The sequence below is a fragment of the Zingiber officinale genome, chromosome 3B (assembly GCF_018446385.1).
Source record: "Zingiber officinale cultivar Zhangliang chromosome 3B, Zo_v1.1, whole genome shotgun sequence".
Classification (NCBI taxonomy): domain Eukaryota; kingdom Viridiplantae; phylum Streptophyta; class Magnoliopsida; order Zingiberales; family Zingiberaceae; genus Zingiber; species Zingiber officinale.
In genome coordinates this window covers 76,212,395-76,284,483 of record NC_055991.1, presented here as the reverse complement: position 1 = coordinate 76,284,483, position 72,089 = coordinate 76,212,395, and the positions used below count along the sequence as shown (strand labels likewise).

Sequence of the window (72,089 nt, the reverse complement as noted above, 5' to 3'; positions counted from 1 at the left end):
TCGCCTTCAAATTTTTGTGCTTGGAGGAATTTGGTTTCTTGTAATTGGTCTTTGTCTTTTCCTTTTGTTTGCACTTCAATTTTGGGCAGTCCTCCTTGATGTGCCCTTCTTCGTTACAATTATAGCAACGGACTGTCCTTCTCTTTTGACGATGTTTACTTGACTGCGATCTAAATTGGTTAGATTTGAAAAACTTGTTAAATCGTTTTACCATTAACGCAGCTTCGTTTTCGTCAATCGTCGCTTCAGAGTCGGGATCATCCTTTTCAGCTCGTAGGGCAATATTGAGGTTCGACTTTTCTACTTGATTTTCTGTAATTCGAGATTCGTGAAGTTCGAAAGTTGAAAACAAATTTTCTAAACTACTTACCTCAAGATCCTTAGAGATGTAGTACGTATCTACTAAGGATGCCCATTCTGGAGTCCTCGAGAAGGCCTTGAGCGCGTATCGGATGGAATCCCGGTTCGTTACTTCTTCTCCAAGGTTGGTTAGTTGCGTGATCAGTTCTTTAATCCTTGCTTAGAGCTGCGCTACCTTCTCACCTTGGTTCATCCGGAGGTTCGTCAACTGGTTTCGGAGGATGTCGCGCCTAGCTAGTTTCGCTTTGGATGTACCCTCATGAAGCTCCAGGAATTTCTCCCATAGATCTTTCTGTTGGTGCAACCTTAGGTCAAGGTTGACCTGGTTGACTTGACTCGAGTTGACCTGACTCGAGTTGTATTTTGATGTTTGACGAGAATAGAAAAGTTCTATTTTGATGTTTGACGAGAATAGAAAAGTTGTATTCTGATGTTTGACAGAATACAAACTTAGGAGATTGTGGGTGCAATCTTTGGTCAAGGTTGACCTGGTTGACACGAGGTGAGTCGACCTGATTCGGGAAATCCTGGTAAGTGAAGCCAAGGGAAAGTCCTGGTGAGTGAAGCCAGGCAAGGGAAAGTCCTGGTGAGTGAAGCCAGTCAGTTGGAAAGTCCTGGTGAGTGAAGCCAGACAAGGGAAATCCAGATAGGTCAAGGTTGACCAGACATCTGGTGAAAAGTCCAAGTATGGAGACTTGGCACGAGAAAAGTCCAAGTATGGAGACTTGGCACGAGAAAAGTCCAAGTATGGAGACTTGGCACGGAAAAGTCCAAGTATGGAGACTTGGCACGGGAAAAGTCCAAGTATGGAGACTTGGCACGGAAAAGTCCAAGCAGGGTGCTTGGCACGAGAAAAGTCCAAGTATGGAGACTTGGCACGGAAAAGTCCAAGCAGGGAGCTTGGCACGGGAAAAGTCCAAGTATGGAAACTTGGCATGGGAAGTCGGAGAGGGCTTGGTAGCTCGTTCTCCGGACTAAGTCGGAGAGGGCTCGGTAGCTCGTTCTCCGGACTAGGTCAGAGAGGGCTCGGGAGCTCGTTCTCTGGACCGGATGAAGTCGGAGAGGGCTCGGTAGCTCGTTCTCCGGACTAGGTCAAAGAGGGCTCGGTAGCTCGTTCTCTGGACCGGATGGAGTCGGAGAGGGCTCGGTAGCTTGTTCTCCGGACTAGGTCAGAGAGGGCTCGGTAGCTCGTTCTCTGGATCGGATGGAGTCGGAGAGGGCTCGGTAGCTCGTTCTCTGGACCGGACGAAGTCGGAGAGGGCTCGGTAGCTCGTTCTCCGGACTAGGTAGGGTTTAGGGCTGGGAGCTCTAAACCTGGATCGGTCTGGTGACCGATCCAGTGATACGCTAGTTGATTGATCGGTCTGGTGACCGATCAGTAACCAAATAGTGTGTTTCTGTGAATTACCTGATCAGTCTGGTGACCGATCAGAAGCGAAGAAGATCGGGAGAAGAAAGAGGGGGGATCGGTCTGTGGACCGATCCACCTGAGTCCTGATCGGTCCACAGACCGATCAGAGACGAGGCCAACTCTCACAGAGAGTTGGCTGATCGGTCTGGGGACCGATCAGCCTAAGGCCTGATCGGTCCCAAGACCGATCAGCCTAAGGCCTGATCGGTCCCAAGACCGATCAGAACACTCCTGGACCGATCAGGAGTGTGCCTGATCGGTCCAGGCCTAGCCGTTGCGACACAACGGCTATCTCTGCTTCGTCTATTTTCGTCTGTTCTTCTTCGCAGGTTGCAGGGAGATACCAGATGATATAAGGCCTCTACAGTGAAGAACGAAAGACAACACTGAAAGAGTTGCTTCTGCTAATTCTTCTTCTTCCTCTTGAGCTTTGTTGAGCTCTCGGTTTGCTGAAGCTTTGTGTGAGCTTCGTGCTGGTTTTCTAGCTGCTGGAGCCGTGAAGCTGCTGCTTCATCAACGGACTCCGACGAGAAGGCAAGCAAGTGTGTTTACAATTTCTATTGTTCTTGTTTGTTTCCTCTATTGTTGTACTCCTCTGTTTTGCTGTTGCAAAGACTTTGTGGTGAGGTTTCTCCACCCAGAAGGAGTTCATATTAGCCGGTTATCCGGGGTTTCATCCACCGACAGATTGATAGGCTTCGTCCACCTTACGAACACGCCGAGGAGTAGGAGTATCATCTCCGAACCTCGTTACATCGCTACGTCTAAGGTTTGATCTTCTCGTTCTCGTTTCTATTATTTTATTTCCGCTGCGCTAACCTAATTCGTAGGAAGAAACGATAAATTAGGGTTGGCTATTCACACCCCCCCTCTCTAACCGCATCCAAAGGTCCTAACACTTTCGCGGAGTCGTAACTTCCGATCCGGCTTACCTCCTGAGGTGGCAGAACACTGAGGAGGTGGAATTCCGCTTTTCCGTTGGCAACAAAGTCGGCTTGCTCCTTCTTGCTCCACGTGTTTTCTTCTTTGTCTTTAGGAGCTGCAAAGCCATATTCATAGTAATTAAAATATCAAAATATGTTTTAAAGAATACCTCCATTTTTCGCTTCCATGTAGCGAAATCTCCGTCGAACTTCGGAGGATGGATGTTCGCGCCGGCCATTGTTCTGATCTTTGTGCTTCAGATGACGGTTAGTCCCTTTGAGGCTGTTGGGCTCTGATACCACTTGTTAGTGCAGCGGAGACCAGCAAGAGGGGGGTGAATTGCCTGCGAATGAAAACTTAACCCTCCTCAAAGCTTTTCAACTCAAAACTAAAAGCAACACTTAATAAAATAAACTAAATAACAGAAAGGAAATGAAACTCGGAGTTTTAACCTGGTTACAACCAAGAGGGTTGTTAATCCAGGGCAACGAAAGGCACAGTAAGAAAAAAACTCCTTCTGTGAAGGCAGAGAAGTCTTTTACACTTTGAGAGCACAGTGGTTGCTAAGACACTGAGAGTACAGAGTTGAATTGCGTTCACTGTTTTCGATTACTCGTAAAGCTGCTCGAGACCCTCTTTATATAGGGGTTCTAGAGCTTATCGGATGACCTGATCTTCGGGATCAGGTTTTGACTCGAGAGGGATCGGTCGACCGAACCTGCTGTACCTGCCAAGCTTTCCGTCCAGGTGCAGTCTCTATTGATCGAGCTCAGGTTCGGTAAACCGATCCTTTTGTTCGGTTGACCGATCGGCCAACGGTCTTCCTCTGTGCTGGCCCGATGAAAGCGCTCGACTCAGTTTCTGGATAATCTTGGGTTCGGTCGACCGATCAAGAGGTTCGGTCGATCGATCAGTCCTCCAACGACTGGCTTGCTGACGTGGCTTCTGACGTGTCACCAGCGGTTGGTCTTCTGAGTATTAGTGTTCGGTTGACCGATCAATAGGTTCGGTCGACCGAACCGTTGACAAGTCAACTCCAGTTGACTTGCTCCGGTTCGGCTCCTTGGGTGATTGCGGCCCACCTGAATAGGGCTCACCCGAACCCAATTGCCGGCCTTCTCCTCGAGCAGGCTTCCTCCCCGGCTTTACGTCCCTCGAACGCCGCACACGTTCTTCTCGCCCACCGGGTGTACTCTTCCGCAGCTCTCCCGTCCTTCAGGCGCACCGAGCCCGTCGGCTCCCTTCCCATGCCGTCCTTCTCGCCAGCTGCGTCTTCCGCTCGACTTCCTGTGCTCCTAAGTTCTTGCACACTCAGACACAGGGATCAGACAAAACGCAGGACCTAACCAACTTGGTTGATCACATCAAAACTACCTCGGGGTTCAACAGTGACTAATCCAAGGATCCGACCCTCACTCACTCATCCACTATGAAAACACCCCTTTACGATAACTACCGAAGGTGAAAAAACCTTATACAAACTCTCAATACAAGAAGAAATACAAACAAGCTTATACAATAAAAAATCTTACAAGATTTACACAAATGGGGAAACCCTAGCTTGCTTCTACTTCTTGTATGGAACGCCTCTTGACGTTGGAAGTGTAGCAACACCTTGCTCCAAGAAAGCTTCAAGAACTGGCATGAATCCGTGAGAGAGATCACAAGAAGTGGAGAGGAAGAACTGCGGAGGAAGACGCTTGCCAACGACTTTATCCTACGCAACGATCGTCTCCCAATCGATTGGTCGATCGATTGGGGAGGCTGAATTGATCGGCTGATCGATTCAACCTTCTTTTGTGCTCTCTGGAAAATGGCATAAATCGATCGCCCGATCAATTTAGCTCTCTCATGTCACACACGATTTCCAGTCCCCAATCAATTGGTGGTGCCCAATCGATCGACTGATCGATTGGGGACCGTTCTATGCTCATGACATTTCTTCCCATTCGATTAGCTGATTGATTGGGATGTTATTTATCGCAGTATTGTGCCTAATCGATCAGTTGATCGATTGGGCTCGGTCCAATTTGATCACTTGATAAAATTGACCAACCCTAGCTTGCCTGAGTCAAGTCTAAGGTTCCCCAAACCCAACATCTGGTCAATAATGACCTGTTGGGAATCCTCGTGCCTAGCATCTGATCAACCTTAACATATTGGGACTTCTTCGCCAAATGTTCGGTCAATCTTTTGACCCACTTGGACTTTTCCCTTCGTGCCAAGTGTCCGGTCAACCTTGACCCACTTGGACTTACCGTCTCGTGCCAAGTGTTCAGTCCTCCATGACCCATTTGGACTTCTACCAGATGTTCGATCACCCTTGATCCATCTGGATTTCCTCATGCCAAGTACCTGGTCAATCCTTTGACCTCTACTTGGGCTTCCCAATATCAGGTGTCCGGTTAACCTTGACCCACCTGGATTTTCACGTGCCTGGCTTCACTCACCAGGTATTTTCCATCTGCCTAGCTTCACTCACTAGGACTTTCCTTCTGTCTAACTTCACTCACTAGGGCTTCTTCACTCACCAGGACTTTCACCTAGCTTCACTCACTAGGATTTTCACCTGGCTTCACTCACCAAGATTTTCCCACTGTCCGGCTTCACTCATCGGGGCTTTCACCTGCCTAGCTTCACTCACTAGGTCTTTCACCTGGCTTCACTCACCAGGATTTTCCAACTGCCTAGCTTCACTCACTAGGTCTTTCACCTGATTTCACTCACCAAGATTTTCCTTTGCTTAACATCCAGTTAGGACTTTCCCAGTCAAGTATCCGATCATCCTTGACCTACTTGACTCTTCTTCACATCAAACTGGTCAGTCCTTGACCAAAGGGGAATTGTATAAACAATCTCCCCAATCGGACGATTGCATCTGAAATCTCCATGTATTGTCAAACATCAAAACTCAAACATCAAGACTCAAGCTTGAGTCAACCAGGTCAACCTGACCCAGGAGATATTGCCCCAATAATCTTCCCCTTTTTGATATTTGATAATACCTTTAAGTTAGGCTAATCTCATAGCCTCAACTTATTCTTCATGCCAATGCCCTTTGGATAATGAAAGCATAATTTAGACCCTACATTCTCCCCCAAACATTCCTTGAGGGACAAAGGCCTAACTTAAACCCTACATTTCTCCCCCTATTGGCACATATAAAAAACTCTCCCACTGAAGAGTTACTCAACGTTGTTCACAACCTCACATGTTGTTCACAACACTACAATGAAGGTCTCATACCCTTCACTATATCCAATGCTCACCCCTGAGCATTAAACCAACTTCACATTCACAATGAAGGTCTCATACCCTTCATTATAGCCAATGCTCATCCTTGAGCATACTCCTTTTCTACAATGGAGATATCCAATCTTCCATTATTCCCCAATGCTCAACCTTGAGCATTTTTTTCAAACAAAGGATTTACCACCTTCGATGGTTTCAGAAAAATATTTTCATGTTTTTAAAGAGTAGCTCCTCCTAAAAACATGCTTCAAACTTCTGTCATTGCACCAACAATGACTTGGAATCCCTAAACCTTTAGGAAACTCAAAAATTTGAAGCTTTAAGGTTCAAAGATTCAATATTGAAACTAACCTCATCCTAAACTTCAATCTAGTGTTCCTTAACCATTTCTCCTTGTTTTCATCATGAAAACTATCCCTAAATGCATACAAATGTGTTTCAAGGGGTTAGGAATGGTTAAAAGGGCTAAAAATAGCTTAAAGTGCTGAAATCAGACTTTTCCAGCCAAAATTATCCTTTTCAATCGATTGGGTTGGGGCTTAATCGATCCACTAATCGATTCAGTAACCTTCTGCTTGTAGAAAACCTGCTTGAATCGATCGACTGATTGATTCAGCTGGGGTTGAATCGATCGGCTAATCAATTCAACGAGCTTCTGCTCGCGATATTTCCTTTCTCAATCGATCGCCCGATCGATTGAGACACTCCAATCGATCGGGTGATCGATTGAAGCTCTGATTTTTTGAAATTCAATTTTAGCAAAATTCAGAAATGCCCTAAAAATTTTATAAAATTCTAAAAATCATGAAAATTGTTGTAGACATTATTTAAGGTATATACTATTAAGGAAAAATAATTTTCTAAGAAAATACTTCCTATTTTCGAAGATTTGCACAAACTTGGAAACTTGCAAAAACTTCAATGTTTCTTTCAAGTTTGTGTTTAACTTTTTAATGATGATTACTATCAAAAGATAGCCTTCACCAAGGTTTTCAAAAGTATATTTAAAATATTTTTCAAAACCAATTTCTAACCATGTTCTTTGGGTTCAATGCACATGATTTGTATATTAGCTTTCCCAATGATTGGAGTACACATAACTATGTGTTTTGATGAAATCAAAACTCAACTAGATGCACTAAATCAACACCTTGAGTCTTGTTCATCACCTTAACATCTCACTTATATTTAATGTGTAATAAAACATATACAAGTCACTTTATAGTATTTGTGAGATGTAGATTTTAGTTTTGCTCTAAGCTAGGGGTCATGCATATCTATCTAGGTATTTTGAATTATGAACATCTACCTAGGATGCCACTTGTTAGTAAATGTCATTATCCTTAGTTACAAGGAAATAAAAATAATGTATGATGATTTATGACATACATCAAAATAAATGATTTTCAAAAGAAAACATACTATAGCTACATGATGTATGTATGACATGACATGGTATTTTTATATTTTTCATAATAAACATGAATGTAAAATATGATGTCATGACATATGATGAGCAAACAGTCATGGCAAGTTTTAGCATAAATAAAATATACCTAGATATTCTATCTAAGTATTCTAAATCCTTAGCTAAACCTAAAATTGATCCTAGATTACCCAATCTTCTTCAAGAAAATGTCAAAACCCAACTTGGCATTTCTTTTTCCCTTGATTAATTGTGCTAATCAAAGTCAAATCCATTTCCTCAAATTATGGCACATTTTACTCTTCCAAAGAGTAAACATATGATTCATTTCATTTTCGAAGGTTTACAAAAACTTTGAAAATGCTCTCCAAGTGTCAACTATATCAAGGTTGGGTTAACCACCCTTCTAATTTGAGTTGACACTCTCTAACCCTCTAGGTTGTAGAGAATATGGTCCTCGGAACCCAAAACCTATTGGTGCTCCTTGGATGCTCTAGGTACTCACTAGGGATAACTTTCCTAATTACCTTCCTAATGACCTTTCTAGGCTTCTTAGAAGCCTTGGTCACTTCCTCTAGGTCAACTCTAGGGATAGCTTCCCTTGTGACTTTCTTAGTGACTTTGTTAGACTTTTTAGAAGTCTTAGTCACTTTACTCTTTGCAAAAACACTTTTAGGAAAAACTTCCCTTGTGTTTTTGACTTGACCATTCGACCTAGGATTTGTTCCATAATTGTATGGAATTCTATGATAAGAAGGAACATCCTTCTTGGCTTGAGGTTTGCATCCCAAACCCCTATGACCATTGGATGACCTTTGTGTTCCTAGCCCTAGGTTGTGCTCATTTTGTCCCTTGAGGATATTTTCCATCCTTTTTAGGGTCTTTTCTATTTTATCAAGTCTTGACCTCAACTTGATTTTCCATTATTAAATTGATAGTTATGGATTTTTCTTGATTCTTATGAGCATTTCTATTTTTAGGCCTATAACTAAAATCTTTAGAGTGTGTTTGGTTGGGGGTTATTCTTGACAACCTTGGTTATCCATCTAAAGTTATCAACAAAAACCCTGTTTGATTTAGGTAATCGATGATTCCCGAGTAATATTCCATCCCCGACATGTCAGCAAAAGGGGCATGCAACCAGGAATCAGAAAACCTAAAAAAACTAAGGTTTTTCTTGATTCCGGCGTTAACGATTTTTTTTGCCCAAAATACCCTTGGAAGAGAAAAATGTGACAAAAAATAAAAACGTAAAGAAAAAAATTGAAAAATATAAAAATAAAAAATAAAAAAAACGTAAAAAAATAAAAAAAAACCTTAAAAAATAATAAAAAATAAAAAATTGTAAAAAAACATTAAAAATAGAAAAAGCATAAAAAATGAGAAAAAAACATTAAAAAAATTAAAAAATAGAAAAAACATTAAAAAAATTTAAAAAGTAAAAAATAATAAAAAATTTTAAAAAACATATAAAAATAAAAAAAATTAAAAATGTAAAAATTAAAAATTTTAAAAAAAATCAAAAAATAAAAAAATGAAAAAAAACATCAAAAAAAAAAAAAATGAAAAAAAATAAAAAATATATATAATTAAAGAAAAATGTGAAAATATAGTAGAGTTTAAATAATAATAATAATAATAATAATAATAATAATAATATTATTATTATTATTATTATTATTATTATTATTATTATTATTATTATTATTATTATGTATAGTTGGTTTTGTAATTGAAGGTAATATAGTAAAATATTAAATTAGGTTATTCATTAAAACTTTCAAACAAACAACTTTTTGTTGCATTGCCTAGATTGAACCAAACACCATTTGGTTATGTTTTATTCTCCATAACCTTGATTATGTGATTACTTGATAATCACATAATCACGATTATATATGATAACTTGAACTAAACGCACCCTTAGAGTTATTGCATAAGTTTCTATCTACTTTTCTAACCTTAGGTAAGGTAGTCTTGGCATGAAGAGCTACATGTTTTCCTTTAACCCTATCATGCCTCCTATTTTTATGATAAATAGCATTAAAATGATATAAACTATTCCTAACATGCTTTTTATCATTACTTAAGGGGATAGGCTCAATAAATAATATCTTGGGGTTTACATTGGAAGCTCCCCCTTGACTTGTGCTTCCTCCTTTAGGCTTAAATGATTTTCCCCCTTTGGGCATTGGCTCGGGTAATGTCTTTTTTGGTTACAAGAAAAACACACAATGTGCTCCTTTCTCTTCTTTGTTGTGGGGGTGGTCTCCTTGGGTTTCTCCTTGCCCTTAGGTGCCACTTGGCCTTTCTTCTTGGCCAATTTTGGATATTTACTCTTGTAGTACCCTTTTTCCCTACATTCAAAGCATATAATATGATTTTTATTATTAACAATTAAAATTGTTATACCTTTACTTATAGGGGTGACACATGATCCTCCATTTGATTTTTCTTGAGTTGTGGAGGTGGTGTCATCTTCTTCTTCTTCACTTGATCCGGAGGTAGAGGCTTCTTCTCACTCCGGAGTCAATGATCTACACTCCCCCTCAATCTTAGAAGTGGAGGCTTCATCATCTTCATCCTCTTGCACATGAAAAGAAAGAGTATGCTCCCTCTTTGCTCTTTTGGTTGCACTCTTTTGAGGATGAAGCTTCTTGGACTTCTTCTTCGGAAGTTGAACATCTCTCAACTTTAGAGTCCTCTTCCTCTTGATCTTGATCCAATGAGTCACTTGTTGGTGCAATATCCCTTAGGTCAAGGTTGACTGGCTTGACCAAGCTTGAGTCTTGGTCATAGTTTCAATGTTTGACAATACATGTAGACACATGGACAATGCAGGTGCAGTTGTTCATATGGGGAGATTCTGATCAGGGACTGATCAGTGTGAATGAAGAAGAGTCAAGTAGGTCAAAAGTGACCGGATACCTGACTGGAAAGTCCTAGTGAGTGAAGCTAGGCAGAAGGAAATCCTGGTGAGTGAAACCAGGTGAAAGTCCTAGTGAGTGAAGCTAGGCAGAAGGAAATCCTGGTGAGTGAAGCCAGGTGAAAGTCCTAGTGAGTGAAGCTAGGCAGATGGAAAACCCTAGTGAGTGAAGCTAGGTGAAAGCCCTGGTGAGTGAAGCCAGGCAAGGGAAAATCCAGATGGATCAAGGATGATCAGACATCTGGTGTTGGGAAGTCCAAGTAGGTCAAAGGATTGACTGGATACTTGGCACGAAGAGAAAAGTCCAAGTGGGTCAAAGGGATTGACCGGACACTTGGTGGGGAGTTCTAGCAGGTCAAGGGAGTGACCAGATGCTAGGTATGATGTACCAATAGGTCAAGGTTGACCGGATGTTGGTTTGAGAGGCTTGGGACTTGGTTTTGGGCAAAAACCAAGAGCTGGATCGATCAGTGGATCGATCCAGGCCTTTCCTAGTGAACAGAGAGCCTCTGAATCGATCAGTGGATCGATCCAGAGGTCCCAATCGATCAGCCGATCGATTGGGACGCTGCTGCTTCGCGCGATAAGCGCTGGATCGATCCGTGGATCGATCCAGGCATTTTTCCACAGCACAGAGGCGCTCTGGATCGATCCGTGAATCGATCCAAAGCCTCCCCGATCGATTGGGAGTTTTTGAATCGATCGAGATCCGACCGTTGCGTCGTATTTGAGCTGCAGGCGGGCGTCTCCTTCAGTACCTCTTCCCCGATTCATCTCAGATCTCTCGTCAGCTCCTCCACAGCTCTCTCAAAGCTCAGATCGCCAGTTCTTGAAGGATCTTGGAGGTTTTCCAAGTCAAGAGGCGGATCAAAGGCAAGGAGAAAAGTTAGGGTTAGGGTTTTCTACGCTTATTGTAAGCTTGTGCTTGTATTCTTGTATCCCTTCCCTTTCTTTTGTACTGAGAGTCTTGTAGGGCTTCTCCGCCTTCGGTAGTTACCGAAAAGGAGGTTTTTATTAGTGGAGGGTGCGTGAGTAGGTGTGGATCCTTGGACTAGTCACCTCTTGTGAGGTGGATACCAAGTAAACCAACCTTGTTAGCGTTGTGTGATTTGTTTCTGTATTTTCCGCTGCACATCTTCGAAGAAACAAGCAACGACGAGCATCTAGCACGCGACGAGCTATTCACCCCCCCCCCCTCTAGCTGCTTTTCGGTCCCAACAAGTGGTATCAGAGCGAGGTCGCTCTTCACCGGAATCATCGTCGGAAGGGTCAAGCTTAACAAGAAGAGCTAGAGGGTGAAGAAGTTGAAGCAAAATTGTCAAAGTCAAAGAAATTCAAAAGCTCAACTTCTACAATGGAATTCCTAGATGGGCTCGGATTCGACACGAGGGTGGCTCCACCATACACTTCCACGAGCTTCGATTCTTGGAAATCAATAATCAAAAATTTTTTTATGATGGAGATAGAGCAATGGTTTGCTCTTATGGAAGGCTTCAAGACTCCAACAAACTCAAAGGGCAAAGTTCTCAAGAGGAGCAAGTGGAGCCAAGAGCAAGTCCAAAGGTGCGAGGCAAATGACATAGTGACCAAGCTTTTGGTCAATTTATTGCCAAGCGCCATCCTTTGCAAAATTGGAGAATTTGAAGATGCAAAGGAATTATGGAGTAAATTGGCCAAGCTTCATGAAGAGATCCCCTCCACTGTACAAGAGCAAGAAGAATCCAGAGAGGGTGACTCTTTGGAGCAAGACCAAGAGGAGGACTCCAAGGTTGAGAGATGCTCAACCTTCGAAGAAGAAGTCCAAGAAGAAACTTCATCTTCAAGGGAGTGCAATGAAGAGAACAAGGAGGGAGCATACTCCTTGTTCCATGTACAAGATGATGAAGCCTCCACCTCTAGGATTGAGGGGGAGTGTAGATCAATGAACCCGGAGCAAGAAGAGGCCTTCACATCCGGGTCAAGTGAAGAAGAAGAAGATGGTGCCACCTCCAAAATTCAAGAAAAATCGAATGGAGGAATATCTTCGGATCAAGAGGAAGCTTCTACCTCCGGATCAAAAGGAGAAGATGCCACCCCTACAAGCAAAGGTATAAACATTTCAATTAATAATAAAAATCATATCATATGCTTTGAATGTAGGGAACATGGGCATTACAAAAGTAAATGCCCTAAATTGGTCAAGAAGAAGGGCCAAGTGGCACAAAAGGGCAAGGTGAAGCCCAAGGAGACCATCCCCAATACAAAGAAGAGCAAGGAGCATATTATATGCTTCTCTTGCAATCAAAAGGGGCATTACCGAAGTCAATGCCCCAAGGGGAAGAAGATGGTCAAGGCTCAAGGAGGAAGCTCAATTCAAGGGGGAGTCTCTAAGGTGAAAAGAAAGGTAACTTTCATTGAGCCTATTCCCTTGCATAATGGTAAAAAGCATGCTAATTCAAGTTTATATCATTTTAATGCTATTTACCATGAAAATAGGAGGCATGATAAAATTAAAGAAAATCATGTAGCTTATCATGCTAAGACTACTACACCTAGGATTAAGAAGATAGATAAAAATCTAGGCAATCACACTAAGGACCATAGTTATAAGTCTAGAAACAAAAATTCTCATGGGTGTAATGAAAAATCAAAATCTAAGGATTTAATGATAGAAAATCAAGTCTTGAGGTCAAGGCTTGATAAACTGGAAAAGACCCTAAAAAGGATGAAAAATATCCTAAAAGGGCAAAATGAGCATAGCCTAGGTCTAAGAGCACAAAGGTCATCTAATGGTCATAGAGGTTTGGGATACAAACCCAAGGCTAAGAAGGATGTGCCCTCTTACCATAGGGTTCCATATAGTTATGGAACCAACCCTAGGTCTAGTGGTCAAGTCAAAGATACTAGGAAGGTTATTCCTAAGAGTATTTTTGCAATAAATGTGACTAAGACTTCTAAGAAGTCTAAGAAAGTCACTAACAAGGTCACAAGGGAAGCAATCCCTAGGGTTGATCTAGAAAAAGTGACCAAGGCTTCTAAGAAGCCAAGCAAGGTCACTAGGAAGGTATCTAGGAAAGTTATCCCTAGTGAATACCTAGAGCATCCAAGGAGCACCAATAGGTTTTGGGTTCCTAGGAGCATCTTCTTTACCCCATAGATGGGTTAGAGAGTGTCAACTCTAAGAAGAAGGGTAGTTAACCCAACTTTGAAGAAATTGACACTCAAGGAGTATTTTCAAGGTTTTTGTTAACCTTTGAAAATGAAATGGAATTATTATTTACTCTTTGAAAGAGTAAAATGTGCCTAATGGTGGAAAAATTGATTTTATCTTTAATGGCATAAATTGGGAAAACCTAGAGAAATACCAAGTTGGGATTTTGGTATTCTCTTAGAAATTTAAGGCAATCCGGGCCTTGATTTACATGTTTACTCTTGAGGAAAAATGGAATATGCCAACATTTGAGGATATGCTTAATTTTTAAAGTGGCATAAACAAATCAAGAGAAATAGAAATGTCAATTTAGGTTTTGGCACTTCTTTGAAGCATTTAGGGCAATCTAGGTTTAACGTTTTAAGTTAAAACAAGTGGAAATAGCTAAGTGGTTAAGGATACTTAGATAGGAAATCTAAGTATATTTTATTTATGCTAAACCTTGCCATGATTGTTTGCCCATCATATGCCATGACATCATGTCTATTTTTGCATTCATGTTTTATTATGAAAAATCCAAAAATACCATGTCATGACATTCATACATTATGTAGTTATAGGATATTTTCTTTTGAAAAATTATTTCCTTTTGATGTATGTCATAACATAATCATGCATTAAGTTTAATTCCTTTTAATTAAGGACAAATGGCATTTAACAACACTTATTAACAAGTGACATCCTAGGTGGATGTCTAATATCTCTAAAATGTCTAGATAGATATGCATGATCCCTAGAATAGGGCAAAACCAAAATCTCACATCTCACAAGGACTATAAGGTGACTTGTATGTGTTTTAGTGCACATTAGATACAAGTGAGATGTTAGGAAGATGAATAAAACTCAAGATGCTGATTTAGTGCATTCTTTTGAGTTTTAGGGTTATCAAAACACATAGTTATGTGTTTTTCCATCATTGGGAAAGCTAATGTACAAGTCATGTGCATTAAGCCCAAGGAATGTGATGGGATATTGGTTTTGAAAATTATTTTAAAAGGTTTTTGGAAAACCTTGGTGAAGGCTATCTTTTGATAGTAATCACCATTGAATAGTTAGACACAAACTTGAAGAAAACGCTAAAGTTTTAGCAAATTTTCAAGCTTGTGTCAATCTTTGAAAATATGATGTATTTTCATATAAAACTATTTTTCCATGATAAAGTATACCCTAAATAATGTCTACACAAATTTTTACGATTTTTGGAATTTTGTAGAATTTTCTAGGGGTTTCTGAAATTGGCTGAAATTGAATTTCAGCAATTTCAGGCCTTCAATCGATCAGTGGATCGATTGGAGTGCCTCAATCGATCAGTCGATCGATTGAGAAGGCATTTCTCGTGAGCAGAAGCTCGCTGGATCGATCAGCCGATCGATCCAAGAAGACTGAATCAATCAGTGGATCGATTCAGCAGGGGTCAATCGATTGGAACCCAACTCCAATCGATTGAAGATGTTGATTTTGGCTGGGAAAGCTTATCTTCAGCATTTTGAACCTATTTTAGTCTAGGTAACCATTCCTAACCCCTCAAAATACATGTGTATACATAAAAAGAGTGTTTTCATGTTGAAAACAAGGATGGATTGGTTAAGGAAGACTAAGTTGAAGTTTAGGTTGAGGTTTGCTTCAAATTTTTGAACATTTGAACCTCAAAACTTCTAAATTTGGGTTTCCTAAAGGTTTAGGGATTCCAGGTCATTGTTGGTGCAATGAGAGAAGTTACTACCATGTCTTTAGGGGGAGGGACTCTTTAAAGACATGGAAAAATTTTTTAACCTTGGAAGGTGGTTAACCTTCTTTTCAGAAAATGCTCATGAATCAGCGTTTGAACTTGAAATGGGGAGTGGATATCCTCATTATTTCAAGTGGTATTTCAAATGTAGGGAAAATGAAGGGTATGGGACCTTCATTATGATGTTGATCATGACCTTGAGAAACTCTTCAGGGGGAGAGTTTAAAAAGGGATAAAGGTTCAACGAGTGAAGTTGTAACCAATGATGGGTATCTCTTCAGAGGGAGAGATAGTGGTTGTTTGATGTGTGCCAATAGGGGGAGAATGTGTGGTTTAAGTTAGGCCTTCATTACCTATGGGGGAGGTCATAGGGGGAGAATGAAGGGAACCAACATTCATACTTTGGCATGAAGAGAGTTAAGGTTGTGGGATTAGCTTAACTCAGAGTAGTCCTAACTTAAAGGTATTGTCAAACATCAAAAAGGGGGAGATTGTTGATGCAATATCCCTTAGGTCAAGGTTGACTGGCTTGACCAAGCTTGAGTCTTGGTCATAGTTTCGATATTTGACAATACATGTAGACACATGGACAATGCAGGTGCAGTTGTTCATATGGGGAGATTCTGATCAAGGACTGATCAGTGTGAATGAAGAAGAGTCAAGTAGGTCAAAAGTGACCGGATACCTGATTGGAAAGTCCTAGTGAGTGAAGCTAGGCAGAAGGAAATCCTGGTGAGTGAAACCAGGTGAAAGTCCTAGTGAGTGAAGCTAGGCAGAAGGAAATCCTGGTGAGTGAAGCCAGGTGAAAGTCCTAGTGAGTGAAGCTAGGCAGATGGAAAACCCTAGTGAGTGAAGCTAGGTGAAAGCCCTGGTGAGTGAAGCCAGGCAAGGGAAAATCCAGATGGATCAAGGATGATCAGACATCTGGTGTTGGGAAGTCCAAGTAGGTCAAAGGATTGACTGGATACATGGCACGAAGAGAAAAGTCCAAGTGGGTCAAAGGGATTGACCGGACACTTGGTGGGGAGTTCTGGCAGGTCAAGGGAGTGACCAGATGCTAGGTATGATGTACCAATAGGTTAAAGTTGACCGGATGTTGGTTTGAGAAGCTTGGGACTTGGTTTTGGGCAAAAACCAAGAGCTGGATCGATCAGTGGATCGATCCAGGCCTTTCCTAGCGAACAGAGAGCCTCTGAATCGATCAGTGGATCGATCCAGAGGTCCCAATCGATCAGCCGATCGATTGGGACGCTGCTGCTTCGCCGATAAGCGCTGGATCGATCCGTGGATCGATCCAGGCATTTTTCCAGAGCACAGAGGCGCTCTGGATCGATCCTTGAATCGATCCAAAGCCTCCCCAATCGATTGGGAGTTTTTGAATCGATCGGGATCCGACCGTTGCGTCGTATTTGAGCTGCAGGCGGGCGTCTCCTTCAGCACCTCTTCCCCGATTCATCTCAGATCTCTCGCCAGCTCCTCCACAGCTCTCTCAAAGCTCAGATCGCCAGTTCTTGAAGGATCTTGGAGGTTTTCCAAGTCAAGAGGCGGATCAAAGGCAAGGAGAAAAGTTAGGGTTAGGGTTTTCTACGCTTATTGTAAGCTTGTGCTTGTATTCTTGTATCCCTTCCCTTTCTTTTGTACTGAGAGTCTTGTAGGGCTTCTCCGCCTTCGGTAGTTACCGAAAAGGAGGTTTTTATTAGTGGAGGGTGCGTGAGTAGGTGTGGATCCTTGGACTAGTCACCTCTTGTGAGGTGGATACCAAGTAAACCAACCTTGTTAGCGTTGTGTGATTTGTTTCTGTATTTTCCGCTGCACATCTTCGAAGAAACAAGCAACGACGAGCATCTAGCACGCGACGAGCTATTCACTCCCCCTCTAGCTACTTTTCGGTCCCAACATCACTCTCTTTGGATCCTTCTTGATTTGGTGTAGTGGAGGGGATCTCATGAATCTTTGCCAATTTGCTCCAAAGCTCCTTGGCATCTTTAAATTCTCCCACTTGCTTCAAGATATTGCTAGGCAATAGATTGACCAATAGCTTGGTCATATTATCATTGGCCTCGCATCTTTGGATTTGCTTTTGTTTCCACTTGCTACTCTTGAGAATTTTGTCTTTGTTACTTGTTGGAGCTTCAAAGTCTTCCATTAGAGCAAACCATTGCTCTATCTCCATCATAAGGAAATTTTTTATTTTTGATTTCCAAGAATCAAAGCTTGTCATTGATGTGAATGGTGGAGGCACCCTTGTGTCGAATCCAAGTCCATCTTGGAATTCCATTTGAAGTTGAGCCTTTTGATGAAGTCTTTGACTTTTGAAATTTGCTTCAACTTCTTCTCCCTCTGGCTTGTTGCCCCTTCCAGCGATGATTCCGGTGAAGAGCGACCTCGCTCTGATACCATTTGTTAGGGTTGATTTGTGCTAGAGGGGGAGGGTGAATAGCTCATCTCGCTTCATTGTCTTGCTTTGATGATGATGATATGTAGTGGAAATACACACAAAGCACACTCACAACGCTAACGTTAGGATTTACTTGGTATCCACCTTAAGAAGAGGTGACTAATCCAAGGATCCGTCCCTCACTCACTCATCCACTATGAAAACAGTCCTTTACAGTAACTACCGAAGGCGGAGAAACCTTATACAAACTCTCAATACAAGGAGAAAGACAAACAAGCTTATACAATAACAAATCTTACAAGATTTACACAAATGGGGAAACCCTTGCTTACTTCTCCTTCTTATATGGAACGTCTCTTGATGTTGGAAGTGTAGCAACACCTTGCTCCAAGAAAGCTTTAAGAACTGGCGTAAATCCGTGAGAGAGATCACAAGAAGTGGAGAGGAAGACGCTCGCCAACGACTTTATCCTGTGCAACAATCGTCTCCCAATCTATCGGTCAATCAATTGGGGAGGCTGAATTAATCGGCTGATCAATTCAACCTTCTTCTGTGCTCTCTGGAAAATGCCATGAATCGATCGCCTGATCGATTCAGCTCTCTCGTGTCACACGAGATTTCCAACCCCCAATCGATCGGCTAATCGATTGGGGACCGTTCTATGCTCGCGATATTTCTTCCCAATCGATTAGTTGATCGATTGGGATTTTGTTTGTTGTAGCACTATGCCCAATCGATCAGCTGATTAATTGGTCTCAGTCCAATTTGATCACTTGATCAAATTGATCAACCCTAGCTTGCCCGAGTCAAGTCTAAGGTGCCCCAAACCCAACATCCGGTCAATCGTGACCTGTTGGGACTCCTCGTGCCTAGCATTCGGTCAACTTTGACCTGTTGGGACTTCTTCGCCAAGTATCCGGTCAATCCTTTTACCCAATTAGACTTTTCCCTTTATGCCAAGTGTCTTGTCAACCTTGATCCACTTGGACTTATTGTCTCATGCCAAGTGTCCAGTCCTCCATGACCCACTTGGACTTCCACCAGATGTCCGGTCACCCTTGACCCATCTAGATTTCCTCGTGCCAAGTACCCGGTCAATCCTTTGACCTACTTGGGCTTCCCAATACCAGGTGTCCGGTTAACCTTGACCCACCTGGATTTCCACGTGTCTGGCTTCACTCACCAGGTATTTCCATCTGCCTAACTTCACTCACTAGGACTTTCCTTCTGTCTAGCTTCACTCATTAGGACTTTCCATCTACCTAGCTTCACTCACCAGGACTTTCACCTAGCTTCACTCACTAGGATTTTCACTTGGCTTCACTCACCAAGATTTTCCCACTGTCCGGCTTCACTCATCGGGGCTTTCACCTGCCTAGCTTCACTCACTAGGTCTTTCACCTGGCTTCACTCACCAAGATTTTCCAACTGCCTAGCTTCACTCACTAGGTCTTTCACCTGGTTTTACTCACCAAGATTTTCCTTTGCCTAACATCCAGTTAGGACTTTCCCAGTCAAGTATCCGGTCATCCTTGACCTACTTGACTCTTCTTCACATCAAACTGGTCAGTTCTTAACCAAAGGGGAATTGTATCAACAATTTCCCCAATCGGACGATTGCATCTGCAATCTCCATGTATTGCCAAACATTGAAATCTAAACATCAAGACTCAAGCTTGAGTCAACTCAAGCTTAGTCAACCAGGTCAACTTGACCTAGGGGATATTGCACCAACAACTGTAAGTACCACGTGATCATTTTTATGTGATCAATCAAGTCAAGTTAGGTTTTATTATTTTTGATCCTTGTGTCTACAGGAACTTAAGAGCATAAGAAATGAGAGAGAGACGCAACTAGCGAAAAGGATGATACAAAAAAGAGTTGGTGGGCTTGGTGCATCCGAGGACGAGGTGTTTTGGAAGAGTATGCTGGTGGACGAGAATGGAGCATGTGACATTTCGGAGGGATGAGAAGCCGGAGAGGAAGATTGCTCGAGAAGAAGGTCGGAAGATGGGTTTAGGTGAGCCCAATTTTAGATGGTCAAGATCACCCAAGCGACCGGAGAAGGCGCCGGACCAGTCAACCAAAGATGACTAATCTGGGCACTCGGACCAGCTGGTCCAAGCGCCTGGACCACCAAGGTGCCCGAATGGGCACCTCGAAGCTGTTGATCGACTTTTGGGATCGCGTCAGCAATGGTCCAGGTGCCCGGAGAAAGATAAAACTTTATCTCTTATCCGTTGTGTAGCCGTTTGTAAGAAGATGAGTTTTTTTAATAATGGGGGCACTCGAAGAGTGTCTTGGTGCCCAGACCATGCCACATCAACAAACAGTCAGTTTTGACCAATGGGCTATAAATAGAGCTATGGTCTTCTTCATTTCAAACAACACACTTCTGTACTTCGAAATTCATTCTATTCTTAATTTCTGAGCTTCATTTTCATGTACGAGTCTTCTCCGCCATTAACGTTTTGTTCGAAAAGGAGATCTTCACAGTGAGCTTACTTTCCTTAGAGTAGCAATTCTCTGATTGTAAATCAAGTAAAAATTATTTGTCTCATACTCTTATAATTCTGTTATTCTTTTGATTAAGTGTGTAATTGTTTTAAGCCCAATAGTTTAAGAAAGATATTTGTTGTTATTATTGTGCAGGGCAATTCATCCCCTCTTGCCGGTCGTAAGGGACCTACAATTGGTATAAGAGCCCAATCACTTCAGAAGGACTAACCGCCGACCGAAGCACAAGAAATGGTTGGAGCTAGCATCTACCCACTAGTGTTCAAGGGGGAGTTCGCATTCTGGAAACAAAGAATAGAGGAATTTTTCCGAACTGACTTTGATATAATGCTTTCTATGAAATTTAGTTTTGAAGTTCCCAAAAGTAAAGATGGAAAAGAACTCGAGGAGCATCTTTGGACTCAGAAGAAGCGCGACAAATTGATATCGTCTTGAGTGTTCTTCCTACTCCGGAACTCGACAAAATTGGCAACTACAACTGTGCAAAAGAACTTTGGGAAAAGTTCTTGGATCTCTACGAAAAATCAACGGAAGAAGAATCTAATTCTGCTATGGATACTGATTCATCTTCAGAAGAATCCAGATCCAAGGAGATTACCGGAACTGCACTACTTGCCGAGTACCTACTTGAAGACAACGAAAGCATCTCGGAGATGAGCATCAATGAAGGGGGAGACATTGCAAAAGAAAGCAGCAATGAAGGAGGGAGCGTCTACTAACGAATATACAGTAAGTCAAGTAAGTAATTTTCCTCCAGAGTAGTTATATAAAATTGTGCAAATGCTAAGTAGATCTTTATACAATAAAAGAGTGCAAGTCACTAGGGGGACCGCTAAGGTAGCGGATCTATCTTTTTTTTATATATATATAATAAAAGAATAAAGTATGTAAAGTCAAAAAAAGAATATGAATGCCTAAAAGAAAATTTTAAGAAATTATAGATGAAAATACAAAATTAAAAGATAAAATAGAAATGTTGGAAAATGATAATTCATGCTTAAATTTTTTACTTGCTCCAAAAAGAAATTTCAAATATCATTAAAAGCTTAATTGATATTTCAAATATCATAAGGGCTAAATTAAAAAATTATCATGAAAATATATTCTTAGAAAGTATTTGATTAATCTAGTAAAAAGAAACTTATATTTTAAATGAATTTTAAAATCATGCTTAGATTAAAATCCTTATGCATGTTTTAATTTTAATTTGCCTTAATATCTTTTTCATATTTAAATTTGTCAAATTGTTTTTCATAAATTATTTTATATGAATTCTATTTGAAATTAATTCTTGACTTTTTTTAATAGAAAAGGTTTTTATTATCTATCTGTAAGAAAATTTTTGACCAATATATTATTTGTTATGAATTTTTAAACAAAATTTATATCTTTAAATTTAAAATTATTTCTTAGAGTTAGTTTAAAATTTTTAGTTTTTTTTAATAAAATATCATATTCTCTATAAAAAAAAATTCTTCTAAATTTTTTGACCGTTATTTAGTTTTCTATGAATTTTTTAATCAAAAAACTAATTTTTAATATTAAAATTCTCAAATAATAAATTTTTAAAAATTTTTTTTTTTTTTGCAAATATGCTTGCTATTATACATTCTCATAAATTTTTTCAAGATTTTTCGAGTTTGAAAACTATTTTAAAGCATTTTTTAAAGAAACTACATCTTGCTACAGAAAATAATTTATTACTACTTAAATTTAATTTTATTTGTTAGTGAAAATTTTATTACTATTTTGGATATGTTTGTTTAATTGGTATAAAAGTTTTAGAATTTTTAACCATTAAAAATAATTTTAAAATTATTTTTCTAAAACTGCTTTATAAATCACAAAAGTTCAGATTTTTTAAATTTAAACTTTGCAATTTTTCTAATGTTAGTTATTTTTCCCCTTAGAAATTATTTCAAATTTAATTCAAAGTCATTCTTAAAAATTTTCCTTATTTTTAATGTGATAGAGGAGAATTATAGATTAAGTATAGGGGAGGGTACATTTTGATTTTACATTACATGTTATTATTTAAAAATTATGTACCTATTATTTTACTATTTTTTTATTTTATTTTCCCCTAACTTAACTTGGATTGTTCATATCAAAAAGGGAGAGATTTTAAGTACCCCATGGTAGTTTTGATGTGATAAATCAAGTCAAGTTAGGCGCTGTTGTGTTTTGATACTTGTGTCTAAGTGTGCATGAACTTAAGAGAACAAGAAGTCGAGCGAGAGATGCTGCTAGCGAGAAGGATTACATAGAAAAAAGTTGATGAGCTCGGTGTATTTGAGAGACGAGGTGTTGCGGTAGAGTACGCTGGCGGACAAGAAGGGAGTGCATGACGTTTCCAAAGGACGAGAAGCCAGACCAGAAGATTGCTCGAGAAGAAGGCCGGAAGATGAGTTCAGGTGAACCCAATTCCGGATGATCGAGATCACCTAAGTGACCAGAGAAGGCATCGGACCAATCAACCAAAGTTGACTGATCCGGACGCTCGGACCACCAGGTTGCCTGAATGGGCACCTCGATGCTGCGGATCAACTTCTGGGTCTGCGTCAGCAACGGTCCATGCTGCCGGAAGGGTCTGGGCGCTCGGAGAAGGATAAAACTTTATCTCTTATTCGTTGCATAACCATTTGTGAGAAGATGAGTTTTTCCAAGCTAGGGGCCCCCAAAGAGGGTCCGGGGGCCCGAATTGTGCCACATTAGCAAATGGTCAGTTTTGATCAGTGGGCTATAAATAGAGCCTTAGTCTTCTTCATTTCAAACAACACACTTCTGTACTTCGAAATTTGTACTATTCTTAATTTCCGAGCTTCATTTTCGTGTACGAGGCTTCTCTGCCTTCAACGTTTTGTTCGAGAAGGAGATCTTTATAGTGAGTTTACTTTCCTTGGAGTAGTAATCCTTGGATTTCAAACAAAGTAAAAATTATTTGTCTCGTACTCTTTTAATTCTGTTATCCTTTTGATAAGTGTGTAATTGTTTTAAGCCTAATAGTTTGAAAAAGATATTTGTTGTTATTATTGTACAAGGCAATTACCCCCTCTTGTCGGCCGCAAGAGACCTACATGGATGAACTTTGATTTGATATATTGTACATCTTGTGGTTCAATCACAGTCAAAAGTTATGGTCTCTCAAAGTTTAAGTCAGCAACAATGTTGTTACTGATTTCTTAAAATTAGCAACTCGTTGTAGCAGCTATGAAATCATAGTTACTACAACTATAAGTTATAACTTTAGAATGTCATAACTTTTGATTTGTGTTGAATTACGGGATACATAATATATCAAATCGAAGATCTCTGAACGAACTTTGATTTGATATATTATGTGTTCTATAGTTCAATCTGAATCAAAAGTTATGACTCTCAAAGTTATAACTTATAGTTGTAGCTGTTGGCCCGCGTTAGGTCAGCTAAAAGGGGTGGGGGTGAATATCTCTGATATAAGAGTTAGAAAAAATCTTTTTCTTTTAAACTAGTAAGGATAGACAATTAATTAAATAATTAAAATAAACAACATAAGAGAGTAAGAGATATCAGAGTTTACCTGGTTACAATCTAGGTGGTATATCATCAAATCAAAGTTTGTTTAAAGTTTTTCGATTTGATATATTATGCATGCCATGTTTAAATCTAAGTTAAAAGTTATGATTTCTCAAAATTTACTTAGTATACAAGTAGCAGCTATAAAACCATAGCTGCTACAACTATAAGTTCAACTTTAAGATGTGATAACTTCTGATATAGATTAAACTATGAGATGCATAATATATTAGGTCTAAGATCTTTGAATGAGCTTCAATTTGATATATTATACATCCTGTAGTTTAACCTGAATTAAAAGTTATGGTCTTTCAAAATTTAAGTTAATAATAATGTTATTGTTAATTTTTGAAAATCAACAACTCCTTCGAAAATCAGCAATATTATATTGCTGACAACAATGTATTGTTGATTTCGAAAATATGTAATATTATATTACTAAAAAATCAATAATACCATGTTGCGATTTTTTGAAAATTAACAGTAAAAAAAAATAGTTCAAAAGATTTTGATTTTCAGAAATTAGCATGTTGTTGATTTTTAAAAATTGGTAACACCTTTGAAAACTAGCAACATTGGTGGTTAGGAATTTGTTTTTTCGGATGAACACTATAAGAGAGACTAGTAAAAAGGAAAAGTGAGACTAGTTTGTTTAGACATTTCCAAAATCATATACGTGATGGGAGAAAATGTATAATTACCTATATTGTTTGACAAATTCTCGAATTAACCTCATATAAATTGAGTTTATACGAAAATAAATAAACTATTACTAAATTAAATATTAAATTTTTCGCATGAACTTTTATTTCAGTTTTATCTTATTTTTAATCTGAAAATTAGTTTTTTTAATCAAGGTGTATAACTCTTATTATCCTATTAATCCCGACCGATTTGATCTACTACTAGAAAGAAGACCATCAGTCAACCATAAACTTTATGTTTGTGGATGGAATCCACTGAGAAGGGTTAGAATGATAGTTTCCGCTCCTTGGTAAGTACTAAATAAATAGCTATTAGAATCAGGATTTTGGGCATAAAGATTCCACTGCCCCGTAAAAAGTGGTCACAACCCTTGAGGATGGGGTAATACGTCTAAAAAATTATTCCATCTAACGTGCTGTCCCCTGGATCCGGGAATAACTACATGAACTAAGGTGGCATTTGGTTCTCTCCTAGGAATTAGAATAGGAATAAATATCATAGTATTGTGGAATGGGAATGAGTATGAACTTGGGTATCATTCTTAAAAATAATGTTTGGTTAATTAAATATTTTCAATCGGAATGAACCTAAATTTCCTTTTTTATCCTTAGAGGGAAAATAAGAGAAAAAAATATATGGAAGAGAAAGTTGAATGTGAGAGAAACATATGATGAGAGAGAATAATGAGAGAGAAAGTGAGAAGAGAGAGCGTGATAAAAGAGATTGAGAAGAGAAAAAATGTGCTAAGAGAGAAAGAGTGCTGAGAGAGAAAGAGTGATGGGAAAAATGAAGAGAGAGAAAGTGTGATGAGATTTGGTTGATGAGTTTGGGAATGTGGGAATGGAATAATAGTAAAAGATAGTGTTTGGATTGTGGGTTTGGGAATGACATTTTGGGAATGATTATTAGATTTATGGGAATCAACTAAACACATATAACTTGATGGGTTTCATTTCCATTCCTATTTCCATTCCACCCTACTATCAAACTCATACTCATAGTCATTCCCATCATTTAACCAAACGCCCCCTGAGAGATTGAGGAGAGAAAGTATGATGAGAGAGAAAGTGTGATGGAAAAAATGAAGAGAGGGAAAGTGTGATGAGAGAAAATGAAGAGAGAGTCTGATGGAAGAGAATGAAGAGAAAGTGTGATGAGAGAAAATATGGAGAGAGAGTATGGTAAGAGAGATTGAGGAGAAAGAAAGTATGATGAAAAAATGAAAAGAGAATGAAGAGAGAGAAAATAATGAGAGAGTGTGTGTGTGATGAGAGAGAATACAGAGAGAAATGGTAGAAAATGTGTGATGAGAGAGAATGAGAAGAGAAAAAAATATGTTGAGAGAGAAAGTGTGATAATAAAATGAGGAGAGAGAAAGTATAATGAGAGAGAACAAGGAGAGTGAGTGAAATGAAAGAAAAATTAAACAAATATATTAAGGGTATTTTCGTCCAAAACTTAATTCTCATTTCCATTCCATCAAAACCAAGGGAAGGGGTGAGTTTCATCTATACCCAAATTTTTAGGTTTCATTCCAAAATTTTGATTTCATTCCCATTAACTAAACACAAGGTTTGAGAATGAATCCATTCCCTCATTCCCAAACCTCTAAGCCAAACGTCACCTAAATATCCTGTCCAAGCCAAAGAACTTACTCCAAAAAATCCTGACAAATGATGATTTAGACGAGATTCTACATTTTTGAACCATGACCCAACATCATAAAATTTTCAAATTCCTAGGTGTAATATGCTCTATATGAGGTTTGATGTAGTAAAAAATGATTATGTTTACACTTTCCTATAATTTATCTTAAATTATATAAAAGAAGATAAAACACAGGATAATTTTATAATCAACAGTTAAATAATTAGAAAATAGAAGAAATTTTTGCTCGGAAGATATGCCACCGTCGAAAATGGATCCTTATACAAATATAATAAATCTGTCCATGTTAAAATTACTCTGGTTCTATGCTAATATTGTTATATTAATTAATAAAAAATAGGACAAGTACTTTTTGATATTTTTTTTTAACATGAACGCCATTTGGACGCTAATTAAAAGAAAAGAAGCCCTTTTCAATTTAACTATAAAAATATTCAGGAGATGTAAACATGAAATCTAAGGGGCCTTTTAAAAGTTTTGCTAATCTTTAGGGGGCACTTGGAAACTTTTACTATGAATTATAATGAAGAAAATTCTCTTTTCGGGAGCGGATGCGCCTGCTATGCTTCATGCTTCCTTCTTCGCCCCTCCTCAAAATCTTTGGTCATGGGGCTCTGGATCTCGTTGCTCTCCGCCTTGATCTCTTCTTTCCTGTCGTTGGTGTTCTTATCGGTGGCATCGGCTGTGATTTTGGGACGGCGTAGGCGGCGGAAGGCGGTGGGGTTCTTCCATCCCTACACCAACGACGGCGGCGGCGGGGAGAGGGTTTTATGGTGCTCGGTCAAGGCAATTCAGGAGGATTATCCTGATCTAGACTGCGCTATATTCACCGGAGATGATGCCTCCCCTCAGAGTCTTGCTGGACGTGCCCTCGATCGGTTTGGCGTCAGGCTTCTTCGTCCTCCTCAGGTAGCTTCACAATATCTAAGCACTAGTTTTTTTTTCCCCCTGATTTCTCTGATTTATATATTCTTGGTCCCTTGTCGATTACTTTTCTCCTACCGTGGCTCCTTGAATTCCATGTGAAAATCAGGTTTGTCAAATTGGTTCCTTGTTGATTCTTCAATAATATAAACACAGTATGCTTCGAGGGGTCGTAGTGAGACCTTTCATGGTGCAGAACATTTTAGAAGGTTCTCTGTGTTCTATTGTTGTACTGATGATGGACATATATGTTTTATTCACTTAAGAAGATACGACAAACAAAAAATTATGCTAGTATGTAGTGATTCATTAGTTATTTTTTTGTCCAAAATAAATGATGAGGATTCTAGCACGTTATGTTCACCTAAAAACTCATGCTTGTGTTGGGCATTGAAGGTCATCATTTGCAGTTCAGATTGCTAAAAAAGGGTGTGGATTTGAGGATGCTGTCTTGCTTAGTGATATAGATTGCTTTTGACATATGCAAATGAATATGAATATGATATACATTGATTTAGTTTTGCAAAAATAATACAAGCATGTGGTATTAGCAGTTGTTATTAATGACTGATGTGGATTTTAAGATATTGTGTTTACACAATTTCTTGTGTTAGACATTATCGATTGTCATTAGTATTTCATATTACCAAAGTTGTCGATTTGATGATGCTTTCTTGCTTAGTGATATCACTTGCTTTTGGCCTATGTAAGTTAATATGATTATGGATATAGGTTACGGATGCTAATTACACTATTTACATTTGTGAAGTAATTGCTTAAGTTTCACCAAAGAGTCAATACTAGAAAGTTAGTTGTTCTCCACCTCTTCTTCTCTTCTTTTCTGATACTTCATTTTTTTCCTCAAGTTTTTTTGCATCTTAACTTGCCAACTTGCACTTTTTAGGTTGTTCATTTGTACCGAAGGAAGTGGGTTGAAGAACACACATATCCACGTTTTACTATGATTGGACAAAGCCTTGGCTCAGTGTACCTTTCATGGGAAGCTTTATGCAAATTCACGCCTCAAGTCTATTTTGATACTAGCGGCTATGCTTTTACATATCCACTTGCGCGGATTTTTGGGTGCAAAGTTATTTGCTACACTCATTATCCGACTATCAGTTCAGACATGGTTTCTCGTGTTCTTCAATTCAACTCTATGTACAACAATGATGCTTTAATTGCCAACAGGTATTGAATTGAGTTAAACATTTAAGTAATGTTATCCAGAAATTCTTGCTAGCTCTAATTCTTCTGCAGGTATAGGAATTCTTACATCTTAGAACTGTATCCTTGATCTTCTTTCACAGACCAATGTATTGTTAATTTTGATCTTGTTTGCCAGTTTTAAGCTTATGTTATTCCACTATCATGTATGATTCCACAAATTGTCTACAAACTACATCATTTTCATTAAGTTGCTTAGCATATTTTTGTAGTGGCCTGTTTAACAATTTTCAGCTTAGAACTCGTTGTCTCATATGTAATGCAAATATTTTTTTTGAAGTTATATGGTCAGTTGTTGTATGGTTTATAAAACATATGTACAAGTTGAATCATTGATAGAGCACAAAATGGGAAACTTGGTATTTCAGCTTTTGTGATACCTCATTTTGTAATTTGTGCAGGTCAAAATATTTATTGTCAAACCTCACCATGATTAATAAAATTTATAAGTGATGAATATTATCATTATTCCTCTGTTTCACTTTCAGTTACGCATATTATGGAAACTCACACTAATTGGTGGCCTCTAATTTAAAGAATTAACAGAATATGCTATCCTGTGGGTTGGTTGTTTTTATTAGGAGACCTATTCTTGGATAGATTAAAAACAATCTTACACCTTATATTTTTGTTTTCTTCGCAGTGTTTTACTATCACAGTGCAAAGTTGTCTATTATACATTGTTTAGTTGGCTATATGGATTGGTTGGATCCTGTGCACATCTTGCAATGGTAAATTCCTCATGGACCAAATCACATATAGAGAAGCTGTGGAGGATCCCACAACACATTAAAAGAGTTTACCCTCCCTGCGATACTTCATCACTTCAGGTTGATTGCTCTTCTATTTTTTTTTATCAACCATCTCATTCAATGTCTGTTATGTAACCACACTTTTCATCCTCAAAATATGGTGTATGTGCTAGAACTTAGATGAATATGAACATTAAGTTGGTTGTGTGTTTGCTTGGTTTTTGAAATCGGTCGATTCCAATCTGAACCCCCAAGATGAACAGGAACCAATGATGCCTGATCCAATTTTATTTGAGAAATTGAATACAGAACTTACCAGCAAAAGTTTCAGAGTTGTCCCAAATTAATGAGAGAGAGTTTGGACAACCAACAATAACCTTGGATTGTGTTGGAAAATTTAAGTGATCTCTTCATCAAAAATCTGTATTAAAAATTGCAGTCACCAAGCATGGTAGATTGCTGCGTTGGTGAAAACCTAGGATTGGAATTGATACTAACTGTATAAGTGTAACATTTAAGAAGTTTGATTTCATTTATAGAGAGGCCAAATCCAATCAATTATTTTCTGCACTTATCAGGCTAATGGAGTTTAAAAAATCTTTAAACCCATTCAAGATATTTTTCTTTCTATCTTCACTTTTCCTCATAAAGCCACCTATTTTCCATTTGTATAACCAAATGTTGGTCGTTTACTTATATATTTTATAAAAGTTATGGATGTTCCACTTTTATCTCATCATTAATAACTTGTTTACCAGGGTGGAAGAATAGTAGAAAGAGGGAAAAGAAACTAAAAGAAAATTTTCATGGGATGTACATTATGACGTTATTTAGCCTAGTAGCTTCTTTGCACTATCCAATAAGAAGTTACTATAATCATGTCTTACTAGTTTGTTTGTTTTTTAACTTGAGGAAACCCAGTAGCTTCAAATTTCAACACCTATAACCCTATAAGCTCATATCACCAGAGGGTTCTCTTTCCAACCATTTGGTTATTAAAAATATCAAATGAAAACAATTAGCTTCTAGATGATAAGTTACTTTTTCTTTCTTTATCTCCATGTTTATTTTTTCTGTTGAAGTTTTTTTTTTTTTTTTTTTTTTTGCTCATGTTGAACCAAGATCATTCTAAGCTCTCTATCATATCTTTTGATGCTTGTCTAGTTGGATCGAGTGTATCTGCATCTGATTGCTTAGATGTTTGCAAAGTTGGAAGTTTCATCTTTATGAATGTGTCTAAGACGTGGCATTACTAATAAATTTGCGATTTGAGCATTTCTAGCAACTTGTCCTTATCTTCTAGTTTCATTAACTATTCATTGGCAGAGCTTCATTTATATCCATTATAGATGACATGAACTCATGAATGTCCAAGCAGATGCTTCCATTAGAAAGATCAGTCGAGAATCCTGTGTTTATATCTGTTGCCCAGTTTCGCCCAGAGAAGGTAAATTGTTATCATAATATGAATGTGGTTGGAGACATTTGCATTTGCCTTTGATTCTTGCTTAGTCACATGGATAATTGACGGCAAATATTAACTAGGCATTTGTCTTCGCATCCAGGCCCACACTCTTCAGCTGGAAGCATTTGCACTCGTGATCGAGAGACTAAAACAAGACTCATCATCGCCTAGACCTAAGCTCCAATTCATTGGCAGCTGTCGGAACAAGCAGGACGAAGCAAGATTGCAGAAGCTCAAAGACAGATCTAGAGAACTAAATATTGATAACTATGTGGAGTTCCACAGGGATGTTATGTATAAGTATGATCTCCATTTCTGCTCATTTATTTACAATTCTTTCAGATAAATCAATTTTCTGCTTTTAGGTTCTTATTTTCTCTCGCGACCAATCTGTGCTACTTTATTTTCTGCTTTTTGGTCATTTTTTTTTGCTTGATTGATCTATGCTTGGTCTTGGATAAAATTTCGATACACCTATTGCTTGCATCTCATGTTTATCGCATTGATCTTTCAGTAGGAATTTAAATATCACATTTTAATTCTTTGTTTACAAATGGCTTCGAAGTTCTCTGATCTCTTGCTGTTCCGACATGACACAGGGACTTGGTCCGACTTCTGGGAGGTGCTGTTGCAGGGCTCCATTCTATGATAGATGAGCATTTTGGAATCGTTGTCGTAGAATACATGGCAGCTGGTGTGATACCGATCGGTTAGTCTATACTAGTCACATCTACTGTTTACCCAAGGCCCATATGTTTCCCTTCGAACTAATAGATGATTCTTTCCCCATCAGCCAATAATTCAGCAGGCCCAAAGATGGATATCGTTGTAGAAGAAGATGGGAGACGGACCGGATTTCTTGCCTCCGACAAAGAGGAATATGCCGAAGCAATAAGTAAAGTGCTCAAGATGCCCGAGCCCGAGAGGCTCGCAATAGCCACTGCTGCTAGAGAGCGCGCTTCGAGATTCTCAGAGGGGAAATTCTTTGACGAATTCAAGGCTGCAGTTCGATCTATCCTCACACTAAAAACTTCACCGAAAACTTCTTCCTAAACTCGATTCACCTGCTTTTGTTGTATTTCTCCAATTTTGCACAGGATTTTTTTTTCCCTCGGTTCTAGTTGGATTGTTAGGTGACTATCAGTTTACGTTCTTGTATCAATACTTGGTTTCGGGGAAGGGTTTATTAGACGTAGTTTTATCATACTTGGTTTCGGGGAAGGGTTTATTAGACGTAGTTTTATCTTACCTTGTAAGAGGATGTTTTAATAACTTGCACTCATGACAACTAGGTCATATGATTACAATTTCACCACTGTGTTCGCTTGTTTGTTTTATTTGATTGTTTGATAGTTAGATAGAAATCCATCTCCTTGCCCAAGTCTCTCATGAACATTGTTTATGATTTTTGAATTAGGTTTTTTAGATAATATTATAATAAATTAACTCTAGGTCGGATTGGTCAGGTTTGATGAATGCCCGGTCGAGTTGTTGGTTGGACTAGATGAGCCAAGTGGGTTGAGCTACGCACACTGACTAGGTCGAGGGGCTGATCAAGCGACAGTGAACAAGATTAAGCTTGGTGAGTTGGGATGCTTTGAAATATTGTTGCTAGGTGATGCAAGTGAAATATTATTAAGTTTGGTGACTAAGCAAGCCAAGTAAACGAGTCGGCACTAAACGAGCCAAGTAAAATGAGAATTTAATGTCAAAGAGACGACTGGAAACCACTCTCTTTAAACATCGAATGTTCTAGTAAAGTTGTATGAGACTTGCAATTCAATTTTGTGAGATTTCTTTCGACTTGTGTACCACTCCGTGATCGCACCAGCTTGGCTAATGTGTTTTTTTTTTCTAACAAAACAATTCGAAAGAGGTCAACCATGACATTATACTAAAATCCTATTTTTTTCAACTCGTCTATCGAAACTCCAAGAACCTTGGTAGGATTGATTGAATTGAGTTGTATGGGTCGAGCTAGACGAGCTAAAAAAATATTTTACTATTGTAAAATTTTAAATGAAAGATATTTTTTTATATAAATAATTATTTTATTTATCAACACTTTCATTTGTTAATTAAACCCATATAGCTCCAAATAGATTAAAAAAAAAAAATCCTCTCAGTGACTAGCACATGAGGTATTGCCATCATGAAGTCTGGAGTTCGAATCTCAGGTAAAGCTGAGGTAAATACTTCCCTTATGTGCTAGTCACTATTCCAAAGGTTAATAGTCGCCCGTGATTTACCTCCTATTGACATTGGGACCCTCCTATTGACATTGGGATGGGGTGACGGGGACACTGGAGGCGAGCATATTCACCTTTTTTTTTTATCCAAAAAAAAATTTTTCATCGACCTTCAAAAATAAATAAGAAAATACTAACAATGGGCGACACATCAACTCAATTTTTAGATCAACCTGTTAATTTACATAATCATTATATTTATTATATGAAATGCATCTTCAAATCTATATATTTTACATATTATAATATAATTATTTTGCATATATATATGATTTCTCGTTTCTTTTCTTTCTCTATCAAAGTACACAATTAATTTTTTATACGATGAGTATTATTGTGCTTTGTATTTATAGGCAGAGATGACCAATATATGCATAATATTTTCATTTCTATGCATCCATCATGCATGGGTTATTATTATTATTATTATTATTATTATTATTATTATTTGCATTCATTAAAATAATAATAATAATTTAGATGAGTTACATTTCATATTTCATTAGTAACTTAATTTAATTGCACGACGTTACTTCAGTTTTAACATCATATGTACATAAAATTACTTTATTTTTAATTTCACGTGTTTTCAATTTTAAGGCCAAATAATATTAGATAATAATTATTAGTATCTAACATTCTCCCACTTGACCTAAAAATTAGGTCAAATTAAAACTCAAAGCATAAATATGATGCATTATAACTTTAAGCATCAAAAAAAAAAAAAAAAACAAAAAACTCATACTCTTATAACATTATAATCACCCTAGAATAATAGAAAACTATATGTGAGTTATTACGGTTGTACATTTTACATACTTCCTTCTATATACCACAAATATCAACATCCTATCATACTAGGCCTATAAATGAACATATAATTTCATAATGGTCCACAATAATGTTTCTAGGTAATTCATGTTATAACATAGTAATGTGCACATTTATAACTAGAAACTATATATCAAAAACACGAAAGTAAGCTCAGAGTGTCAACTTAATAAATCATTCAAAGAACAACCAAGACTTATTCGATGTACATGTTCCTTAAATATTTGTGGTTGTATGCTTTTAGTTAATGGATCTGTAATCATAAGATATGTCCTAATATAATCAATAGACATTCTTTGTTTCTGAACTTCTTCTTTAATTTATAAAATATTTTAATTTCATGTATTTGACACCTCTTGAGTATATATCATTTTTTGAGAAGAATATTGCTGCAAAATTATCACCATTAATTTTTAGCGGCTTGCTAATAGTGTCAACAATTCCAAATCTTGAAATAAAATCCCGCAATCATATTGCATGGATAGTGACTTCAAAACATGCCACAAACTCTACTTTCATTGTGAATAAAGCAATGACAGATTGTTTAACACTTTTCCATGATATTACTCCTCCAAGAAGAAACAAATAACTAAAAGTGGACTTTCTACTATCGATGCATCCGATGAAATCTGAATCTGAGTAATCAATCACTTCCAAGTGATTAGTTTTCTGTACATGAGCATGTAATTCTTGGTGCCTTGAAGATACCTTAAAACATTCTTAGCAGCTTTCCAATAATTAATTCCATGAGTACTTTGATATCTACTAAGCATTCCAACCGCAAAACTAATATCCGACCTTGTACAAGTTTGTACATACATTAGACTTTCTACAACAGAAGCATATGGAATTGAATCTATTTGTTTTCATTTTATATTATTCTTTGGACATTGTGTAAGACTAAATTTGTCCCATTTTCTAAATTAGATAAATTCTAGCATAATATTTTTTTCATATTAAATCTCTTTAGAATTCTTTCAATATAAGTTTTTTGAGATAATCCCAACAGTCCTTGTAATCTATTACGAAATATTTCAATTCCGATCACGTAGAACAATTCTTAGAGAGAAAGTCTTTTGTCTTATGCAACATTTTTAAATCATTAGTAGCATGCAAAATATCATCAACATATAAGACTAAAAATAAAATTCTGCTCCCACTAATCTTTTGGTATATACAATGATCAACAACATTTTCTTCAAACCCAAAAGATGTAATGGTATTATTAAACTTAATATATTGTTTGGAAGCTTGTTTAAGTCTATATATTGATTTCTTAAGTTTACACACTAGATGACCTTTTCCTTCAATTGAAAACCCTTCAAGTTGGTCCATATATACTTTTTCAAGATTTTCATTCAAAAAGGTTAGTTTTACATCCATCTGGTGTAACTCTAAATCATAATGAGTCACTTGTGTCATGATAATACGTAATGAATCTTTCTTTGAGACAGGTGAAAATGTCTCTTTATAATCAATGTCATCTTATTGAGTGTATCATTTAGCAACAAGTCTAGCTTTATATCATTCAATATTACCATTTCAGTCACACTTGGTCTTAAAGACCCATTTGCATCCAACTCGTTTGGAGCTTTCTAGCAATTCAATGATATCCCAAACATCATTTTCATACATGGATTGCAACTCTTCTTTCATTGCATTAATCCATTTATTTGACTCTGTACTTTCTATGGCTTGTGAAAATAAAACTGGATCTTCATAAATTTCATAATCTAATTCTTGCACTCATTTGCATCAGATCTTTGTGAGTTAGTTTCTTCAAGAGACATTTTATTATGTTGCTCAGTGTTGATAACTGGGATAACTTTTGGAATAATACTGGATGAAGGAATACTTTTAGATAAAGAAATATTTACCTTAACTTCCTTTATATCCATATTTTGTTGTTAGTTTCTTCCACTAAGTTCACCATTCTCAAAGAATTTTGCATTACTAGTTTCTATTATTCTTGGATTATGATTAGGACAATAAAATATATAGCATTTAGATTTCTCTGGGTAACTAATAAAGTAACCACTAACTGTTCAAGAATATAACTTTCTTTCATGTGGATCATAAACTCTTGCTTATGCCAGACAACCCCAAACATGCAGGTGTCTTAAGCTAGGTTTCCTATTTGTCCATAACTCAAAAGGAGTCTTTGGAACTGACTTACTAGGAATTCTATTAAGTAAGTACATTGATGTTTTTAAACCATACATCCACAATAATTTGGATAATGATGAATTATTACTCATCATACTTTTAACCATATCCTTTAATGTGCGATTACGCCTTTCTGTCACACCATTTTGTTGAGGTGTGTATGACATAGTATATTGTGTACATATGCCATGTTTTTCAAGAATTTTTTCAAATGGATTAGGATGTTGTCATGTTTCATCATACTTTCCATAGCATTCATCCACTCTATCCGACCTTACAATTTTCATTTTCTTGTTTAATTGTCTTTCAACCTCATTAATATAGATTTCAAAAGCATCTACTACTAGAGATTTTTCTTTAAGTAAATAGATATATCCATAACGTGAAAAATCATCTATAAAGATGATAAAATACTTTTCTCACCAAAAGATGAAATATTAAAAGGTCCACATACATCAGTGTGGATTATTTCAAGAAATTGAGTGCTTCTTATGCCTCCTTTCTTATTATGTCTAGTTTGTTTTCCCTTAATACAATACACACATAAACTAAGATAAGTAAAATCTAAATTTTAGAGAATCTCATTTTTTTACTAATCCTTCTTTGGATATATGAACCAAACACTGTTGTCACAAGAAAGCAGAACTTTCACTAACCATATTTCCCTTAATTATAATATGTTGATGCACAATAAGTAAGGATTCAGTAAATTTATTATCAAGTTTTAATTTATATAAACCATCAGTAAGAATTTCAAACCCAATAAGTCTTGAATTCTTACATAAATTAAAACAAGCTTTTCCAAAATTAAAACCACAAATATCAAGTTTTGAAAGAGAAATAACGTTTCTTGAAATTGAAGGTACATAAAGAGTCTGTAATAGGTCTAAATGATAGCCAGTATCTAAGACCAAACGATAGGTCCCTATGCCTTCAATTGGAGCCTTCACACAATTTCCCATATATAGGAATTTCTCAGTTTGGATTGTAAGGAATTTTTGCATCATATTAGATACATGAGTAGTAGCATCAGAATCAAGTCACCAAGTATTACGAGGAGCATCAATCAAATTTGATTCGAAACAAACATAAGTTTTTAATATACCTTTCGTTTTGAACTAAGCTTGCATTTAGGACAATATTTTTGATAGTGTCCTTTTTTCTTACAAAAATGGCATTTATCATTATTGTGTTTCTTCTTATCAGCCTGAGGAGTTTTAATATGACTTTTAAAAAAAAAAACTTTTGACTTTTACTTTTAATGCTTTACTAGCTCCATGAACAGTAAAATTGATGAAATAACTTCCCAAATTCTTAGTTTACTTTCCTCTTGAATAAGTTTGCTTATCAATTCATTAACATTTCACTTTTCCTTAATAGTGTTATAGTTAATTTGAAAAGCAGCATATTCAGGAGGTAATGAGTTCAGAATAAACTAAACTAAGAAGTCATACACAGTTATTCTTAAAGTCTTTAATTTTATTATAATATTAGTCATCTCAATGGTATGCTCTTGCATACTAAACGACCATCAAACTTTATGGTCATGAGTTGTGCCATTAATGTACCAACAAGTGACTTATCAGAAACGTTCTTCCACAAACTTCAAATATTCCTTTACATTTTTTGTTTATGGAATGATAGTCTTAATGTTTTTTGAGATTATCATTCGCATAAACATAAGGCTTAATATGTTAAATAGTTCTCATACTTGAATTAGCAATGGCAGTGGGCTTTTCCTTTACTAGTATGTCTCTCCTTTTGGGTCTAAAGAGAAAAGCTCTCCCTTCTCTCTAGAATTTCTAGAGAGAAGGTGATCGGAACTATTAGGGGCCCCAGACCTCCCAGACCTCTTCTCTGGTGGATTGTGGTGAGTTCTATTCCTCGTATTCTCCTCTTTTTCATCAGAATATCATGGAAGGCATTCTTGTTGGTGGTTGTCTATCGTTGGTGGTCATCTTTCGATGGTGGGCGACCTGCCTTGGTGGTTCTAAGGTGGAGGGGCGGACAAGTTTTGCATGGGTGCTTGGATAGGAAGCCTTATTCAAGCTTGTTCATGTTTTCCTCGGTTTTCTCCTTAGTCCTCTCTCTACTCTGTCCTGGTTCTCAGTCGAAGGCTCTTGATCGATCAAAATTCCATTGCATTACATTTTCCTTGGTTTTCTGGCGAAGCTGAAGCTTTGGTGCAATCTCCAATCAACTAGCAATAGAAGGAAAACCCTGGAATCATTAATTTGTATTAATGATCATTAATTGCAAAGGATTTTTGCTTTAATTGAAGTATTGTACATTTGGAAATTTTGGTTGGCATTCTGAATTGGTGCTCGGCTGGACACTTGCTTTGTGAGGGTTGTTTTGCTTGGAAATTTAGTTGACATTTCTTATTTGGTGCTCACATTGAATTCTCCTCCAAATTGGGATCATCCAATGGGAAAAAAGGAAAAAGACCTCACGTATTCACCCTTGAGTCAAGTACGTTAATTCCAAGCAACCTCATTTGAAGAGCACAAATTTGACAACTTAGAGGTGGTCAAATAGCAACCAATGAGTTTCATCATGAGGACCAAGAGTTGGGAATTATTTCTCAAAATGTTGGTGTGCTACACGTGAATGCTGATAATGACATGGCTTCTCATATTGTTGTTCTGGTTGGTGATGTGGCGAATGATGTGGCTGACAAGGGGAATTCTAATGACATTCCGCATGTGATCATTGCAGTTTTCTCTCCTCCCCAACAAGCCTAGTTATAGGAAAAGGCAACATCATCAGAGTATGCAGAGAACCCGTGAGAGTTGCAACGACGGAAGAAGAGAAGGTAACGCAGGACGAGAATGTGACTATTGAAGATGAGAACATTCGAAAATAAAAAAAGACTTGGGCTAGCCTTTTCAAGGACAATCGAAGGAAAAAGAATGCTATAAATTTGGATCAATATGAGGCTACGAGGCAGGCAGAAATGGAGTTGTGGTTAGTCTCGTTGGTTGCTTCATGGGGGGGCATCTAGGCAAAAATGGAGTTGTGGCTATAGCTGAGAGATGGAGGGTTCCTTACAGATTCTTTATGCACAAGAGTGGATGAATCATCTACCATTTTGATATGAAGGAGGATATGGACAGCATGTTGCAGGGAGGGTCATACTTTGTTTTCGGAATTCCCATGTTCTTAAAGATCATGTCGAGGTGTTTTTTATTCAATGAAGACGGGAGGTTCATTGCAGCATGGATTCAAATACATGGATTGTCTCTGGATTATTCGTGACAAAAAATTTTAAGTATGATTGCCTCGAAAGTGGGGAAGCCATTGTACACTGATAGTTTGACACGAACAAGGGAGATGTTGGAGTACACTAAACTCTTGGTAGAAGTTTCAGTTGTTGGAGATATAATTCATGAGGTTCCAATTCAATTGCCAATGGGAGCTTAGTTAGATCTCAGAATTATCTATGAAATGGTGCTTGACTTTTGTGATGATTGTCAAAGAATTAGCCACAACAAGGAGAATTGGCGTAAGAGGGCAGCTTCAATAGAACAATGACGTCGGGCTGATCACGAGGCACTGTGGGGGTCCAGATATGAACCGTCCTCAAAACCAAGGTCCCAATCGGTCCATTATTGAAGGAGATCAAGGTATCGGAAGGCTGTCTCATCAAGGGCCGAATGGTGCGGCTTCGGAGGTGTCGAATAACTTGGCAATTGTGGTTGTACATGATCTAATTTTGGCTATGATAGAAAGGCCTCTAGGTGATGTTGGAGACACGAGAGGAGCGGTGGGTGTCCCCCCACAGCAAGTACCTCAAGATGAAGCATAGGATGATGATGGGTTGTCCACCATTCCAGAGGTCTCGATTAGTTCAGGCTCTTGTTCCTCATTGGTGGCACCAGTATCTTCGGCATCATCTTCATCATTCGTATCAATGACCTTGGGCTCTACTTCTTCTTCATCCTTAGCTGAATTAGTGAGTAACGGAGGGGTGGGCAGGACATTGAATGGAGGCCCTACACCCGTGCAAAGTGATAGACAATTACGGATCTGAGTAGTTCGAATAAGAGGTGTTAAATGCTTGTAGCTACGTGGAACATTAGGAGCTTTCATAAGTTTCTAAAATATAGGGGATGCAACACTTCCTCAAGCAAAAGGATATTCAGATGATGACATTATTGAAGATGAAACTAGTGGAGAATTCTTGACTCAATTATGCAAAGGTAATTTTTAGGTATGGGACATGTTCGTAATTTTAATATGTCTAACCATGATCGTATATTGCTCCTTTGGGATTTACAGAGAATTGATATGTAGGTTGTTATGACAACCGAATAGTTCATCCATTGCCGTGTTCAGTGTCGGGTTTCCGGAAGAGATTTCTTAGTGACATTTGTTTATGAGCTTCATTCCATTATTGCTCGGAGACCATTATAGGAGGTACTTACGGAGCTTGGTAGGACTATCTCTAAACCATGGATGATTATGGGAGATTTTAATTTAATTATATCAACTTAGGACAGACATGGGGGATCTTCGGTCACCAACTATGAAATGAGAGATCTTTAAATTTTTACCCAAGTATGTGATTTAGTGAATCTTCACTCCATTGGATGTCATCTCACTTGGTCCAATGGTACAGTGTCTTGTAAATTGGATAGAGTTACGATGAATTCTTTTTAGTTGATGACAGATTTTAATGTTTATGTGGAGTTCACGACACCCAAATACTTATCGGATAATTCATGTAGTATAGTGCATATTCTACCAAAGGATCACACACTCAACTAGCCGTTTAAGTTTCTTAATATGTGGTCATTGCTTAAGGACTTCAAGAAAGTGACGGAGGAGTCTTGGGAGGCGCCAGTTATGAGAAATGCTAATGCTCAATTTGTGCTAAAGGAGAAACTACAACATTTGAAGGGTCGGTTGAAAGAGTTGAACAAGGAGCAATTTGGTCACATTTTTGAAAAAGAAAGAAGGGAAAATCTGAGTTGGAAGAATTGCAACATGGTATTCTAGCAGGAGGAGCCATCCCCCCATATTTTGAAGACATAAGGAAGAAGGCAACGCTTCTAACGGGGGCGGAGAATCAATTCTATCAACAAAGGGCTAACAGTTGGAGTTGGTAAGATCGGTGGTTCAAGAAATAAAGTGTTAATGGCTTACTATGCTTCCTATTCCCGGTGGAGTTATTGAGAAGATAAAGGCTATGTGTTGGACATTTGTGTGGACTTCGAAGCTTCTCCCGATATCATAGGCTACCATTTGCTTTTCTAAGGAAGATGGTGGATATGGACTACAAGATCTTCATGCATGAAAAGAAGTCTTGATAAGAAAAATGTTATGGGAGATTCAATCAAAGAAGGACTCAACATAAGTAAGATGGATTCACCAACACTACATCAAAGGTGTGGACTTTTGGCAATGGGAGGTAAAGCCTTCGGACTCACCTCTTATTAAAAGACTTGTGGATATTTGATGCAAAATGCAAAGGGGTTCACAAGGTATTGGGGAGGCAAACATGAAGATAATTGAATGGTTTATGGGTGACAAGAAAAGGACTGTTAGTGCCTATGACTTCTTCAAACCAAGGGGCCGATGGTAACTTAGACCTCCATGGTATGGAGGCTAGAGCTTATTCCAAAGCCCGGTTCTTCATGTGGCTACTAAGGCATGAGAAATTACGGACGATGGATAGAATGTCATATGAAGAGAACAAGACTTGTATGCTTTGCCAATGTTAAGATGAGTTGAATGGTCACTAGTTATTTGTGTGCCCTATCACATGTGCTCTTTGGAACAAGGTGAGGAGATGATTAGAGATAAATTATGAAGTTAACTCAATACCGGAAGTATTTTACATTCTTGCAACATTACAAAGGTGTAAGTCGGCGAATGAAGGTCCTACATCTTGGAGTTTCTAATATGATCTATGTTCTGTGGGACACATGCTTATGAGAAGATGTTGTCTGATGTTGACAAGATGTCGCGCAAGGTTCAAGTACATGTGTATCGTTTTATGGACTTGTGCAGATCGTAGTGGTTGTAGTGTGATGTGATATGTTGTATACACAGATGAATTTGTTAATCTGTGTTGGTTTTGGTGGAGCTTGGCCAATCCATTGGTTTTGGTGGAGCTTGTGTAGTCTGTCGTGCTTCCTTGTTGGCGTGTGAGTGTGGTTGTCTTGTGGGGATAACCTCATGTCTAGAGGTTGGGTTAATTGTAATGGTTGTATTGTGCGTGTGTGGATTGCTTAGCACCATGTGGGTGTAAGATTGTGTTGCTTACTTGTCATCGTGTGAATGCAAGCATCTAATTGGTGCATGTAGATGGTGTGCATTGTGTTGCTTGCTTGTCACCGTGTGGGTGTAAACTTGTGATTGATGCATGTATGGTTGTGATTGCCATGGTCACCTCATGTCTAGAGGTTGGTTTTGATTGAGTGGTTTGAATTGTAAACTTGAGGTTGTAACCTCTTGAATCTCTTATAATACATGCACCTATTTTTCGGGATTTTCCTTTACTAATGCAAAGTCAAGATCCAATACATCTAAATGAAAATTGACTTGCTCACTTCATTTAGAGAAGTTCAAACCATTAAACACAGTAACAAAAGAAACTTGCGAATGAAGAGAAATTACTGTAAATAAGATATACAGATTCAAATAAAACATTACAATATTATAATATACCTTTGGGCTAATATTACTCTGTTGGATACAAATAATTTATTGCCGGAGATATACAGGGTATTAGCTGAATTTAAACTGCTCTGAATTAAATTCAACTTACAGTCGAGATGACCTGAGCGGATAATCTCAGGCTGCCAGTAGGGACTAGTTTCTACTACGAGCCGAAGAATTGTCGAGTAGGAAGATTGGCTGAGCCGCTAGTCTGTGTAGTTGAGCGGGCAGGTTGGCCAAGCACAGGGCGGATCAACCGAGAGGGCAGGTCGGCCAAGCACAGGGCGGATCGGCTGAGAGGGCAGGTCGGCCAAGCACAGGGCGGATCGGCCAAGAGGGCGGGTTGGTCAAGCAGAGGGAAGATCGACCAAGAGGAGAGTGGATCGACCGAGCAGAGGGTGGATCGGTCGAGCGGAGAGCGGATCGATAGAGAGGAGGGCGGATCGACCGAGCGGAGGGTGGATTGGTCGAGAGAAGGGCGGATCGATCGAGCGGAGGGCGAATCGACCGAGCGGAGGGCGAATCGACCGAGCGGAGGGCGGATCGGTCGAGCGGAGGGCGGATCGGCTAGATCGGCTAGATCGGCGAAGATGGCAGGTCGGTCGACCGGGCGAGCTGACCGAGACCTGCAAGAGTCACAGTTTCCTTGAAACAGATTCGCCTCCACCTCCGGCTATGCTTCGAGGCTTACTCGGGTCATCTGTTTCCCAGGATACAATGGTTTGACCATGAACCCCACCAAGCACTGGTGATCACGACGAACTGAGTGACACCCGATCGCTATCATGAGCACTCTGTCGAGCAGGAGTTGCACAACAGAGGAGGGGAATGAGGTGGAGAGCTTCTACTTGCTTCGCTGCGTGTGTTCTCTGCCTGTGATCGCAACCTCCTTATAAAGGAGCTCAGATCAACGACAGCGTTAATGACCATTACTTGCCGAGCAATGAAACGTCTACCGTTTCACTCATTATTACTCGAACGTTTAGATTCTTCATCAATCTCAAATTTAATGCATCCGTTATATAGCAGCAAAAGGTTTACGTGGCAAAATATTGGTTGTTCCACTTGGGCGAATTTTACCTCGATCGGTCCGACATTCGGCGCGCGCAGGTCGTGCTTGCACATGAGTCAACATGGTTGAATACAATCCAAGCCCTAGATTTGCATCCCCCTGCACACTCACGTGTGAGAGAGAGTCTCTCCCCATGCATTTGTTCAATGCATGTGAATCAATATAAACCAACCAACAAACCTTGAAGCTCCCAATGTAGGACTAAAGTCTCATTCACAATGAAACTTCTTTTCTTTCACCTCTTCTCCATTCACATATTTAACATACTATATATTATTAAAAACATTAAATGTCTTCTAACATACTAAGAAATTAAAATCTTTAATCAAATACACTTTTCATCTTTGATAAACAAAATATATCCAATTTAAGATTTTTAATTTTCTTCGTTTATGCCACTAATCATTAAAAAAAAAAAAAGTTCCGTTGGGAAAATCTATTATTTTAATGATATATAAATGAGCATCATTTATTTATCCCTTTTTTTAATAGACATTTTGTAAATATGATAAATAAATGATTATTTTATGTATGACAATTAATTATTTTAGTTTGATCACTTTGGTGACCACAAAATATTTTAATTAACATAAAATTATGCATATATTTATATCATATATATAATCATAAGCAATCTTAATTATCTTTAAAATACGCCTGTATATTTACAATCATTAATTGAATTCATAAACTATAATGTAATGGTTTATTTGCTGATATTGCAAATTATTAAATTTTCAATAATATTTTTATGAAATTATTTTATTCGTAAATAAATTTTGTATAAATTAAAAATGGAGTTAATGATTATATATTAATTATTAAATTAATAATTTATTAAAAATATTAAATAAAACTAATATATTATTAATAAATTAATTAATATGTATATTATAAATATATATTTATCATAGTATATAAATGAATATTAAATAAAGATAATAAATAGAAAATATAGATAATGATGTGGTTGGACCAATATATAGTACTTGTTGGGTTCATGATTATTAGAAGAGGTTTATAAAAAGTGTGAGTTTTTAATTTTGATGTGATAATGATTTAATATAGTAGGTCCCATGATGATATTAGATTTATAGGTTCAAGGTTGTGATTACCTTAAAGATATCTACAATGCTAGGATTGCAAGTGATGTAAAATTAGTGGATTCAAGAACCTAGCATCCAATTTTAGATGTTGGGTTCATAGTAGTTTTAAAATTAAAAAAAAAAATAGTGGGCTTGGGTTCCACGTATAGCTATCCATCACATACTCTTTTTTTTTAATTATTTTTTTAACAAAAGAAAATTTAAGGAAGAATCATTTTTGGTAACAATTAGCAACGTTTATTTTTTTTAAAGAACGATTAGAAAAATAACTATTTGATATTATTTTTATTTTAACAATAACTTTTTTTAGCTTATAAATAGAGACATATTTTCATTTCTCTACTCGCTCTCTAAAACTTTCACCATAATTTCTCTACAATAATATTTTTATCTCCTTATTCTAAATGGTCAAAAGATATTTATTTGGTTCTCCAAATATAAAGGGAAATTCAAACTCTCAAAATTCTCAATCACGTTTTCTTCCCAATCCTCATCCGTCTCAATTTACTTATGCAACTCAATTTTCATAAAATACTCCCACTGGTTCGAATTTTGTTCCTCAACTCAATTTCCATCTGATTATACTTCAATGGGTAGCCAGTTTATAATGTCACCTCCTTCTCAAGTATTTACTGTTGGAGCAATCCCAATGGTCCATGCGACCACGTGTTTTGGTGTTTGGGCAAAGGGTTTAAGTTAGGTTCACCCTTGTTATTTGATATGTGTACTTGAGTTGTGCAGGACTGCAGGATACACATGTGACTCAGGTTGACGGCTTCGGGTCTGGTGAAGGATGGAGCATCCGAGGGACAGTGGACAAGGCAACGAGGACAAGGGCCGAGGGAAGCGACTTCGAGGCATACGCGAAGGATGACATTGGGGACGAGCCACGGGCTTGAATACATCCGAGGGACGAGAGCCAAAGGAAGTAGGCTTGAAGGCAAGAGGTCAAGGCTGCAAAGAAGCGTCAAGTGAGTCATAATGGTGAGGGTACGACTGCACGAAAGATTGTACTCGGAGTAAAAATCATAATGCTAGGGTTTTTACTGTAGCAGTACTACTAGCGTTACTGTAGCAATACTATAGCGTTACTGTAGCAGTCGACTGCATGTTTTAACAGTCGACTGGTGCAGTCAACTACGCAGTCGACTAGGCGCGAACAGAATGGTTCTGTTCGTTCGGTCAGTGTGGATCAGTCGACTACATGTTTTAGCAGTCGACTGCACCAGTCGACTGGTATCGAGCCGTTGAGATGTAACGGTCGAATTTCCACAGAGGGCAGTCGACTGCATGTTTTGGCAGTCGACTGGTAGGCGGAGTTTTCAACCTGCGGCTTATATAACCAAAGCTTGGGAGTTTGGTTATAGTTGACGAAATAGAGGTGGTTAATCTCTATTAGTAGTCTACTTGTACCCTAGCTTGTAAAGAGTCCTTGGTGAGAGTTGTGGTGAGGTTTCTCCACCCACAAGGAGCTACGTGAGCTAGCCGGAGGTCTTCCGGGGAGTAATCCACCAACGGATAGGGATCGTCCACCTTACGGACAGCCGTGGAGTAGGAGTTTTATCTCCGAATCACGTAAATTGGTGTGTGTTGGTTTGCTTGCTCTTTCTTATTCTTTATATTTGTATTTAGCTTTCGTATTTGTGTTTGTATTATTTGTATTCCGCTGCGCAACTAACAAATACGTAGAAAGCGATCGATTTGGGGGCGCCGTCTATCCAACCCCCCTTTCAAGCCGGCCACCGATCTCCCAACAAGTGGTATCAGAGCGAAGCCGCTCTCCATTGGACTAAGCGCCAAGGAATCAAAGATGACCGGCTTAATTGAACCGCCAAAGCTTGAAGGTAGAGGCTTATGTGACATCACATATTGGATGATGAAGATGGAAGTCTTCTTCAACATGGATTGGGACACTATGATGGTGGTCAAAGAGACGTTTGAAGTCCCGAAGGACAAGAAAGGGAAGAAGCTCCGACCACGACATTGGACGGAGGAGCAAACCTCTCGATCAAAGGCAAACGACAAGGTAATATCTATATTAATTGATATTTTGCCTAATGACGTAATGAGCCTTGTAGGTAAATACGAGAATGCTCACGATTTGTGGAGCAAGATAAAGAAGGCTCAATGGGAAGAACCTATGCCTACACAAAAAGAAGAAAAATCCGAAGAAACGGATGAAGAAGCTTAAGTAGAGGAGGAACAACCGGAAGGTGAAGAGCACTCAACTTCCAAGGAGAAAGAGGAGAAGGATGAAGAAATGTCATCCACTAGTGTGGATGAGGAGACATCCTCAAAGGTTGAAGAACAATTCAAGACAAGCGAAGAAGAAGAAGAAATCTTGGAAATCAACCTAGCAAGCACCTCCACCGAAGTGAAGTCAAAAGACCATATAATATGTTTCGGGTGCAATGAGAAGGGACACTACAAGAATAGATGTCCTATGGGTAAGAAGAAGGTACATCCTAAACCCAATCAAGTTATTTTAAATTCTAATGTGGGTTGTAGGAATAAAGAAGTCCAAAAGAAGAAGATGCGCATCATATGTTTCACGTGTGGAGAGAAGGGTCACCACCACACCAAATGCCCCCAAAAGGGGGAAATCAAGAAGCTTGCGCAATTGAAGAAATGGGAGAAAGAGAAGAAGAAGAAAAACTCAAGTCAAGGGGGAGCTTTAAGGGTAAGGGAGGTATACCCTAACTTGAAGGTTAATTCAAATTCAAATTCTTATATTCACATGCATGCTAGGAAAAATAATGATAATCATTATGTAGCAATGAAAAATTTTGGATTTAAATATCATGATAGGAATAGGGAAATTGTAGATCAAAATCCTAGAAGACCAATGCATGATAAATCAAGAAATGGTAGACCTAAGGAGACCCAAGACATTAATCCCAAGAAGGGGAGATACATGCCTAGAAAGGGTAGGTCTAGGAATGTCCATGGTGGACATGTTGACTCTAGGTTTAGGAACCTAGAAAGGGAGAATCAAACTTTGAAGACAAAGCTTGGTAAATTAGAGAAAATCCTAGAAAGATTCAATATTGGATCTAAGGGTTTAGGCATGGTGTTGGGTAGCCAAAGACCCAACAATGATAGATCGGGTCTAGGATATCGATTTAGTGTCTCCAAGGCTAAGGGAAAGTCTTATGCTAGGGTTGCATATGACTATAACAAGGAGAAGCCAATAAATGGCAAGAGAAATCCATTTAATGGTAAGGAAAAATTAACCAAGGACAAAGTGTCCAAGGTTAAGAAAGTTAGGTTTATAGGCCAAGTGTCACCGGAGGTGCACCGATGTGGCCTAGCCATTGTGGATGAGTCACCTAGGGAGGTGGCTAAGGTTAAGAGCTCTAGGGGGAGCTCTAAGAGTCAAGTTGGGACCCATGGAAAATGGATCTCGAGTGGGTACTACTTGGGAGTCTAGATTGGGTCATGAAATGTGCCAAGTGGTTTGGAGATGGACTTGAGTCTCAAACCTAGGGTTTTGGCACAATTGAGTTGTGTTTCATGCTTGAAAATATGACATTGGGGTCATATAGCATGATAATTGATTTTGGATGTATAGATGTCATATAAACCAATGCTAGGGATGCATTGTGGGTTAGTATGGGCAAATACATCAAGAGGAAGCCAAAACTAGGACTTTAGGTCAAAATTTAATTGAACTTTTTAGCTAGTTTTATGTTTTACGTCAATCTTAGGATTTGTGATAAATATATTTTTATATATATTTTTCCCAAGTAGATATTGATAAAATAGACCTCTCCACGAAATTTGAGAATTTTTGGAGGTCTGTGAAATTTCTGGCGCATTTCTGAAGTTAGCCAGAAAAGGTTGATTTTTGCATGAATAGTGTACCAGTCGACTGGTACAGTTACCAGTCGACTGGTAACACTGTTCATGAGCACAGAATGTCTCTGTAAGCTCATTTTCATGGGGGCAGTCGACTGGTACTTCTGGCAGTCGACTGATACCAGTCTAAAAGTGTTTTCAGCATTGGATTTTGACCAGGTCAGCTCGTATAGATATATGGGATTCATGGGGGATTAATACATGAGTTTAGGGTCAATTTGGATGACAAATTTTCAACAATTGGGATATTGTTGGAGAAATTTTTGGATGTTAGGCAAAGGGGGAGAAGTAAGGTTTAGTTGGGAAAACCTGAAAGTGTCTTTGCGTAGGGGGAGCCTTGGGATAGGTTCTTAAAAATCCCTGTGGGAAAATTCCTAGCTAAATGGGGAGCATAGGTGTAGGGGGAGCCTTGGGATAGGTTCCAATGCATGATGCATTGTTTCAGCATTGTAAGTCCAAGTGTGTAGCCTTGGCATCGTAAGTCCATTTGGCGTTGTAAGTCCAAGTGTGTAGCCTTGGCATCGTAAGTCCATTCGGCGGTATAAGTCCAAGTGTGTAGTCTTGGCAACGTAAGTCCATTTGTATTAGCATGTTTATTTGCTATTTGTTTTCCCTAACTTAAATGTATTGCCAAACATCAAAAAGGGGGAGATTGTTGGAGCAATCCCAATGGTCTGTGCGACCATGTGTTTTGGTGTTTGGACAAAGGGTTTAAGTTAGGTTCACCCTTGTTATTTGATATGTGTACTTGATTTGTGCAGGACTACAGGATACACATGTGACTCAGGTTGACAACTTCGGGTCTGGTGAAGGTTGGAGCATCCGAGGGACCGTGGACAAGGCAACGAGGACAAGGGTCGAGGGAAGCGACTTCGAGGCATACGCGAAGGATGACATTGGGGACGAGCCGCGGGCTTGAATGCATCCGAGGGACGAGAGCCAAAGGAAGTAGGCTTGAAGGCAAGAGGTCAAGGCTGCAAAGAAGCGTCAAGTAAGTCAGAAGGGTGAGGTACGAGTGCACGAGAAATTAAACTCGGAGTAAAAATCATAATTCTAGGGGTTTAGTGTAGCAGTACTGTAGCGTTACTGTAGCAGTCGACTGCATGTTTTAGCAATCGACTGGTGCAGTCAACTGCGCAGTCGACTGGGCGCGAACAGAATGGTTCTGTTCTTTCGGTCAGTGTGGATCAGTCGACTGCACCAGTCGACTGCTAGTTTTAGCAGTCGACTGGTATCGAGCCGTTGGGATGTAATGGTCGAATTTTCACAGAGGACAGTCGACTGCATGTTTTGCCAGTCGATTGGTAGGCGGGGTTTTCAACCCGCGACCTATATAACCAAATCTTGGGAGTTTGGTTATAGTTGACGAAATAGAGGTGGTTAATCTCTATTAGTAGTCTACTTGTGCCCTAGCTTGTAAAGAGTCCTTGGTGAGAGTTGTGGTGAGGTTTCTCCACCCATAAGGAGCTACGTGAGCTAGCCGGAGGTCTTCCGGGGAGTAATCCATCGACGGATAAGGATCGTCCACCTTACAGACAGCCGTGAAGTAGGAGCTTTATCTCTGAACCACGTAAATCGGCGTGTGTTGGTTTGCTTGCTCTTTCTTGTTCTTTGTATTTGTATTTAGCTTTCGTATTTGTGTTTGTATTATTTGTATTCCACTGCGCAACTAACAAATACGTAGAAAGCGATCGATTTGGGGGCGCCGTCTATCCAACCCCCCTTCAAGCCGGCCACCGATCTCCCAACATTTACTACTCCATCTCCATCGAGTAGGCCGTCGAATGAATCTCGACAAGTGAGTTTGGGAGGATTTGGATATGATAGAGAGCTCTCAACACCAATTTCAATGCTACACTCTCAATTTCCACCACATTCGATAGCACTTGGGATAGAAAATATTAACCTCGAGGATGATGAGGAGGATGACAAAGAAATGAATGCCCCTCGTAATAGAGCTAAGGTGATGTGGTCAACCGCAGAGAAGAAGTGTCTTGCAAGAGTTTGGAGAACTATTACCAACGACCCAAAAGTTGATAATGCACAAAAGAATAAGCATTTTTGGCAAAGTACCACCACGTACTATAATGATAATCGACCTGCGGGTATGACAACAAGAGATTGGACATCGATAAAGTCACATTACTATCGGGTTATGCCTGATATTGGTAAGTTCTCAGGACGGTACAATATTTCTTCAACAATCGGGCTAATGGTAAAAGTGACACTGATATTTTAGTCGCTATATCCACATGATATGTGGAAAAAGGTACATAAGAATAAGGCTTTCAAATACGAATGCTTATGGAAGATTATAACAGAGTGCGAGAAATGAGCTCCCCAATCACTTGGTCGTCATGCTGACAAGAAGGCGAGGACTTCTGAATCAGGAGCACATACTTCTTCAACCAATCTACATACTAATGGTGATTTTGAAATTTGCTCACGTCCAATAGGGCAACAGAAGGTGAAAAGAAAGAATAAAGCCAAAGTTACAGAAGATGAAGACTTCAACGTGAAATGGGAACAAATGCAACAATATCAAAAGGAAAAATTAGCGCTTAAGGAACTCGAGCTAAAACAAAAGGACTATGATATGATTATGAAAGATACGAGTGGAATAGCAAAGGCACAACTTCATTGGCATATGAAAATAGTTGAAGAAATTATAAAAAGACATGGTCTACAATAGATTTGTCATTTGTGGGCGTTTATGTTTTTCAATTTATGTTGATCTTTGTCATTTGTTGACTTTTATATTTTTTTAACTTATGTTGTACTTTATGGTTCGTTGATTTGTAAGTTTTTAAAATTTATGTTGATCATTTTGAGTTTTTTAAATAAAAAGTGTCTTTATGTTGTATTATTGATACAAACTAGCCGTTATAAAATAATCATTATAAAATATCCATTATAAAATAGTTGTTATAAAAATAATCGTTGTAAAATAGCTGTTATAAAGTAGTCATCGTAAAATTACAATTATAATTAAGTCGTTGTAAAATAGTTGTTATAAAGTATCTGTTATAAAATTACCATTGTAAAATAGTCGTTATAAAGTAGATGTTGTAAAATAGCCATTATAAATTAACTGTTACAAATTAGTCTATATATATCAATGTGTAAGTTATGATTCTCCATTCCATTAAATTTCTGATTTGAACTACTTAAAACTTCAATTATATTCAAAATGTCTGAGAATCTTCATTGCTCTAGAGAAAATAATATCCGTGAATTTTGGAGAAATGAGATGTGGGAAGATGTGGAAAGATATGTTCATCGAATGATGATTACGCTACTTGAGCAGGAAGAGTAGAGACGTCAAGAAACTTAAAGTTCTCAAAGAGCTACAAATCAGAGATATGTGGATCGGGATCGTGAAGACAGACATGTTCACCTTGTCCTAGATTACTTCTCGGATGTTCCAACATTTCATGCTGATGTCTTTCAATGACGATTTCACATGCATAGAGAGTTATTTATTCGCATAGTCGATGCCCTGACAGATCATTCAGAGATTTTTAGTGGAGAAGAGACACAATTTGAAGAAAAGGTTTGTCGCCACTTCAAAAATGCACAGCGGCTATTCATCAATTGGCATATGCATCCCCTGTCGACTCTCTGGATGTAGGATCAAAAAGAATTTAGATATCTCCACAATGGTATGATATTGTCCACTTTGGGCCTAAGCTCTCATGGTTTTGCTCTTGGGCTCTCCCCAAAAGGCCTCATGCCAATGGAGATATCTTTTCTCTTATAAACTCATGATCTTTCCCATGTATTTTCAATGTGAACTATGTTTATAACCTTGCAACCCTAACACTGGATGAGTATGTACTGATGGGTGAGAGAACTGTCCTTGATTGCTTGATCAACTTCTGTCGATGTATGATCGATATGTTTGAGGCATGATACTTGCGAAGACCCAATGTTACTGACACTCAACACTTGCTTCAAATGCATGAGCAGAGACACGACTTTCCTAGAATGTTGGGCAACATAGATTGCATGTATTGGGAGTGGAGGAATTGCCCCGTCGCTTGGAAAGGCTAGTTTACTAGAGGCGATTATGGCATCCCAACAATAATTATTGAAGCTATCGCGTCTGTAGACTTGTGAATATGTCATGCTTTTTTTGGCGTCGCAAGGTCGTGTAATGATATAAATGTTCTTAACAAATCACCATTATTTAATGTCGTTCTACAGGGAAATGTTCCGGATGTTAATTTCACGGTAAATGACACATCATTAACAAAAGGATACTATCTGACAAATGCTATATACCCGGAATGAGCTACGTTCATGAAGAGTTTTTCGTGTCCCAAGGATCCTAAGAGGAAAAAAATTCAAGGAGAGACAGGAGGCTGCAAGAAAGGATATGGAGCGAGCATTTGGAGTGCTCCAAGCCCGTTGGACAATAGTTAGAGGTCTTGCGTGATCTTGGTACAAAAATGATTTAAAGGATATCATGTATACGTGCATTATTTTGCATAACATGATTATTGAGGATGAAGAAGATGCATCAGTCAATTGGTCAGATGAAGACTCTTCTCCACCGACACGAAAAGGCATGGGCTCTACCCAAGAATTCGGAGAGTACCTCCAGAATCATAGTGAGCTACATGATAGAGACGTGCATCACTAGCTTCGAGCCGACTTGGTTGGACACGTCTGGACATGTTATGAATGTGATTAGTGGGGAATAAGTTAATTATTAACTAATTCTATTTTAATAAATCAGTGCAAAAATTTATTATATCATGCATTATTAAACATACGGATCATTATTATATAATGAAAGATTAATATACATTTGACAAATGAATTTATATATTTAACGTGATTAATAGAAAAAGTCGATTATATATTTCATGTTATTAATGCATATATATTTCACCATAATAAATTTATATATATGGAAACATATAGATTTCACGAATCTCTGATTCCTCATGTTAATTTACATTATCATTATATTTATTATATTAAATGGATCTTGAAATCTATATATTTTACATATCTTAGCTCGATGAAAAAGTCATTGTAATGCAATTATTTTGCATATATATGATTTCTCTCTTCTTTCCTTTGTTTTAAATGAAAGCACAAACAATTAATTTTTATATAAAGGATATTATATATTGTGCTTTGTATTTATAGGAAAAGAGAGGATCAATATATGCATAACATTTTCATTTCCGTGCATCCATCGTGTATTATTATTATTATTATTATTATTATTTACATCTGTTAAAATAATAATAACAATAATTTAGATAAGTTACATTTCATCAGTAACTTCAATTGCATGAAGTTGATTTAGTTTTACCATCACATGTATATTAAGTTATTTTAATTTTAATTTCATATTTATTTACAATTTTAAGATCAAATAATATTAGATAATAATTATTATTATCTAACACAATGTTCATTAAAAAAAATTTTTATCTATTAATTTACTGAGACTCAATCCTAAATGACAAAAAAAACTAAGTAAATATTATACATTACTCCTGAGGCAACTATATAAACTTTTAATGAAAAAAAAAAGAATTTACAATTAAAAAAAAGTTAGCGAGCAACAAGAATTGGAAGAAAAAATAGAAAAAAGAAAAATAATTTTTCTTTATTTCTCAAAAGAAAAGATTCTTTATTTTAAAATACTCCGTGGACACTTAAAAAAATGGCAAAATATATAAAGAAAATAAAAATAATACTTTTTTAATTAAGGTATCCAACTGTTTAAACTGACTAATTTTAAAGATATCATAAATTAAAAAATATTAGTGAAGGATAAACCGACTACATAATCAAAACTACTACATAATTATAGTAGTTAGCTATGATTCCGTAATTATTATACAATTATAATATCTATGATTTTATAGTTGTTATAACTACATAATTATAGTAACTATGATCTCAAAATTATTATAATATTGACTACTATCAATAAAAATAAATTATTTATATTTTAATAGTTATATGATTTGTAATTTCTATAATATAATATTGATTAATGTTGATTAAAAATAAAATATTTATATTACAAGAGATATGAATTATAATTATTGTAATACAATATTATTAATATTAAATAAAGTTGAATGCTTAATAGCATAATGTTGACTAAGATAAAGGGTATATGTTATAGAAGTTATGAATTATAATTATTATAATACATAATTCATTAGTATTAATTATAATTGAAAAGCCTATATTATTGTAGTTGTGAATTATAACTGTTTATAGTTTATTTATTTTGATTAGATTTAAAGTGTTTATCGTAATGAGTAGGAACTCGTAATCTTAAAAATAAGGATAATTTAAAAAATAAAAATATTGGACGGAGGCAGGGCTCCTCTTATCAAGTATGGATCCTCTAATAAGTACAATTTAAAGGATGAACTAAGTGGGGTTTTATGAAACCCCACCTACTATACAAATAGGATTCATAAAATTTAACCTATGAACAACCTCTGGTCTGCCTTATCTCATGTGATTTTAAGAAAAAAAAATGTTTATTCCATTTTTGCCCGGTATTTTTTTTTCAAAATTTACATGATATTTTAAATAATTCCCTTTATTTAAATTAGCAACTCGATCGTCTTGCTGTTTTAAGCTTTCTTCTTCCTCTTTGGCGTTCCGGATCTCTTCTCCTCCTTCCTTTCTCGGCCGATCTCTTCCCTTCTCCCATATGTTGACCTGCATTTCCTGCCCTAAGCAGTTTGGCCGAGGCCGAGCGCCGTTCTACGACTCCGACGACGATGACGCCGTCAATGAAATCAGTCCTCAAGTTGCCAATCTCTTGATTTAGATCCAATTATTGCCTTTTTTTTTTGTTTTATTCTATGATTCTTTTGTTCAGATTAAGGATATGACTTCCGGAGCGACGGAGCATGGACGGCGCCGACACCATCAAGGATCCAGATTCACCAAATCGGAGGGAGTGTTGACGCCGAGAACTGCGGCTGCGAAGTGGCGAGAGATGGAGGCGCGGATGCGGTGGCTTTCCATCGGCGAGAGGACGCCTTCGGTCAGCGGCCGGACGGAGGCTTCGTCGGCGTTTCTTGAGGACGGAGAGGACGAGGAACCCAAGGAGTGGGTGTCCCAGGTTGAGCCCGGGATACTGATCACCTTCCTCTCGCTTCCACAAGGCGGTAACTATGTCAGAAAGATCAGATTCAGGTACTTCGTTTCCACTCCCATTTTCACCCCGTTTATGTGATCCCTTCTCTTGTCTCCAAATGCGATGAGATCTGGTTTTCTTCAGTGAGGGATTTCCACTTCCCACTGACTGAGAAAAGGAAATCTACTTGCTTACAATTAGGGTTGCCAATGAATTGGATAGTGCGAAAATATTGATATTTGAATTTGAATTTGAAAAATATACGTGATATTTGAATTTGATGTAAAACTCGGAAATATAAATAATTTTGGCTTGAGCTTGAGTTTGGTTAAATGACTTAAATTTGAGTTCGGCTCATAAATGACTAGTTAACCATCGAATAAAATGTTATGGGTTTGAATTCGACTTGAAAAAATTATCAAGCATATTATGAGTTCCACTCAAATTCGATAACTTCAAATACAAATCACATATTTTTTGAGCCGGCTTGAAAACCTCACGAACAGGCTCGATTTGTCATGGACCATCCATGCTTGCCAATTAAAATTCCCTACTGGTATATAGTATTTAGCACAATGTGTTTAAGCTACATGAGGAAAGAAAGTGCCAAACTTCAAAAAAACTTTAGAAATTTTCTAAGGGAGATCGTTTCTCTCTTGGTGTAATAGTAAAGTTGTTGTCATATGACCTTCGTGGTCATGAGTTTGAATCGTGGAAATAATCTCTTGTAATGTAGGATAAGACGGTATACAATAGACATTTTTCTAAGACCACCTATTGACGAGAGCTTCTTGCACCATATTACCCTTTTATAGCTTATTTTCCCCTTAAATTCGTGCAATGTTTTTGGCTTTAGGTGCCGAGTCAAACTGGAATTATAGGGGTGTGAAAGGCTTTAAAATTCTGCTCAAAAGTTAAAAATTGTGACTTTCTTAGGCTTGTTCCCTTCCTTTTTAAACTGTAAAGAATGTTTCTTTGGGACTGGAGGGCCTGCTGTGCTTAAGCTGTATCCTGCTGGTGCTGCTGTATGGCTCTGTTGTCATTTGTTTAATGTGGAGTATGGATGCTGTAGGTTGTGAGACATTGAATTGTCTTCATGAGCTGGAGATTTCTCTTTGACTTGGGGAATCATGGGAAGTGGCACTCACGTCTAACTGTAGTATGTGGGTCTTGCTAGTTGCCACAAGATCTTGATGATTTATTTTACCTGAACCTGATTGTAGGTTGGTTGGAGAAACATTGTGTGCTTTATGTTGAATCTTTCTAGAGAATAAAAATATATAAACACTGAGCTTTTGAAACAAGTGTTTAGTCATTCATATGGTCTCGAATCCTGTCTATGTATAAAATCACATCAACTTACTCTTATTTATATGTTATGTTTTGGCCATCCACACATGAAGAGGATGATAAAGGATATAGTGGGCAACCCCAAATCTCCACTACTTGGATAGCCAAATGAGAGACATTGTATGTAGGGTTGTAAATGAGCCAAGTTGAGGCAAATTTTGTGGTGTTCAAGTTTGCTAACCGAGCCAAGCGTAACTAAGCCATTTCAATGGCTTGGTTTGGTTTCTTTTTTACAAACTTAAGTTTCGTTCGTTTACATGTTAGCGAGCTCTCAATTCAAGTTTATTTGATTGTTTGAAACTTTTACATTTTTAAGCTTGTTTGATTGATTATTGAGCTTGATAATACAATCTTGTTTGTTCATTTTGAAAGTTTTTTTGTTTATTTACTATGTTGACAAGAGTTTTGTTGCTGAACATGGTTCACAAATTTTGTTCGTGAACATTAACGGATTGAACACATGTATTCAAGTTTGTTCATTTAGTTTAATAAGTTATTCAAGCTTATTTATTTAATTGACATTGTGTGCATTAAACGAACATAAAAAAGTTCAAACAAAGTCAAACACCAAGCTTACTCATGAATGTTTGGTTCATTTACAATTCTATATAGTGAGGGAGAGCATTGCATGGAAAGAGAGTCGATGGTCTACTGTAACTACTGGCATCCAAAGGATTACACTACCTTAAGGTGCTCCATTGGCTAACACCTTTGATAAGAACCTATACCACTCTTGAAAGGGGACTCGTGGCAATTTCTAAATACATCTCTTAGTCAAATGGATAGACAACACATGTCTGATGAAGAGGGCATTATCTACAAAGAGAGCGAATGGTTGACAATCATAGACATTCAGTTTTCGCTTTTGACATAGGCTATCATTTTTGCTTATCAATCCCTTGTCGAGTGATGCTAGCTCATGAGAATAAGAGAATAAAACGATGTAATGTGCTTTTAATTCTCCCTACTTATGGGACCAAGTCACACACTTTGGCTCATGCACATTCAGTTTGCTCTACCTTGTCCCGCTAGGGCAAGCTGAACTTGCACTAGCCAAGCCATGCCACCTCAATAAAGCTATAACCACCTTAGACAAGCTTCTTCCACCTTGGGCAAACCATACTGCCTTCTATCTGAACTCAACTTGTACTCCTCTAGATTATATCATGATGTAGGTATTAAGAATATAGCTTTGACTAAAGATAGTGTAAGTACCCCGAGTTGATTTTGATGTGATCAACCAGGTTAAGTTAGGTTCTGTGCTATTTGATGTCTTGTGTCTAAGTGTGTAGAGACTTAAAAACACAGGAAGTCGAGCGGACGACGTAGCAAGTGAAAAGGATGGCATAGGAAGCAAGTCGACGAACTCAGTGCATTCAAGGGATGAGGAGCTACAGAAGAGTACACCAGGGACGAGGAGCTACGAAAAAGTACACTGATGGACGAGAAGGGAGCCTATGACACTTCTGAGGGACAAGAAGTCGGAGTGCAAGATTACTCGAAGAGAAGGCGGGATTTGGGTTCGGGTGAACTCAACTCTGGATCGTTGGAGAATCACCCAAGCGACCGAAACAGCCAGATAAGTCAACATGAAGTTGACTTGTCCAGGCATCCGCCCGGACAAGGTCCGAGCGCTCGGACCACCTTAGGCCAGAACAAGCGCCCCGTCGAGACATTGCTACGAACATGACGTTCGGAGTCCACGACAACAAAACTCCAGGCGCCCATACCGCGTCTAGGCGCTCGGGGACCGAGAAAATCCTATCTCCAAGCCATTACGAAGCAGATAAGGCATCACGGTGGAGGCGCCCGGAGCTGCCACATCATCAACGACTATATTTCAACCAATGAGCTATAAATAGAGCCTTGGTCCTCTTCATTCAAATAATACACTGTACTTTCATTTTCAAATTCATTCTTTGTTTCTGTTGGAGCGTTAATGTCTACAAGAGGCTACTCTGCCTTCACCGAAGGAGATCTTCTAGTTGAGCTTCCACTGTCTTGGATTTGCAACCTCCCCGGTTGCAAACCAAGTAAATTCTTTTGTCTCTTATTTTGTTTGTGTGTTTTTAAATTTTGTTAAACTAACGTGTGTTCTTTGCTAAGTTCTAAAAGCTAGAGAAGTGTTAACTTTCTTTCAGGGCAATTCACCCTCCTCTTGCCGGCTTACTCGGGACCAACAATTGATATTCGAGTTAGACCGCTCTCGAAGGATTAACCATTTGCTAAGTAAGGAGACGATGGTCGAACCAAGTATTTACCCATCAAAATTTGAGGGAGAGTTCGCACTCTGGAAACATCGGATGAAGGTATTGTTTAAAACCGATTTCGAAATTCTTTTAATAATCGAATATGATTTTGTAGTATTCAAAGATCAACAAAGAGAAGAAAAAGAAGAATATCTTTGGACCAAGAAGGAGTAAAACGACTTCGTAGCCAATGGAAGAGTGGAATTCCACCTACTAAGGGTGCTACCACCTCAATTAGTCAACAAAATCGGCGCCTACGGATCAGTCAAAGAACTTTGGGAGAAGTTCCTGAAGTTGCACAATGGGACCTCAGAGGCCAAACTCACAAGACGTGACGTGACCTGTTCCGGAACAAACTCAGCAACCTCCGAATGGAAAAGGAAGAATCGGTAGCTCATCTACATGCAAGAATCGCTGATCATCGGACTCAAGAATCTCTAAGAAATTGTAACAAACCAAGACTCGCTAAGGTATGCGCTGAATGTTTTCCATGAACACCCGAGTGGACGTCCATAGTAGACTTTTTCTACATCTCCAAGGACCTTGAGGTAAGTACTTTAAAGAATATATTTTCAACTTTTGAAATATACGAGTTGAGATGCGCAGGTTTAAGAAATAAAGAAGAAAAGTCAGCTCAAAACCTAGCACTGAAAGTTAACCAGAAAGACGAGACGGATTCCGACACATCGCTCGACAAAGACGAAGTAGCTTTTATGGTAAGGAAATTTTCAAAAAAAATTAACTCTAATAGCCTTGGTAAGAAACAGACCATGAAGCTAATCTAAAGCAGAACGAAGGTTCGTAGCCAACAGCAGAGTGGAATTCCACCACTAAGTGTGCTACCACCTCAAGAAGTCAACAGAAAACTCTAGGGGGGCGTTTGGTTAAATGATGGGAATGACTATGGGTATGGGTTTGATAGTAGGGTGGAATGGGAATAGGAATGGAAATGAAACCCATCAAATTATATGGGTTTGTTTGATTCCCATAAATCTAGTAATCATTCCCAAAATGTCATTCCTAAACTCACAATCCAAACACTATCTTTTACTATCATTTCATTCCCTCATTCCCAAACCCATCAACCAAACACCCCACCTCAAAGGTCAAACTCACAAGACGTGACTTGCTCCGGAACCAACTTAGCAACGTCTGAATGGAAAAGGAAGAATCGGTAGCTCATCTACATGCAAGAATCAAGGAGCTGATTATTGGACTCAAGAATCTGGGAGAAATGGTAACAAGCCGAGACTCGCTAAGGTATGCGCTGAATGCTTTCTCAAGGACACCCGAGTGGACATCCATAGTAGACTCTTTCTACATCTCCAAGGACCTTGAGGTAAGTACTTTAGAGAATCTATTTTCAACTTTTGAACTTCACGAGTTGAGATATATAGGTTTAAGAAATAAAGAAGAAAAGTCAGCTCAGAATCTAGCACTGAAAGCTAACCAGAAAGACGAACCGGATTCTGACACATCACTCGACGAAGACAAAGCAGCTTTTATGGTAAAGAAATTTTAAAAAAAAAATTATGTCTAATAACTTTGGTAAGAAATAGACAACGAAGCTAATCTGAAGCAGAAGGAAGGTTCGGTGCTACAATTGTCAAGAAGAAGGGCACATAAAGGACAACTACCCTAAGCTGAAGAAAAGGAGAAAGAAAAAGGGCCAAGACTGATGAAGAACAAAAATTTAAAACCCATATGAGATGAGTCTTCGTCAGAATCCGAGATCGAGACCTACGCTGGACTTGCACTTATGGAAAATCATCAAGAAGTCGACCTAATCCGAAATGAGCATAGAGAGCATCAATGAAGGGGAGCTTCGAATGTTGACACAATAAGTGAGGTATGACTCTTACCTTCTGACCAGTTGTATGAAGGTATAAAGATGCTATCTAGAACATTATGCAAACTACGAAATAAATGCATGGAGTTAAAAATAGAAAACAAGGAGTTAAATATAAACTTAGCAAAAGCATGTCCATTAGAACTTTTTCATAAAATTCAAATGAAAAACTCTAACTTAAAAGAGGAAATGGGAATATTTAAAAAGAATTATGCAGGTTCAAATGTTTAGAATTCTAGAAAATTTTAAAGGCTAAATTGGTATTTAAGATTTTACAAGTGCCAAATTAAAAAAATTCCTAGAAATTATATATCACGAAAATTTCTGATAAATCCAGTAGGTAGGAACTTATTTTAAGTTTCTGATTAAAATTAATTTTTATACATGCTTTAATTTTATTTTAATTTTAAATATTATTTACAAAATCAATTAGTTCATATACCTACTCTCCATATTTTTTATTGGATTTTTTTTTGTGATGCACAAATGAATTAACAGTTAGTATAAAATTTTTTGGGATTTTTCAATGATTATATAATTTTTTTGTGAATTTTTGATCAAAAAATATAATTTAAAGTTTAAAATTTTTTGGAGATGAATTTTTGAAAAACTTGATATTTCAACTAATTACCGTTATATTTTTAATGTTTACAAAAATCAGCCAGGTTTTTAGGATTCAAAAACTATTTTTAAATATTTATTTTTGAAAAGAACTTTATCTATTTAAAATATTTTCTACAATTAAAATAAAGAATGTTCTACACTTAAAATTTTATCACGGTTTCAAATTATAATGATTATTATTGGAAAAAAATTTCAAGATTTTTTGACACATTAAAATAATTTTTAAATTATTTTTGCAAAAAATTCTTAATAATTGATTAAAAATTATTCCTTTTTTAACTTAATTTTGGTAAAAAAAATATATAACTGATAATTTTGTCTTACACCCCTACAAAAAGTTTCAACATTTTTCTAAAAAACTTTCATATTTTTCCTAATTTTTTTTATGTGATCAAAGGGGGAGAAGATTAGAGATTAAGTTTAGGGGAGGTATAGATTTTAAGATTTTATTTCAATTTTCATTACATGTTATAATTTCCAATTTATTTACTTGCAATAATTACTTATTTTATTATTTGTTTTACTCTAACTTAACTTGGGTTAATGCACATCAAAAAAGGAGAGATTGTAAGTACCTCAGATTGGTTTTGATGTGATAAATCAGGTTAAGTTAGGCTCTACGTTATTTTGATGTCTTATGTCTAAGTGTGCATAGACTTAGGAACACATGAAGTTGAACGGAAGACGCAACACTTCCGAGGGATGATGAGCTATGAAAGAGTACACAGGCAGATGAGAAGAACGTGCACGATACTTCCAAGGGATGAGAAGTCAAAGTGGAAGACTGCTCGAGGAGAAGGCTGGAGTTGGGTTCGGGTGAGCTCAACTTTAGATGGCCGAAGAATCACCCAATCGACCGAATATGTCGGACAAGTCAACATGAAGTTGACTTATCTAGGTGCTCGGACTTCAGGCACTCAGACCAGTCCGAGCGCCCGAACCACCTTGGGCCAGAACAGGTGCCCCGTCGAGACGTTGCTAGGAGGATGATGTTCAGAGTCTACGTTAACAACTCCAGGCGCCTGGACACGTTCCAGGCGCCCGGGTACCAAGAAAATCCTATCACAAAGTCGTTGCAAAGCAGAAAAGGTGCCACGGTGGAGGTGCTCGGACTTGGTCCAAGCGCCCGGAGCTACCACATCATTAACGGCTATATTTCGACCAGTGAGCTGTAAATAGAACCCTGATCCTCTTCATCAAATAATACACTGTACTTTCATTTCTGAATTCATTCTTTGTTTTTGTTCGAGCATTAATGTCTGTAAGAGGCTACTCCGCCTTAACCGAACGAGATCTTCTAGTTAAGCTTCCACTGCCTTGAATTAAAAACCTCCCCAATTGCAAACGAAGTAAATTCTTTTGTCTCTTACTTTGTTTGTATGTTTTTAATTTTTGTTAAAATAACGTGTGTTCCTTGCTAAGTTCCAAAAGCGAAAGAAGTGCTAACTTTCTTTCAGGACAATTCATCCTCCTCTTGTCGGCCTACTCGGGACCAACAAATAGGAATGCTGCTTGTGATGCATCCATCATACAATAATAAAAATAATCAAGTCTTATTCCACTAAGTGAGGTCGGCTATATGGATCTTCCTAGGTCATTGAACTCTATCCCCTACTATATCATTATTTTTATTTAAATAAATTTTATCTTGTTTTATTATTGTTAACCAGTCTTTTTTTTTTGTCTTTCTCTTCCTCATTTGATATATACTTTTGTCATAGTTTTACATCGCCTAACTGGAGCATTTATTAATAGTTTAAAAGTACATGTCTGTATCATCTTAAACGTATTTCCGAGAGTTTTTCCTCAATAGGTACAACCCTGACTTTCTCTTTAATATTTTCATTTCTTATCTTGTCCATCATTATATGCCCACACATCTACCTTAACATCCTCATCTCTTTTACTTATGTGCTCAAGTCATAACCCAACATTCAGCTTCATATAATATTTAACTGTCATTTTATAAAACTTTCCTTGGTATTATCATTTTGTCATTTAAACTAATTTTTAAACATTGTACATGCTTGTGAAGCCATTTTCTTGTGTTGTCTAGTCAAGACATGTTTGACCAGTATCGAGCCCAAAAGTGGTGGGAAGAAAATTATGAGGATGTCATGGAACTATACAATGTCCAGAGATTCAATAACCAGGCCATGCCTCTTCCCACACCACCAAGATTCGAGGACGAAGTTAAAAAAGGCTGTGCATTGGAATGTTCATCATCAGATTCACTTGAGCAACACAAAAGTTGCAGGGGCCATTACAATTCCCATCAACACAGCCACTGCTACGACTCAAGCATCTTAACTACAACACCAAAGCTGTCGAGCACCAGTGGTTCAAAGACAGAAACATCATCCACAGATGCATCAACAAGAGCAAGTTCTTCGCCAGAGGAACTGGATCAGTCTGAGGAGATCTTCTCATCTGTGAACAATGCTAGTGATATGGAAAGGGAGTGGGTGGAAGAGGATGTACCTGGTGTGTATATCACAATCCGTGAATTACCAAGAGGAATCCGAGAGCTTTGCCGTGTCAGATTCAGGTCAGTCTTCTATCAACCATTATCTTTTGATTCTAGTTCCTCTAGTATTGTGGTTGTACTCACAGAATAAACATTTTTATAGCATCTCTTTCAGATCTTCCTGTTTGATCTTTTTCTAGAACTAGCACAGAACCTTATGTATCATTGCACATTATTAGATTGCCTATCATACTGTTTGGCTTCAAGGCATTATTTATTTAACATGTTCTCTTGGAAAACACAAATCTTAAGGGTTCAAAGATGACCAATTGAAAGATATAATAGTAGACCAAAGAATAATCAAATTAAGGCAATTAAAAATGGCATACGAGATCTGAATACTAGTAGTGATACAATAGCATAGAGTTCAAGGGAGAGATTAATACATGAAGAAGCTGATTCCAAAAAATCAGGACTCACATAGCCCCTAATTATGATAAATATTTTCGGTTTATCTTACAATGAATGGCTCATGCGGACTCTTTTTCTACTTCCATCATAATTTGCAGCCGGGAGAAATTTGGAGAGATGCATGCTAGGTTGTGGTGGGAGGAGAATCGTGCCAGAATACGACAACAATATCTTCGATAAAAGATGTCAAAAACTTCCCTTATATCAATTCAAGCTAACAATTTTCAGTCGGTGTGTACTCGTGAAATGTAACTTTGTTGCTTGAGTTTTGAATAATTTCCTGCTGCTTTGTCAAATGACCAGAATGAGGATTCATAAGAGATTGGGGTTTTGCTCAAATGAATGCCAATCAGTGTTATCTCTTTGTGATTGAGAGGGTGTGTAGTGTATAATCCTGCCCCAACAGTTGGTTTTCTGCTTTCCGAATGATTAGGCATGATAACTATTTGCAAAATCCATTTCATCATTATGCACATTTTGTCGTTGTTGAAGTAGATTGTTTTTCCTAATGCTAATTGCTACTTTTAGTGATCTAAGTATTTAGGTGCTCTCTAGATTGGTGAAGAAGATCCTCTTTTAGTTGGAAGATCGGAACCAAGCTCGAAAGCCACTAATACACAATAACTTAGTTTTGATATTACCAGGCGAGTCTCTCATCAGTCAAAGTAACTCTTAAGTAAATCCATACAATTTCCTTTTTATGATGTATATAAAGAGGTTAGTTACAAATAAAGATGGATTACTTTCTGCTATTTCTTTTAGCTTTTTCGATTCGAATAAATTGTTTGCCCATGCAACCTCAATTGTTATCAAAATCTAGTAGAGTTAGTTACAACAACAATAATCAAATCTTATCTTACTAAATAGAGTCGGATATATAGATCTTTCTATGTCATTGGACTCTATCATTATTGTTGTTAATCAAGTCTTTTTTAGTCTTTCTATTTCTCGTTTGATGTACATATTTGTAATAGTTTCACATCGTCTAACTAGACATTTATTGATCGTCTAAGTATATGTTCATACTAATTTAATCATCTCTCGAAGTTTTTCCTCAATAGGTGCAATATGACTCTCTAATATTTTAATTTTTTATCATGTCCATCCTTATATATTCGTACATCCACCTTAATATCCTCATCTTTGCAACTCTCATTTTCTGTTCATATACTCGAGTCATAGCCTAATATTCAGATCCATATAACATAATAAGTTTAACTGTCATTTTATAAAACTTTAAGTCTTAAAGGTATTTTACAATCATAAAGAATACTCAACGTTCTCCTCCATTTCAAACATCCTGCTTATTTTCTAACTAAGATATGTCTCTAAATCCCTCCATCCTTTTACAAAAATAATCATAAATACTTAAAATTCTATTCTTAATACTTAAAATCCCTCTGTTGTTGTTGTTGAACTATTACTTTGTACCTAAGTTTCAGTGAGGTTCAGTTAAGTATGGTAAAAGTGACATGGCTCGATGAAAAATTGTTAACCTAAACATACACCAGTAACTTGGTAGTTCAAATACAACACACAAGGAGTTTTTTTTCACCTTCGAGTACCTGGTCACCATCCATGGACCCATATACACTATGGGAACAGTCCCCTCGGGACGGTGTGGTGGTTAAGACATGGGATAGTGTTGTTGGTGCAATATCCCCTGGGTCAAGGTTGACTAGGTTGACTATGCTTGAGTTAGCTCAAGTCTGAGTCTAGATGTTTGGATTTCGATATTTGACAATACATGAAAATTGCAGGTGCAATCATCCGATTGGGGAGATTGCTAGTGCAATTCCTCTCTGGTTAAGGTTGACCAGTTAGGTATGAGGAAGAGTCAAGTAGGTCAAAGGGTTGACTGCATACTTAACTGGGAAAGTCCTAACTAAAAGTTAGGCAGATGGAAAATCCTGGTGAGTAAAGTCAGGTGAAAGTCCTGGTGAGTGAAGCCAGACAGGTGAAAGTCCTGGTGAGTGAAGCCAGGTAGGTGCAAGTCCTGGTGAGTGAAGTCAGGCCGTGGAAAAATCCTAGTGAGTGAAGCCAGGTGAAAACCCTAGTGAGTGAAGCTAGGTGAAAGTCCTGGTGAGTGAAGTCAGGTAGATGGAAAGTCCTAGTGAGTGAAACTAGGTAGATGGAAAGACCTGGTGAGTGAAGCCAGGCACGTGGAAATCCAAGTCGGTCAAGGTTGACCGGACACCTGATGTTTGGAAGTCCAAGTAGGTCTAAGAGTTGACTAGATACTTGGCACAAGGAAATCCAAATGGGTCAAAGATGATCGAACATCTGGTGGAAGAAAAGTTCAAGTGGGTCAAAGGGATTGACCGGACACTTGGTGAAGAAGTCCTAGCAGGTCAAGGTTGACCGGATGCTAGGCATAATGTTCCAACTGGTCACGGTTGACCAGATGTTGGAATTGGGGACCCTAGACTTAGTTTAAGCAAGTCAAAGGGAGACCAATCGATCAGCCGATCGATTGGGGGTATGCTGTGACAAGCAGTGGCCCAATCGATCGGCCGATCGATCGGGAGCTTATATCGCGTGCATAGAAGCGTTCCCAATCGATCAGTCGATCGATTGTGCACCTCCAATTGATCGGCCGATTGATTGGGGAACTGAAAATTCGCACAGAAACTGAATCGATCGGGCGATCGATTCAGGCTATTTCCAGAGAGCACAGAGACGCTCTGAATCGATCAACTGATCGATTCAAAGCCTCCCCAATCGATTGAGAGTCATTCAATCGATTGAGATCCGACCGTTGCGCAGGTTATAGCCGTTGGCAAGCATCTTCTTCGGATTTCTCTCCAACGACCATAAACGATCTCAGCACCGATTCTCACGAGCTTCTCCACACTTCCATAGCTAGTTCTTGAAGGCTCTTGGAGATAAGTGTAGTTACACTTCCAAGGTTCAAGAGGCAACAACAAGCAACAAGTAAGCAAGAAGAAAGAGTTTTCCCTTGTATCTTTGTATTTTCTTCTTGTGTGTGTTGTATTTTTGTTGTGTGGGTTTGTACAAGGCTTCTCCGCCTCTGGCTGCGATCGAGAAGGAGTATTTTATTAGTGGAGAGCGAGTTGTGTGTGGATTCTTGGATTAGTCACCTCTTCTTGAGGTGGATACCAAGTAAATTCTCGTGTTAGCATTGTAGAGTGCTTCATAGTCTTATTCCGCTGTCTATCAACAATAACGAAGCAAGCAATCAAGCGCGACAAACTATTCAACCCCCCATCTCTAGTACATTTCGACCCTAACAGGTGTCACATGAAATCTTGAGATCGAAACTAAGCGCATCCGAGGGTACCTTCTCTTATGTCTTGGCCACCTATACTAATGGCTAATAGTCATCCGTGATTTACCTCTTTCGTATTGGCCTAAAGACGGATTGGCGGGGGCACTGGGACGAGCAAATCACTTTTTGCCACATATACACTGCGAGAATCGAAAACTAAGTTTTAGGAATACAATGCATGAGTATGGGGAGATTATTCCCGTTGAGGACCACCATTTTTAAGATAAGGATACTTCTCTATAAGAACTTGCATTGTCGAGACTTGTTACAATTTTGAAAATATATTGTTGGTGGGGATACTCGAAAGGCTCGGTCGTTGTTCTTTCACTCTAACATTGGACCTCTCAATTTGATGTGTCTTCTTCAGTAAAATGAGGGGGCCCTCATTTAAGGTGGGTGCATCTGATTCATGTGACCATCTCTAATTTTCACCTAACAAAGTTATTGTGTTAATGGATTTCCTATGTACTTATGCGATAGAGATCTCATTTATGATTTTCTTTTCGAACAAAGTTCTATAACTTTTTGTATTGAGAGGAGTTCAAGACGACTAAAGTCTCAATTATAAGGCCTGAACATTAATTATTATTTAGATCTTTGATTCTCTTTATCGACATAGGCTTATGTTGAATCACATTAAATCACTTTTGTCTATCTTTTGTGTGTTCGTGTTGTTCGACAATCAGATGAAGGTTCAACCATCTGAGTCATGATTTACTTGCTCATACATACATGTCTTCTCTCTTATGTGATCTTGTTTCGACTTACTTCCTTCGTATTATCTTCCGTTCTTGTGTCTCTACTCATACAAGGGTGAGCAACTACTTGTGAATGCCATGATCATTAGGGGCCCCTTAAAAGTAAGACCACCAGAGAGAGCCCCACCTTCTTTCCCTACCATTAAGCTCATCCTTGCCCTTCTCGAGATTTGTGATGTCCCTTTCGGACCTTCTTTTTCGAGTGTTTGATAAAATTATATCATGCTGGAACGAAAGTATTAAGGTACAACACGCTGTTCATAGAGCTAAAGATGGAGTTTAAGGTAGAAACAAGATTCACTTAATCAAATAATTAAAAACTTTAACTGAATTTCTAGTAGGAATCCTTCTTTATTACATCACATAGTATTGGAAAATCTAGTTGCTAAAAATAAAAGAGAAAATCAAAATGACATTTTTTTTTAATTTGTAAAGTGTTAGCGCAATCGGTGTGACCCTAGGTTTTAATTTTGAACAAAAGTTTAAGTTAGGTTTATTGTTGTATTTGATATACGTTTGTGCGTGTGCAGGATGCAAGTACAACAAAGTGAAGTCCAAGTGTGTAGCCTTGGCAATGTAAGTCCAAGTGTAACTTGGTATGGTAAAGTCCAAGTGTGTATCCTTGACAACGTAAGCCCAAGTGTGACTTGACATGGTGAAGATCCGACAACAAGGACAAGGTGTGAAGGATGGGGAAGCATCCGAGGGACATGAGAGCGAAGGAAACTCTTGAAGGCAAGGCGTGAAGGATGAGAAAACATCCGAGAGATGTGAGACTAATGAAATAGGCTAGAAGGCAAGGTCAAGGTTGTACTTGGGGTAAAAATCCTAGTGTCAGGGATTATCAGTCGACTAGTATAGAGGCCAGTCTACTGGTCCAAGGCACAGAATGTTTCTGTGCCTTCAGCTATGAGGATCAATCGACTGGTAAGGATACCAGTCAACTGGTAAGGATACCAGTCAACTGGTAAGGATACCAGTCAACTGGTAATCACAAATTCTGTAAAATATCATTGGTTGTGTCCAACAGTGGCATCAGTCGACTGGTAGACGAAAAATGACCTGGAATGTCCAACTTGTGGCCTATAAACTAAGCCCTTGAAGCTTGGTTAAGGTTGACAAAACAGAAGTCGAAAACTCCTGTTAGTAGTCTACCTTGAGCGGTGATCGATGTGTGGTGTATTGATCAAGGTTGTGCAAGGTTTATTCCACCGAGAAGAAGTTCGTGCTAGCTGGAGTCCCGGGGTTTGATCCACTGAAGGATTACAGTGATTGTCCACCTTACGAACACGTCGTGGAGTAGGAGTTTTATTTCCGAACCATGTTAAACGAACGTGTTGTGGTTTGCTTGCTCTTCTTATCTTTAGATTAGCTTTCTACTTGTTGTTTTATTTTTCCATTGCGCTAACATTGTATGTAGTTAACGACTTGGGGTGATCGTCTATTCAATCCCCCTTCTAACCAGACCAACGATCCTCAACAAGTGGTATCAAAGCAAGGTTGCTTTTCGTCGAACTAACCACTAAGGAAGCTAAGGATGACCGACTTGATTGTTCCTCCAAAGTATAGAGGGGAAAATCTATAGGATATCACCTTTTGGCTGGTGAAAATGGAGGCTTGCTTCGAGATAGATTGAGACACCATGATGGTTGTCGAGGAGTCGTTTGAAGTTCTAAGAGACAAGAAAGGGAAGAGACTCCGAACACGTTATTGGACCGAGGAGCAAAGCTCATGATCAAAGGCAAATGAAAAGGTAATATCAATTTTGATTGATATTTTACCTAATGACGTGATGAGTTGTGCAAGTGAGTATGAGAATGCCCATGATTTGTGAAGCAAGGTAAAGATGATTCTAAGTAAAGAACCTAAGCCTACACATGAAGAAGAAAAGTCCGAGGAAAGTGACGTAGTGTCTCAAGTGGAGAAGGAGCAATCGGAAGTTGACATGTATTCAACTTCCGAGAAGAAGGAAGATGAGGAAGTGTCATCGACATCTTCAATGGTTGAAGAAGAATCTAAGACAAGTGAAAAGGAAGTCTTGGAAGTCAACTTTTCAAGTATCTCTACCGAAGTCAAGGCAAAGGACCATATCGTTTGCTTCGGTTGCAATGAGAAGGAAAACTATAAAAGTAAGTGTCCAATGGATAAGAAAAAGGTAAATCCTAAACCCACTCAAGTTGTTTTAGATACTCATATAGGTTATAGGAATGAAGAAGTCGAAAGGAAGATAATGCACTTTGTGTGCTTCATGTGTGGGGAGAAATGTCAATACCACACCAAGTGCCCTAAGAAGAGGAAAATCAAGAAGCTAGCGTATTTGAAAAAATGGGAGAAGAAGAAAAGCTCAAGTCAAGGGGGAGCTTCAAGGGTAAGGGAGGTATACTCTAATTTGAATTGTAATTCAAATTATTATTTTGCCATGCATACTAGGATTGATAATAATTATCATCATATAGCAATGAAAAATTTTAACTTTAGGTATCATGGTAGAAGTAGGGTAAATTTTAGAATTAACCCTAAGGTACATATGCATGATAAATCTAGACAAATTATATTCTCATTATCTAAGGAGAATAAGGTAATAGAGGACCTAGGTAAAAATCCCAAGAAGGGGAGGCACATGCCTAGAAAGATGGATAGGTCTAGGAATGTCCAAGGTGGACAATAAGAGTCTAGAATTAGGAGTCTAAAAAAGGAAAATCAAGTTTTGAAGACAAAAATTGATAGTTTGGAGACAATCTTAGAGAGATTGAATATTAGATCTAAGAGATTATGTATGGTATTGAGTAGCCAAAGACCCAACAATGATAGATCGGGTTTGGGATACCGATCTAGTCCCTCCAAGGCCAAAAAGAGATCATTTGCTAAGATGACATATGATAATGGAAAGGGAGGAGTAATCAAAAGCAAGGGAGAGTCATCCAAGGCCAATGAGAAGAAATATGTAAGAGTTGCATATGATTATGACAAGGATGAGATGTCCAAGGTTAAGAAGGTAAAGTGGTTAGACCAATAATCACCCAAGGTGCACCATTGTGGTTTAGGCATAATGGAGAAGACATTTAAGAATGTGGCTAAGGTTAAGAGCTCTAAAGAGAGCTCAAAAAATCAAATTGTGACCCATGGTCAATGGATCTCAAGTGGACCTTGCACGGGATTTTAGATGGGTCATAATATGTGTCAAGTGGTTTGAAAACGGACTTGATTCTCAAACCCAAGGAATTGTCACGATTAAATTGAGTTGTCATGCAAGAAATATGAAATTGGATTCATATTGCATGAAAATTAGTTTTACATATATAGATGTCATATAAAATAATACTAGGGATGTATTATGGTTTAGTATGGGCAGATACATTAAGAGGAAGCAAAATTAGGACTTTTGTTAAGGTTCAATTAAACCATTTAGAAAGTTTTAGATTTCATATTAATCTTGGGATCCATGATAGATATATTTTTAAATATATTTTTTCCAAGTAAACAAGTGTAAAACAGAACTCTTCACAAAATTTAGAAATTTTTA

At 37.9% G+C, this 72,089-nt stretch overlaps 2 protein-coding genes across 2 annotated transcripts; both read left to right on the top strand.

The window, feature by feature from the left end:
- Positions 1-26,601: 26,601 nt before the first annotated feature.
- Positions 26,602-31,741, top strand: LOC122056577 (GDP-Man:Man(3)GlcNAc(2)-PP-Dol alpha-1,2-mannosyltransferase-like). The gene is made up of 7 exons (XM_042618588.1): positions 26,602-26,970; positions 27,890-28,176; positions 28,856-29,042; positions 30,343-30,411; positions 30,530-30,729; positions 31,029-31,138; positions 31,223-31,741. Exons 1-7 carry the CDS (start codon positions 26,668-26,670, stop codon positions 31,480-31,482), a joined length of 1,416 nt encoding a protein of 471 aa, XP_042474522.1. The 5' UTR covers positions 26,602-26,667; the 3' UTR covers positions 31,483-31,741.
- Positions 31,742-54,997: 23,256 nt separating this feature from the next.
- LOC121968368 (protein Brevis radix-like 1) lies at positions 54,998-64,951 on the top strand. The gene is made up of 4 exons (XM_042518780.1): positions 54,998-55,176; positions 55,249-55,568; positions 63,638-64,129; positions 64,618-64,951. The coding sequence occupies exons 1-4, from the start codon at positions 55,078-55,080 to the stop codon at positions 64,697-64,699; spliced, it is 993 nt and encodes a 330-aa protein (XP_042374714.1). The 5' UTR covers positions 54,998-55,077; the 3' UTR covers positions 64,700-64,951.
- The last annotated feature ends 7,138 nt before the right edge of the window (positions 64,952-72,089 follow it).

Excerpts from the sequence above, each read along its gene's own strand:
- LOC121968368 (XM_042518780.1), top strand. The coding sequence starts at position 55,078 with ATGTTGACCTGCATTTCCTGCCCTAAGCAGTTTGGCCGAGGCCGAGCG. Across the intron at positions 55,177-55,248 it reads TCAATGAAATCAGTCCTCAA|ATTAAGGATATGACTTCCGG; the intron begins GTTGCCAATCTC and ends TCTTTTGTTCAG. Across the intron at positions 55,569-63,637 it reads GTCAGAAAGATCAGATTCAG|TCAAGACATGTTTGACCAGT; the intron begins GTACTTCGTTTC and ends TGTGTTGTCTAG.
- LOC122056577 (XM_042618588.1), top strand. The coding sequence starts at position 26,668 with ATGGGGCTCTGGATCTCGTTGCTCTCCGCCTTGATCTCTTCTTTCCTG. Across the intron at positions 28,177-28,855 it reads GATGCTTTAATTGCCAACAG|TGTTTTACTATCACAGTGCA; the intron begins GTATTGAATTGA and ends TTTTCTTCGCAG. Across the intron at positions 29,043-30,342 it reads GCGATACTTCATCACTTCAG|ATGCTTCCATTAGAAAGATC; the intron begins GTTGATTGCTCT and ends ATGTCCAAGCAG.